The sequence below is a fragment of the Camellia sinensis genome, chromosome 6 (genome assembly GCF_055761805.1).
Source record: "Camellia sinensis isolate YWXY chromosome 6, ASM5576180v1, whole genome shotgun sequence".
Taxonomy (NCBI): Eukaryota; Viridiplantae; Streptophyta; class Magnoliopsida; order Ericales; family Theaceae; genus Camellia; species Camellia sinensis.
In genome coordinates this window covers 170,887,553-170,950,059 of record NC_138966.1, presented here as the reverse complement: position 1 = coordinate 170,950,059, position 62,507 = coordinate 170,887,553, and the positions used below count along the sequence as shown (strand labels likewise).

Genomic DNA, 62,507 nt, shown 5'->3' with positions numbered 1-62,507 from the left:
TAATAAATAAAAAATAGGGTTTGTTCAAAAAGTAAAACAATAAAAAATAGGGTTTTGAAAATAAAAAAAATTAGGGATGAAATTTACCTAGTACCAAGACTTTGCTTCAAGATTCTTCTGAGTAATGGATGATAGTGGTGGACCACCTGAGAGTGCCTTAGTAAAAACCCCGATTGATTTCTCACCTGCAGTAAAAAAGCCCTAATTTGTTTGAAGTATAAAGTGGAAGAAGACAAAGAGTATGGGAATGGGACAGAGCTTCTGAGAATGAATAAAGAAGAACAAAAAAGTGATTCAACTTTTTGTTTTCTCGCCGTGGGACTTGGACTTGGAAGACAAAAGGGCTGTACTAATGTTATATATTATATTAAGTGGATGGCTAGGATTAAAACATGTGGATGGTTTAGATGGGAGTACAATTCGGTGCGGTTCAGTTCAATTCGGTGTAAAATTCATGCAAACCAAATCGTAAACCGAAAATCGAAATTTTGTAATAAACATACCGATCGACCGAATTTTAAGAAATAAACAGACCGTATACCGGCGGTTCAGTTTGGTTCAGCCGGTCGGTTTGGTTTCTGTGATTATTCTTTCACCCCTAGTATCTGATATCCAATTTGCATCACAGTATTCTTCAAGTACTGCTGGATATCTAGTATAGTTAAGCCCAATGTTACGAGTAAATCGGAGATATCTAAGAACCCTTATAATTGCTTTCCAGTGTTCTACTCCCGGATTACTCGTATATCTACTTAATTTACTTACTGCATAAGCTATATCTGGGCGAGTGCAGTTCATCAAGTACATTAAGCTTCCAATAATTTGGGCATACTCTAATTGAGAAATACTTTCCTGTACATTCTTAGAAAGATACAAATTAACATCTACAGGAGTTCTAGCAAGATGATCATCATCTTTGCTGAATTTGTCAAGTATTTTCTCAATGTAATGAGATTGTGACAAAGCATATCCTTCTGATGTTTTGGTAATTTTCATACCAAGTATTACATCAGCAATGCCCATGTCCTTCATGTCAAAAATGTTTATTCAACATTTTCTTGGTAGTTTTAATCATGTCATTATTACTACCAATGATAAGCATATCATCTACATAAAGACATATAATGACATAACCTTTATTTGTGTTTTTAATATAAACACATTTGTCACACTCATTAATTTTAAATCCATTTGACATCATTGCCTTGTCAAATTTCTCATACCATTGCTTTGGCGCTTGTTTTAAACCATATAATGATTTAACCAATTTACACACTTTCTTTTCTTTTCTTGGAACAGAAAACTCTTCTGGTTGTTCCATGTAAATTTCTTCCTCTAACTTACCATTTAAGAAAGCGGTTTTAACATTGATTTGATGGATTTCTAGATTGTACAGAGATGCAATGGCAATTAGCATTCTAATGGATGTTATTCTAGTAACCGGTGAGTATGTGTCAAAGTAATCAAGACCTTCTTTTGTCTAAAACCTTTGACCACAAGTCTTGCCTTGTATTTGTCAATTGATCCATCCGCTTTCAATTTTCTTTTGAAAATCCACTTATACCCAAGAGGTTTACAACCTGGTGGTAAGTCCACTAATTCCCAAGTGTGATTTTGCAAGATGGATTCAATTTCACTGTTAACAGCTTCTTTCCATGAAGGAGCTTCAGGACTAGACATAGCCTCTTTAAAAGTTAAATGCTCATTTTCTAACAAATATGTTAGAAAATTTGGACCAAATGATTTTGAGGTTCTAGTACGTTTACTATGCCTAAGTTCCTCTTCCTCATTTTGATCTAACTCTTGTTCTTGATCATGTTCTTAATCCTGACTAGTAATAGCATCAAAAGATCTTTTATTAGTACTAGTCTCTTGTCCAGTCTTCTATGGAAATATATGTTTAAAGAATGATGCATTCCGAGACTCAATAATAGTATTTACATGCATTTCGGTATATTCTGATTTATGAATCATAAACCGATATGCACTACTATTCTTAGCATAACCAATGAAAATGCAATCAATGGTCTTAGGACCTATCTTAGTCTTTTTAGGACTAGGAATAGCCACTTTAGCCAAACACCCCCACACTTTTAAGTATTTGTAGAATGGTACTCTTCCATGCCACAATTCCTAAGGTGTTTGATTAACTTTCTTTCGGGGTACTTTATTAAATATATAATTAGCAGAAAGTATTACTTCCCCCCACAAGTTCTGAGGTAATCCAGAACTTATTAACATGGCATTCATCATTTCTTTTAAAGTCCTATTTTTCCTTTCAGCAATTCCATTTTGCTGAGATGAGTAAGGAGCGGTGTTTGATGAATTATTCCATGTTCTTTACAAAATTCACCAAAAAGTGATTCATGTTCACCACCTTTATCATTTTTAAGTTTCTTGATTTTCTTACCAAGTTGATTTTCAACTTCATTCTTAAATTGAATGAAAGTTTCCAAAGCTTCATCCTTAGTTCGAATTAAATAAACATAACTATATCTAGTATAGTCATCTATAAAAGTGATAAAATATTTTTTCCCACCTCTAGTTTGAATTGATTTAAAATCACAAATGTCACTATGAATTAATTCAAGTGGTTCCGTACTTCTTTCAATTGAATGAAAATGAGTTTTAGATAATTTTGCCTCAACACAAATTTCACATTTATGATTTGAATCAATGTCAAATTTAGGTAAACATTCCATATTAATTAATCTACGCAAAGATCCATAATTAACATGTCCTAGTCTACCATGTCATAAATTTAAAGACTCAAGTAAGTAAGAAGAAGATGTAGTATTATTAATAACTGAGGGTGCAACGGTCATTACATTTAACTTGAAAAGGCCATCAGACATGTAACCTTTTCCTACATACATCCCATTCTTAGTAAGTACAAATTTATCACTTTCAAAAAGTAGCCTAAACCCATTCTTACTCAACAAAGATCCGGATATAAAATTCTTGTGAATGTCCGGTACATGCAGCACATTGTTGAGAGTGAGTTCCTTTCCTGATGTCATCTTGAGAACAATCTTTCCTTGTTCTTCAACTTTGGAAGTTAAGGAGTTGCCCATAAAAAGTTGTTCACCATTGCCCACTGTAGAATAAGATGTGAACATCTTTTTGTCGGCACAGATATGGCAAGTAGCACCAGTGTCCACCCACCATTCTTTAGATTTCCAACAAGATTTGCCTCGGAAACAACTGCAGAAAGATTTATGACATCTATACCATTGGAAATTTCATCCATTTCGGTCATTTTGGCTTTAGCAACCTTCTTACTTGATCTTCCTTTGCCTTTACGTTTGTAACGGCGATCTTTGACCCGATGTCCCTCTTTGTTACAAATGTAACACATGCCATTAAACTTGTACTTCTTAGTTTCCCCTCCTTTAGATAGCATTCTCTTCTGCCATCTTCTAAAAACAATTCCTGAGAACTTCTTTGGCTTTTCACCGTGATTTACTGGTACTGTTACAACATGAGAGGGGGTTGGTGTCATTGCAGCCACCACAGTAGTACTTGTTTGGGCATTAGTTTCAGTAGCCATCAATTCTAATTTATAAAACAAAATTATAATTAGAATTTACACTACACAGAAAATTAAATCAAATTCACATAATTAAATTCTGTAAAAATAAAAGAAACAAGAATGTAACTTTTATTTTCCAATTAATTTAGAAATAAAATAAAATTGTATTCAACCAAATTAATTCCACACAGGAAATTAAATTCTGTAAAATAAAAGAAATAAGAAAATAACTTTTATTTTTCAATTAATTTAGAAATAAAATAAAATTTTATTCAACCAAATTAATTCCACACAGGAAATTAAATTTTGTAAAAAATAAAAGAAATAAGAAAATAACTTTTATTTTTCAATTAATTTAGAAATAAAATAAAATTATATTTAACCAAATTAATTCCACACAGAAATTAATTTCTGTAACACTTCAATAATTAAAAAACTAAAACAGAATTTTAAGTAATGAAAACTCAGAAAATAATTTCTAAAACCCAAAATTAATTTCTGAAAAAATTCCACAAAAATATATTCTGAATTATTAATGACACCAGTATCGTACTACTAGTTGTCAAAGAAAATAGACAGTATATTACTACTATTTGTCAAATAGCATATAATCACTATTTGTTTTTCCAACCAGAATATTATTTGTAAATCCACAGAAAATAATTTTCTTAAAAGAAGAAAGAGAAAAGGAAACAAACGAAAAATTCTGTAAACAGAATAATTCGAAGTTGTCTTAAGATTGTTGGAACAATCTTTTGTGTAAATAAAATAAATTGAAACTAAATCAAACAAAATAAATAAATAACATACCGAATTTATTTATCAAATCGAATTAAAAATAAAAGACCAAGTCAAGTGTGAGACACTCTGTCCTTAAGACAGATTCGCCCCGCTACGGTGCTTACGGTTGAGTGGCGTCTATCTCCCAGGATACAATGATCTTCACAAATTGTAGTAGCACTCCAAACAATTTGTTCAGCGAACCAAACCTGTGTTCTAACTCTGTGATTATTTAATCTAAATCTCATATATGAAGAATAAATGCGGCAGAGCAAAATCTGGATAGAAAAGACCAAGAGCAGACTTATTTTCGAATTTGGAACAATGCTGGATAGTGCTGGTATATATAGAGCCGAACAGGTGCAAAATTTTGACCTGAACAGGTGTGCTTTGAATTGAACAGATATGAGTTTAAATTCAAACAGATTTGAAACTGTTTCAACAGATACAATAGTTAAAAACCTGTTCCGAAACTGCCTGGACAGTTTGGAATTCAAATCTGTCCAAAATTAAACCTGTTTGGACTGTTATAAAAGTTGTGGAATTTATCTAAAAGATATTAACAAAAAATTTTGAATTTCAAATTCAAATTCAAATTCGGAATTTAAATTCCCGCAAATTATTTTTGAAAAAATTCAAATGAATTTTGTCCAAAAAATTAATACAAGAACCGACCCGACCCACAACCGCGCCCGGCACGGCGGTGGTAGCGCGCGCGCGTGTGTGATGGTTTGGGCTAAGGTTCACTTTGTCCATAATTTCCCCCTTCTACAAACTTGGGGTGCCCCTTGGGGCCCAACCCAAGTATTGTAGGCTAGAGCTTATAAACTCAACAAAACTCTCTTCAAGTTTCAATGTGGGACAAGCCTCACAAGGAAACCCACATTCAAAACTTAAATGTTCAATTCCACAAACCCAAAAACGACGTCATATTCCCATTCACTCATAAATGGTTTTGACGAACCGTCTTCTTCGTGTGACTTGCCACACCTCTTCAGACCCACCCCAAAAGACGTTTGGGGTCCACTCAATTTTGGGCTCAAAGTCGGCCCAAAATATGCCTTATATAAACCAATTTTCCAACACAAACAACACGGTGTTGTTCGGCCCGTTGGGGCCCATCACGGGTCTTATTTTGATAATCTGAACCGTTCAATGTGTAGAACTCGTCAAGTACTATATATTTGTAAAAAATCACGTCGATCGGATATTGCAAACTATATGATCAAATCAGTTTTGTATAAAAAAATGAATGGCGTTATAGTTAACGATTGAAAAAAAACGAATCCGATCAAATAGCTATCAATATTCGATCAACGTGATGTTTTACAAGTATATAGTACTCGATGAGTTCTACACATTGAACGGTTCCAATTAGCAAAATGGGACCGTGGTGGGCCCTTATGGACCGAACAGCACCGTCCAATGTAATACCCGAAAATGAGGCAACCATTTCTTATATCAAATCACTCTGCCGAGACGGAACGGGCCCCATAATGTTCTTGACCTAGTCAAACAATATTTCCCTCCAGGATGGCACTTTGTTCCTCTCCATCTTGATAAGACAATATCTTTTTATAAAGATATTCTCTTTCATCACCAGTCAATTATTATTAAACCAAGTCATGATCGAGTCTGTCCTAGTAAAATTATTTATCATTCTCTTTATATTCACACTTTTGTTTCTCTCGATGAATGGGGACTTCCTTTTCAACATAAAAGTGGATTTTGGCAAATCCAAATACACCCTAAAGACCGTTACAAAACTGCTTTTACTATACCTTTTGGTCATTACGAATGGAATGTCATGCTTTTTGGATTAAAAAATGCTTTTAGTGAATTTCAGAACATCATGAATGAAATATTCAATCCCTTTAGTTATTTTTCCATAGTTTACATTGATGACATCCTCATTTTTTCCAAGTCCATTGAAGAACACTGGAAACACTTTAATTCTTTCTTTCTTATCATTAAATATAATGGTCTAGTCATTTCTGCCCCTAAGATTAAATTATTCCAAACCAAAGTCATATTTTTAGGATATCATATTTATCAAAGTACTATTCTTCCCATTAGTCAATCTATTGAGTTTGCATCTAAGTTTCCTGATGAAATCTTAGATAAAACCCAGCTACAAGGGTTCTTAGGATCCTTAAATTACATTGTTAAATTTTACAAAGACCTTCAGAAAACTTTTCAACCCCTTTTTGATCGATTAAAAGATAATCCTCATCATTAGTCTTCTACTCATACTGCTATTGTCCAACAAGTCAAAAAATATGTCAAGATTTTGCCTTGTCTTGGTATTCCTACTGAAAATTCATTCAAAATCATTCAAACTAATGCCTTTAATATTGGTTACGGTGGCATCCTTCTTTAGTATGTCATTCCCAAATCCTCTGAACAAATTGTTCATTTTCATTCTGGTGTTTGGAAGAAAGCACAAAAAAAAAATTATAGTACTATTAAAAAATAAATTTTATCAATTGTTTTATGTATTAGTAAATTTCAAGATGATATTTTAAATCAAAAACATTTATTACGTGTTGATTGCAAAAGTGCCAAATATGTTTCGGAAAAAGTTGTTCAAAAATTGTTAGTAAACATATTTTTGCCCGCTGGCAATGTATTTTAAGTATTTTTGATTTTGATATTGAATATATTCGTGGTAGTCAAAATTTCATTCCTGATTTCCTTACTCTAGAATTTTTATAGGGAGGATAGGGATGGCAGCCACTCCTTTTATTTCATATCATAAATCAAAAGTCACCCATTACAAAAACCTTATTTACCAAACTGCTTATCGTATTGCTTGCCTTAAGTCAGCTCGCAAAACCACTCGTCGTGCACAATACATTCAGTTTCACCAAATTACTAGTCGCCGCAATTTACTTATTCATTATAATAATTGCCTTAATTACCATATGAACAAATTGGATATTCTCAGTGGATGCTAAATTTTGTCTATTCTCTTCCAGATGTCTAGTTAAAAACCTCAAAAACCTCCCAGTAAGGCCATTGTTCCAGCTAATCAACCTGTTGCCCTTCCTCCTATTGATTTAGTCAATTGTTACTAAGTTCTTGGTAATATCCTAAACCTAGTTATACATCTGCACTTGCCATAGACCCATTTGCAGTCACTTACTCCTTATCCACCTAATCCAATCAGAACATCCAAAACTGATTATGTTAAATTTCAATCAACCAATTTATTCTTCAAAGAACCTGTTCACAAGAACATCCATAATGTTCTTGACCTAGTCAAACAATATTTATTGAATAACAACTCAAGCTTTTGGTCACACTGTAACTTTTAAATTCTTATCTCCTCCTGAACTCCGAGAATTGAATCAGCTCAAAGAATGTTCCATTTCTCACTCTATTCATTAATTAACCAAACAACTTAAATTTCTCAAAGAAAAAGTCAAATATAAAAGAATTGAAACTCAATTAACTAATCCTATTCTTATTACTCAAATTGAAAAAAATTAAAAACAATTAGAAAACACAATTTGTTCTACTTAGTGCCTTCTGGCATAGGAAAAAACATGTTGTCACATTACCTTATATTAAAAGTTTTAATGAAAAACAAATTCCTACTAAATCTTGACCCATCCAAATGAATAATGAATTAATCGAAATGTGCAAAATTGAAATTAATGAATTACTTAAAAATAATATCATTAGTAAAAGTAAGTCACATTGGTCTTGCCCTGCCTTTTATGTAAATAAAAATGCTGAACTTGAACGTGGTGTCCCATGCTTGGTCATTAATTGTAAACCATTAAACAAAGTTTTAAAATGGATACGCTATCTGATCCCTAATAAAAAAGATTTAATTAAAAGACTTAGTCAAGTCGTTATCTTTAGTAAATTTGACCTTAAGCATGAAGTTTATTAAGGTTTGGAGTAAAAGGCTTACTTAGAGTTAATAATTGTGGGTTAACAGGAGGAACGACTTCAAAATCAGTTTGAGTGGGTGAATCCTGAGATATAGTATCTTCGTCTTGAAGATGTGTGTGAGTTAAATAAACTGGTTTTCTAATTTGGGAAGTAGAAGAATTATCAATTCCTTTTAGCTTACTATGCATCAACAACGTGGCTTTGATACCAAAGGAGGGTGGAAGCAGCACTTATAACTTAAATAAGAAACAACTTAATATAACTTAAATAAGAACTTACAATTGTTTACTGAAAACTGGATAACAGTTCTTCAAAATACATAACTTGTAAATCAATTTGCAAAAATGATAATTATAGAGATAGATATTCAAAGGAGGGAAGAAGCAGCACATATAACTTAAATAAGAAACAACTTAATATAATTTAAATATAACTTAAATAAGAACTTACAATTGTTTACTGAAAACTGGATGATAGTTCTTCAAAATACATAACTTGTAAATCAATTTGCAAAAATGATAATTACAAAGATAGCTATTTTTTGTGGTATTGGAACTCTTAATTCTAACTCTGATTTTCGAATGACTGGAGTAGCTTTTTTATAAGCAAAAGAGATGACTGTGAACCATGTGAAGGAATCTGACTAAAAGACGCACATGGAGGCACATGGGTGTTGTCTGTTGCTTTCGGTGAGTGACTAAAGTTGATTGCTGTTTTTGATTGTGGAAAATTGTCTGTTTGATGAATAGTGAATAGTAACTTTGACTTTTTTCACTATTCATTGCTTTCGGTAGAAGCATATGACTGATGGGAAACCAATATAAATACAAAACAACAGTTTTTCTCAAAAGAGAGTAGTGAGTGAAGCTGTTCTGCATATATAGAGAATCCAATGACTGGTTGTTTAAGCATATGGGTCCTGAGCATCTTGAAACTGGGGCCCATAAGGATCATTATTAGTTGAAGCCTCAAAGGAACTGGATTCTTCAGAGGTTTCATCTTCAATCTATGACTTGGCTTGGGCCATCAATAACTTGGCCATCTAGATCAATTCATCACTGGATGACTTGGGCTTAGCTTTGGGCTTTGACTGATCTGACTTAGATTTGGATGACATGGGCTTGGAAGAACTGGTTGTTAGGGATCCAAGATTGACGGAAGGAAGTGAGCTTCCTTGTATAATTGAAGCAGTTGGGTTCTGCTGAGCTTTAACTATAGCAGGAGTTGGAGCATGAATATTGATTAGGAATTCATTCTGGACTTGATCAATTATGCGTGGGGTTTTAAAATTATCCCACCATTTGAAAAAGTGCTAGCGGATGAGTATGTTATCAGAAATTCCATATTGCCATTTAAATATCCAAGGAACTTTGTACTTGGACATAAAAATGAGTAACGAGGGAAATTGTTTTTGTTGTTGACTGGATTTAAACACAGTATGCTTAAATTATGGTGGGATAATTATCTCACAACAGATCTACGTGAATCCATCCAATATGCAATTCAATTAGATGACAATGATGTCCTTGTATTTGATGAAGACATAGGATCAAGTAAACCTGATGGTATTAACACTTTAATATATATCATAATCAAACATTTTATTGGTACACCTATTAATATTCATTCTCAAATCCATGATCAACTTAGTAATCTAACGTGCCCTACTTTAAGTGATGTTAGATGATACAAAGATGTTTTTACTTCTAGAGTCATGCTTCGTGATGATTGCACTAAGTCATTTTGGAAAGAAAAATTTATTAATGGATTACCTAGTCTTTTTGCTCATAAAATTCGTGATGTCCTTAGTCAACCTAATGGTATCATCGAATATGATAATTTAACATATGGTGATATAATTAATATAATTCAAAAAGAAGGATTAGAAATGTGTGTAGATATGAAACTTAGTCAAAAAGCTACTAAAGATAAGAACAAAGCTAAATATGAATTAGGTAATTTTTGTGAACAATATGGATTACCTCCTGTTGCTCCCTCACGCCGCAAATATAATAAAAAGAAATCTTTCTCTAAACCTTATACTAAATATAAAAATAAATATTCACCTGCTAAATCACATGATAAATTCTATACTAAACCCAAAAAGAAATATCATAAGAAATTCAATAAAATTCCTAAGTCAAAATCTACCGCCAATATTACATGCTACAATTGTTGTAAGAAATGTCATTATTCTAATAAATGCAAAATCAAAGAAAAGCTTAATCAGTTACAAATTACTGATGAACACCAAACTCAAATATTTACAATCTAGTCACTCATCTAGTGATGATACTCCCTCTAGTGATACGTCTACCTATTATTCTCCTACTGATTATACCGATAATGATATTGAATTAGGATGTAATGATACTTGCTGTAAACAAGTCACTGTTCTCACTAAATCTCAACAAGAAGAAAAGTCTTTAATTGACCTAATTAGTAAATTAGAAAATCCTGAACTCAAAAGACAATACACTAATAAGTTAAAATCTTTACTCATCAATAAAGATAAAAAACCTAGTAATGAAAAACCAATTATCAGCCTAAATAGAACTTTAGAAAGGCTTAAGAAAGAAAAACATAAAGATATCACTTTACAAGATTTAGACAATGAAATTAATCAAATCAAAGTAACTATTAAAGAATTAAAAGAGAAAGGCATATCATTAGAAGAAGAAATCGCCATATTACGAATTAATAAAAGTCTCCAGAATTTTAAACAATCTAACAAATTTGGTTTGTAATCTGAATCTAGTTTTGAACCAAACCCTGATAAAGAAATTTTTGACAATACTGCTTACTCTCCCTAACTTCTCTTACACACTAATTTATACAATTTTTTAACACATTTTTTCGTAAAAGGTAAAAAAGTAAATCCAAACAATCATCTTTTTTTCCTCAACATTTTAATTTAAAAAGTTAAAAAATACACTTATTTAAGATATCCCAAACAACCCCTAAGAAGAAAATTAGTAGATTATCCCATATTTGTTTGAAATCTTTAAGTATAAGCCATGTGATGTAATGATCATTTTTAAATCCCCTCATCTGGATTCTTTCATTCCCCCTCATTTTGTATCCACTCCCACATGGGCCTCAATTAATTCTCCATATATGCAAGAGACCACCAATTCAGTGTCCGCTTTCATATTTAAACATAAGAAACAGAATTGGCCGAGCTATATGGGTTGTGTTTGTTTGAAGGGATAAACAACTTGCAATGTTCCAACCACACGGATTAATCTTTAAAAAGCGGTTACATTCTTATAGCAGAAGAAAGAATACCATAAAGGGTTTTTCTCATGGTTTTGAGTTCGGTTGAGGGGCTCAATCTTTCCCATAACTCTCTTCAATATGTTGCCAAAGGGTATATATATATAATATATTCAGTTGAATTTATGAACAAAGCTTCAAGAGATTTTATCAACTACAAAAAATTCAAATTATTTCTCAACATAACTAAATACTAATATCAGACCAAAGCATCCACGATACACAGGTTCATGAAACCAATGTTTCTCTTCATTTGCCTTTCCTACGCTTTTGCATTCCGACACATTCTGAGCAATACCACTTTCCCTTCGGTTGTTCTTTCAGACCAACACAGCCAAAATGGAACCACTCTATCTTACACTGTCAAAACAAAGCAAGTCCATTTCATCAGATCACAGGCTTAGAAATATGTGATCACACAAGAAGAAATTTTTTTTTTTTTTTGATTACATACATCAGGATTGTCACATGCAACCATCTCTCCATAGCTCACTTGGTTGCAGAAACAGTAGGTGGGTTCGTTGGGATCCACCGGTAGATCCAAATCCATAGTGGTTGGATTTGCAGTTGCTGATGCTGTTGTTGTGGCAGCCAGGCGAGTCCTGCACAAATAGGCACTTACTAAATTATTAAATTGATAAAATTGTGATTAAAAATGCCTTTCCAAACTACATGGCGCAAAGCACAGGAAGGAGTTACCAAGTGAAAGCGGCCTAGTTGATGCCAACAAAAATAGATCTTATGATTTAAAAGTTGTCAGGTTATTTATAAAAGCAGGCTAACAAAATGTTCAATCAGCTACTGTGTTTCTTAAACCCATATGGTAGTAAACTCAGCTAAATAACCATTGACCATAAAATATTTCAGATTTTGACGATGAAAGATGATTCTAAGATTTAGGATGAATCCAAGAGAAAAGTGATAATATAGATCAACAACATATTAAAGTAATTTATTTAAAACAATGACAACATGGTTCCTTATCAAGAAAGAGGGGAAAATAAAAGAAAAAGAAGAAAAGGAAAATAATTATTACATGATCATAAATAGAATTTTACCTATCAGAGCTTCTATTTAACCATAACTCAAAGTTGGATATTAATTAGAAACCCAAAATGAGATGCAACTAACAATCAGAAACTCAAAACAGTTTGACCAGAAAAATTTGATATGACTTAATTGGTATTTTCAACAAAAAACATCAAAGTAACACCAAAATTTACAAATTAGTAATTAAGCATAATATGCAGACATATACAAATAAATGGTGCCTGTTATCAAGTTTCATTACTACTTACAGGCCACCAATGAACTCTAGAATTATGTTGGGACTTTTGAGTTTTTCATTCTTCTCGTTCAAATTTTAGTTAGTATAATTTACTTTAAACATCAATCACTCAATTATGGTTCATTGACCATTCAGCAACAATTGGCCCATATACTCTGATTCCTGATATCAGCTAAGGCAAAACCGTAGGGAAGAGCTTCTTTGTCAGTGTTCTATTAGGACTACTCTTCCCCCATAGCTCCTACTATGCCAACTCCTTATCTTCTCGTTTGTTTTCCATTATCTAATTAAATCTTCATATCTAATCTCTCTCTCTCTCTCTCTCTATATATATATATATATATTTATGCATATTAAATTAGGAACTTTAAAAGTGGTAACAATAACCATAGTAATTATCAAGTTTCAAATCCAGCTCCCAAAAAGCAAAAAAGCAATCAGGATCAAAAGCTTCAATAGCCTAAATGTGAGGTCTAAATAAATCTAACAGGGACTTCGAAAATCCAGGTATAGGAAATGTAGTTACTTCTTACGCCCTCCTCTGCCACTGGTAGATTTAACATTATTTTCGAGGTTTTGAGCAGCTGACCCAGTTGTAGCAGCACTTTCTCTTTCTGGCACAAGTCGCAATGCAACATTTCAAATAAGGCCACCATTATATGGAAAACATAGAAGACGATGCAGAAGCTAAAAGAAACATACCACGCCGAAGCTCTTCATCAAATTTTTTCAGATATTGATCAAGTTGTTGAACGTGAGCATCTACCTGTTTCATAATCACAATATACACTCTAACCAAAAAACAAAAAGGGGAAATTTTCAACTCAATCCATGATATACTTACAACTGATGCAAAAACAAGATCTGTGAAATGTTTCATTGCCGCATAAAAATTCAATGAACACATATGTTCTAGCAAAAATTCATTCATCAGAATCCCACAATGACCATAATGAAATATAGATGTCCTTACACATGCAGAAAATGATATATGGGTAAAAGAATTCAGGGAAATTCTACTATACACACCCCTAAGTTATGTCATTTTTTTCTTTAGTTGTGACCAATTAACTTCTTTAGTTATGATCTTATTTTAGTTATGACTCATGAGATCTATAGTTATACCTCATGTGTTGTTTTGTTATGATTTTTTTTATTTGTTACGACTCAAAAAGTATTAATTTATGCTATTTTCTTCTTTAGTTACAAGGTGCATATAGTACATACCCTTTGAGGGGGCGCGCACCATAGTCTTTCCCAAGAATTCAATCTATTTTCAAATAGAATCAGGATGGGTGGATGTCTGGAATGGAGAGTCCATGTGAGACTCAATCCAATAAAGACCAAGAAGATATACTCAAGAACAAATTTAATTAAGAGCTTCATTGTAGAAATCATACATAATCATTAAACAAGGAGCGATGAAATCCTTAAAGGGCCCTACTTGTAGAATTGTATGGTGCAGAAAATAAATACAATCCTCAAAAACGACATGACTCAAGTTATATTCAATAAACAATGGGCAGGTTATAAACAGTTGACTATTACTTGCGGAATAGGTTACAAATAATAAAATACTTGACTACAACCTAAAACATGTCTAAAGGTCACTCTTCCTCACGTACCTCAAATTTAAACACACTTATCCCTAGGTTAATTGGGATGCCACCCAAATACCAGCTAGGCTTCAAAACCACTGTCCAGTCAAACAAATAAGAAGCTGAACTCAAGTCGTTGGGATGTGGTTTTGAATAATGCCAACTAATGACCAATCCATGTAGCCAAACCAAAGAAAATGGGGTTAAGGCTTGTTGAGTTGAGTGGAAAGGAAATTCAGGAACAAGATATCCACTAAGGTATTTTAGCCTCTAACAATCAATGAATTAAAAAAAAATGAGCTAAGAATTATGGAACCACCACATATGCTAATCATCAGTATAACAAATGTGGTCATTTAGCAGAGACGGAATGACAGAGTGCCGTGTTTTGTACCAAATCATATGCTTGAACAGCCAAAGCAACCTTCTCATCAGCAATCCTGATGGCATGCTTTTGCTCATCAAGTACCTCATCTGAGAACCTGATATTTGAAGCATCTGGTGTAATGTTACCAGACTTGATTCCCCTCTTAATTTCCTCTATTTCCTGTTCACAGTGCTGTTCATTTTGCTGCTGGATATCTGTTTATAAACAAAGTCAGTAAAAGCTTGTTTAAGAGTTTTGTGGGGGGAGACAATATGATCACATGCATTGTCCAAATAAAAATAAAACAAAACGAGCTGCATACACTGATATACATAGAACAAAGAAAAATACAGCTCTAAGGTCTTGGCTCAGCTCATCAACCGGTGGGATACAGATTGATTACGGCCCTAGGCTTAAATCTTGCCTAGCAGCATGAGAAAGAGAGAAATACCAACAATTGACAGAATTATAACTTCACATATGCAATTATTATAACCAATATTGCCTCCCCAAATTACACTCCTACAAAATTTTATTCTCTTTATTTACTTATTTATGCATTTATTTGTTCTCTGCTTTTCTTTTCTTTTCTTTTTTTTTTTTGGGGGGGGGGGGGGGGGGGGGGGTTTGGAGTTCATCCATCACAGCGTAAACCTAGAGAACCAAGAGATCAGAATGAATGAATGGAAGAAAAAGAAAACTATTGATTACAATTAAATGTACACAAAATCCAACTACATGTTTCTTATGTTATAAGCAGTAATCTTGAAACCTCTTGCATCAGTTTTATTCTCACAAATTTCCTCACCAAATCAGTTTAGAACCTCACAATAAGAAATGCATTTTGATGATTAAAAATGGCAAGAAAAAGATTGTTCAAATTTAACTGAATAGCCCGAAGCCCAAATTCTCTCTGTCAGCACTCAGGCCCAAATGGCTCTGTCCATTGATTTAGCTGAAACTCAACATATATATATATATATATTTTTAAAATGACAAGTCATAGAGTCCAATTTATTGATGGCAACCATGGTATTAATCTGGCTCCCACCCAACAAAACCATGTAGTCCAAGACAGTGGGAAACATACAGGAGCAAGCCAGCACCAGAGAAGAAAATAAATTGATTTAGCTCCAACATCAAGGAGAAGAAACAAATTTCAGAAGGGACTTATAAAATAAATAAATAAATAAGGTTTCACAGGAGTGGTGCAGAAAACTATTTTTAATATTAAGAAAGAATATAAAAGACATAACAAAAGCATGCTTTCAGCAGTCCTTATCAACTAAAGCATACCTTGTAAGCTTTTATCTAAATCACGCAACAATGCATACTTCCTTTGAAGCATATTTGGCAGTGATTCCAAATCTGAATAAAAGCAATTAACTTAGTGAATCCAACATTACTCAAGTGACCATTGATGTAAAACCTATCCACATGAAAATTCAAGATCATATAAAATCTAGAAGAGGATATCATCAAATATAGAATCCCCCCAGGTAACTCAATTTAATAAATATCTATCACCAATATAAATATAGATCACATATAACATTAACAAGAGAGAGCACATACATATCATTGATAGAAATGACCAATTTTGGAAAAGATTCAAATTCATAATTCCGTATCAGAGATTCAATTTAACAGGCACTACAAAATCTATGTATTAAAACTCAACAATATACGGACTCCAGTGTCCTTGTCAAATCCTCATTCACTGTTCTCCGTGCTTGATCAACCAAGTATAAACTCCTTTATACTTCCAGAATGCCTTTGGAATCCACCAAAGTCTTCAACAAGGATGAACCAATGACTTGAATGCTTGGATACTTGATCAATCTTCAGAGTAGGGGCATAAGCCTTCAATTCTCCAAACTTACTTTGGTCTTCCCCTAGTCATGTATTTATAATTGAGGTGTTCAGCGTTCTAGGGTTGCTTGAATACCAATCTCATCTAAATCCCGAGTTCAAACTGCCTTAGAATTTGCAAAATCGTTGCCTTTCACTCGAGCCAAGAGAAGACCACTCACTGATTTTTGGGGTTTTGAGGCAAGAAAAGAACGTGTTGTGGTTGTGTGTGGTTTCCGCAATTTTTTGGGCCACTTGGTTGGAAAGAAAAGAAAGGATCTTTGGGGACAAGTTTGATGATGTGGATTTGTTGTGGGACAAAGTATGTCACTTGCCATCGTTTTGGGCATCTGTTTGCGCTCCTCACCCCCACTCATTTAAAGGGGTTCCTTTCTTTTTTTATTTCTAAAGATTGGGAGAACAGTTTGTGATGTATAGGTGTTTTCTTTGATTTATTTAGTGAGCGTTTGCTTACCTAGTGGAGTACTACTTGTCCTTTTTTTGTATCTCTTTTTATGTCTCAATAAATTTCCTTTTTGTTGCCGATCAAGAAAATAGAAGACCACTCAAGCCATGAAAATCCTTAAGAGTTTGGGTGCGTGCTGATTGCTTGAGCGAACTTTGGACCACTCAAGTGGTCCTTGACAGGTGGTGGCCTACAATTGGCTAAAATTCCAGCTTCATGCACTTGTAGTCTGTGTTTCCATGACTGGTTGCACTTCAAGTTGCTTCCAAGAACACTTAAAGTCCAATTCTAGTAACAACTAGGTTTTGTCCAATTCTCAGCAAAGAGAAGTCCAATGCTTAAATAATTACAATTTACAACTTCAATTAACAATTACAAATCAACTAGGTTTTGTCAAAAGGGGTTGCCAACCTAATCTAAACTTCGAGAGATTAACAATGATGATGAAATGGACCACTTGGTGAAAACAGCTGTATGTTTCACAAGCTGACAAGTCACTTTTAATTTTTCATAGTCCAAATTAGTCAATTGAGTTGCCACAAGACCAAACGAAAATATCTAGCTTTAAAACTACCAAAAATGGGACAATATCAAACAAGAAGACCAAAAAAAAAAAAAGAAAGGCGAGAAATTGAGAGAAGGGGCTTCGACATCAGGAACTTTGTTTACCAAATAAATAAATATCTTGGAGCATCAACTATCCATTTGATAACTAGTCTAACCCACCAGCGACAACCGATCACTGCTTTGAAGTGCCTTCTTGTATCATGATTGATCCATCACAACCATTCTTGAGTGGGCCAAATTGAATTTTCAGTTCAATAGAGTAAACACCCATCGAACCTTAAAGAAAAATAGCTGCCGTTAAATGTGAAGGTTTTTCATCAACCCATGATCCCTTGCAATTTTCGTTGTCTTATACTAGAGTTTCGACCCAAAACCCCTCCTAGCTAATTTCATTTTAATCACAAAACTAACTAGTGTAATTCCAAATAAACCATTGAATTAACAGGTACTCTACAAATGCTACACAAAGCTCTAGTATTTCAATTTAAATTCCCTATACAAAAGCTCTGAACGAAGACCCAATCGTACGAGTGCACTATAAACCCAATTTGTTAGGAATTCATGTTAAAATATCACCAATAACCCCAAACTCTAATTTCAGCGTAAGTGTGAAGAACCATAAAAACACAATTTTGTAACGAAAATCACAATTGATTGACAGCTCAGAACCCAGAACGTTGCGTTGATTAACAAATTATGCAGTGAGTAAGTTCAGATTTGGCTAGGGTTTCATCTGAATCTGAAATGTAAGCGTCAGAAAATTCAAAACAAGTAGTAAATTAACATATACATATTTATAGATGCATTTATATATAGAGAGAGAGGGAGTTACTGGCTTGAAAATCTTCGAGAAACGACATTGTCTAACAAATTGGGGATCTTTCTGATTCGGTGCACAATCTCAGTCGTTGTTGTGTCACCGGGTATTCCCGCCACAGATAGATTACCTTATTTCGGTTTTGTCCAAAGCGAAACGATAGCCAAATCTACCCCATATTCTACCAAATCGAATCTACTGCTTTTTTGGGGGGGTAATTTGTGATTTAAATTACATCGTCAAACTCTTTAATAGTTAAAGCGAAAACGTTAAAATATTCTTCTACATAGGCTTCTCCTAGAGAGTGTTGTTGGACTTTTCTGGATCTATCACACGATTATATTAAAAATTCAAATCGTTTAATATGTTCGGCTCATTAAATATTTTATTTTTATAAAAATCACGTTGATCGAATATTAATAATTATTTTATCATATTATATTTATGTCAATTTTAAATATAATTTAAAAGTAAATTGTTAATATAAGTGTAATATGATCAAATAATTATTGATATTCGATAAATGTAATTTTTTATAAAAATAAAATATTCGATAAATTTTACACATTGTACGATTTAAATTATTGATGTGAATTCCATAATGAGCCCACAAAAATTCAATAAAACTCTCCAGTTGATTTTTCAGGTGGAGAGAAGGCCTCTCCCTATAATTATTGGGTGCAAATTACATATACAACAATGATTCATCTCCCCTTTTCCTCCCACCCTTTGACCCCCTCTCTTTCTCATTGGTTACATTTTCTTTTTCTTTTTCTTTTTTTTCCTGCTCCTCCAACCATCACCTGTCACGTGGCAAAGGAGGTGAGGGGGTGACCCCCAAAAGGGAGTCCCAAGCATTATTCTTACATATATTTTCTTCATTTTTTTTATAAGCAAAATTTAATCCTTTTACTTCATGTACGGTTTACTTTTGAACACTTAAAAATGAGCAATAATCTCTCATGAACACATCTCTCATGTCCGGATACATGTCTCCTATTAGTTAGGCCTTGTTTGTGGACATATGTTTTTAATAATTTTTTAATTAAAATATAATATAAAAAAAATATGTTTAAAAAAAAAATTAATTTTTTATAAAAAGATGTATAATAAAATAATATAAATAATTAAAAATGAAAAAATTGAATTCAACCCATGAGACTTCACCTGACTTGCTGTTAGGCGAAGTCCTGCCAAGGACAATTTTACAGCATGAAGTGACCTGTGTCTTGGGGAAAACATGGGAGTTGTTGACAAATTTATCAAGAAGGTGAATACATACATTTTTTTGTTATTTTTTTTTTGTGTATACAAATATTTTTAAAAACAACGCTGCTACAGACCTCGACAAACTGAGGCGCGAATGCCTCGAATTGAGCTGGCAGTTCAAACTCTGGGTACATTTCACGCGCCTCACTCAGTGTACATCTCACGAGCCTTGAAGACTGAAGAGAACAAATCTGCGTATCTCGGAGATAGAGAGGCAGACGACCACGACCCAAGGGCTTGACCCCAACGATGACGACGACGACCTAGGTGGCCACCGACGACAAGGAAGACCATCGTTGAGCATCAACCACGGTCTAGCAGCCTCCAAATCGTCCAGTTTCTCTGAAAATTTCAGCCTCCAATGGCCAAGAAGCAACTGATTCGAGGTATTGCTTCAAACACATTCTTTGCTTTACCTTGGTTGAAATTTTCTTGGTCCATGATTTTGTTTGTTACATGAAATTTTCTTGGTCCATGAAATTTTCTTTGCTTTAATTTGTTTGATACATGATTTTGGTGTTTTGTATTCATGCATTCTAGGTGTTTGTTGAAAGTCCACATAGAAAATTTTTGTTTGGTTATCACCAAGCCCTTTACATTGTTTGTTAGCAACATGTGAGCATGCTTCTATGATAAATTAGCAACAGATGCAATAGCTAATGAGTTAGCAACCTATGAGTTAGCAGCAGATGCCTAAACTTAGCAACAGGAAATTACAAATGCACATACCCATTGAACAAGTTCTTATGATGAATTCTTGACAAGAGAATGAACTTGTGAAAATTATTTTTAATTTCCTAAGGAAAATAAATGTTGAAACTTTTATCATGGACATACATACTACCCTGTCCAATTTTTGGTTTGATTAATTTCTTTTTTTAACATTTTTTTGTTTTGTTTTGGCCTCAATTTCCTGTTAAGTTTGGGTTAGAAATGAGTTATGATAATTATTTGTCTTAGGCTTGTGTATATGATGTGAATTTTTACGAAGCTGCTACAGACCTCGAATATAATTGGCGCGAATGGCGTGAACAAAATCTGTTACCCATTATGAATTTTGTTTTTTGTTTACATATGTATCCATTATGAATTTTGTTTTTTGATCAAAATATGTTAACAGAATATGTTTTTGAACAAAATGGATAATGAACAGAATATGTTAACAAAATGGATAATGCAGATATGTTTTTTGAACAGAATATGTTATCAATTATTTTCTTTAACAGAATATGTATCCATTATCCATTTTGAACAGAATATGTATCCATTACATATGTATCCATTATCCATTTTGTTTCTTGCTCTATTTTGTTTCATTGTGAATTTTCCATGGATTGTTATGAAAAATGTTATGAAAATAAACTTGTTCAAATAACAAAATCTGTTATCCATTTTGTAGAAAATGAAGTTGTTATGACATATGACCGTATTGCCGATATCGATACATATCCTGAATTTTATATGTGATAATTTTTTACTGTCCCATCAAAATTCTGTTTCACATGTTTTTGATTAGTTCTTGTTTCAAATGTTTTGAATTGTTAACCTAGAAGCTTCATTTTAGCAACAAAAGGATGGAAGGTTCAAACAATCCTAGTCAGGAAGTTGAAGAACCCGAGAGTGGTGAAGTTGAAGAACCAAAGCAGGGATGTGTTTTACTTCAAAGCAAGAAGTGTATGCATTTTATGCAAAATATGCGAAGCACTTTGGATTTGCTATAGCTTATGGAACACAAAATTTTGGTAATGATGGGGAACTAAAATACTTCGGAATTGAATGTACTCGAGCAAGGATGAGAAGAAAAAGATCGGAAGTGAACCCGCTAGAACCATCTTTGTCATCTAAAAATGATTGTAAAGCAAAACTAAGAGGGAGTCTACAAAAGGATGGAACATATAAGTTGACAACCGTTGTGCTGGAGCATACTCACGACTTGGTTCCTAGTGACTCACGGCATTTTGCTATGAATAAGAGAATTCTAACTCCTGTGAAAAGAAGATTAGAAATAAATGATGAGGCAGGGATAGGAGTGGCTAGGAATTTTCATTCTATGGTTGTTGAAGCGGGGGGATTTGAGGCATTAACATTTGACGAACGAGATGCCAGGAATCACATTGACAATACTAGAAGATTGAGGCTTGGAGTAGGAGATGCCGAATCAGTTGCGTTTTATTTTCATAGGATGCAACAACAAAATTCGAACTTCTACTCTGAAATGGACTTTGATGGAGAAGGACGCTTGCGGAACTTATTTTAGGCAGATGCAAGGAGTAGGGCAGCTTATAATGCATTTGGAGATGTTGTCACATTTGACACAACCTATCTGACAAACAAATATGGCATGCCGTTTGCTCCGTTTGTAGGAGTTAATCACCATGGGCAGTCAATTTTGTTTGGTTGTGGGCTATTATGTAATGAGAACACCGAGACATTTGTATGGCTATTCAGAGCTTGGTTAAGTTGCATGTCAGACACTCCTCCGAATGCTATAATAACTGACTAGTGCAAAGCTATGCAAAATGCCATACAAGTTGTCTTCCCACAGGCTCGACATCGTTGGTGTTTATGGCATATAATGAAGAAAATTCCAGAAAAATGGAGAGCCTATTCGGAATATGAATCCATAAAGTTTGCTTTGCAAAAGGCAGTTTATGAGTCTTTCACAAAAAATGAATTTGATGAAGAATGGCAAGCAATGATTGAAAAGTTTGGTCTACATGATAACGATTGGTTGGGGGGATTATATGATGAGCGACATAGGTGGATTCCTGCCTATGTGAAAGACATGTTTTGGGCTGGTATGTCAACCACACAACGAAGTGAGAGTATGAATGCATTTTTTGATGGATATGTCAACTCGAAAACTACTTTAAAGCAATTTGTTGAGCAGTATGACAATGCCTTGAGAAGTAAGGTAGAGAAAGAGGCCAAAGCAGATTTTAAATCTCGAAACAAATTGTATGATTGCCTAACGATGTATGCTTTTGAGAAGCAATTTCGTGAAGCATACACAAACGCAAAATTTAAAGAGGTTCAAGCAGAAATGAAACGATTATTGTATTGTCGTGCGACTCTTGTGGAAGAGAAAGGATCAATTTGTACTTATCATGTGAAAGAGGCTATTCCAGTTGGTGAGCAAATGAAGAAAGTGGAATTTGTTGTCTACTGTAATTGCATAGAATGTGACATCCAATGTATGTGTCGGTGGTTTGAATTTAGGGGCATTATGTGTGGCCATTCACTTAGTGTGCTCCTTGAGACGTCCACATATGAGGTTCCGGATAAATACATTGTGCCGAGATGGAGAAAAGATTTGGAAAGAGGGTACACATGCATTCCTACCACATACAGTACATATGGGGCTGTTCTGAATGCAAAGGTGCATGATAACTACCACAAGACAATGGATGAAATTATAGAAATTGCTTCCAACGATGATGCTAAGCACAAAGTCATTCAACTTGGGTTAATAGAAATCAAGGATAGAGTGAGACAGGTTGAGGCGGGTTGTGCGAGTAATGTGCCACCTTCTACTAGTGGTGTCCCACCTTCTACTAGTACTGTCCAACCTTCTAATACTTCCCCCAAAACTCAGGCCGGTCGTAGTTCTACAAATGCAAGCATGACTCGCAAGGTGCTTAGTCCTATGGTTGCTCGCCGAAGAGGCCGTCCATGTACCAAACGGAAAGTTAGCAAAGTGGATGAAATAGTAAATCGGTTGAAGGGGAAGAATAAAAGGGCATCAAAAGTACAGGTAAATTTTTTATTTTGTTTGATATGTAAATCTCATAATTTTGTTTACTTCAAACACTCACCAATGTATGTTCTTATAGGGTCGTAAGTTGAATTTTGCTTCTATGGATGGAATGCAAGCGAGCCCATGTATTGATGGCACATAGGAGAGTATGTATGTACTGGTATGTTTTAAATATATGACATGAATTTTTTTCCCTTATTTTCATTTGCAGATATGTTGGTCACAAAATTTGTTCATATTATTTACTTTGTCATTGAATAGGCACAAGGTAGCCCAATGCAAATGGTGGATAATATTGAAAGCGGATCTGTTAGTCATTCACGAATGGTGACCAACATAAGCAGTGAAAGTGGACCAATTGCTTCGCAATTTATTGAGTTGAATATAGATGTGGATCCAAATGCCCCTTTCTATTTCTAGTTTTTTAGTAGTAATTGTAAGACTTTGTTTTTGTAAACTTTCAATTAAGTCTCATATGGTTTAAAGTGATTTTGGATATAGGCTTGACAATGTTGTGTTCAATGTTGTGTTTTATGCTGCTGTAGGCTTTGTTGGTATAGGCTGCTATACACTCTGTTGTGTTGTGCTCATGTGATGTGCTGTGTTGTGCTGCTATAGACTCTGTTCTGCTGTGTTCTGTGCTGCTGTGCTGCTGTGTTCTATGTTGATGTGCTGCAGTGATGTGTTGCTGCAGTGCTGCTATAGGCTTCACAATGGTTGCTGAGTTGCTGCTAGTGTACTGCTGTGTTTTGTTATCTATTTTTATTATAGATATGGATGTTGAATAGGTGTTGAACAAGTGCCATTATTTTAGCCTTGGGAATTATTGAACAACTGTTGTTGCAGTGCTGCTATAGCCTTGGGAATTATTGAATTTTTCCTGCTATTATTGAACTTTTTGTTATCTATCATTGTCTTCAATCTTTTCTCATGTCTGATATACTCCTGAGTTACTTTTGGACTTTTCGGCTGCTGTGTTTTTTTTTTTTTTTTCTTTTTCTTCTCTCTATAGAATGACAGAAAATGTGGTCTATATAAAGTCTTTTCTTTTCGGCTGAGTTAGTTTTGGTGGTTTGTTCTTCTTCATGACAACCAATTCAATTAATGTCACTGTTTCCCCCTCTCTTCCCAACCAAAAGTTGCTTTACTGTGTTGATTTTATTTGATTGTGCATCCTTGAGCATTTTGGTGATTTTTTGGAAACATGTGTATTCCTTCCAATTTTTTAAGATTATCTACAGATGAATATTTGATCACTATCATGAAAGGAAACTAATTGAAATTTTTCAGAATAAGCTTTAAGAAATTACTCAAAAAGTTGTTAGAAAATGGGGTGAGCTAGATTCTTTTGGACTGTGATCTAAATTATTCAAATTTAAGTTACAAGAATAAAAAAAAAAATTGAATTTTACTTTAAAAAGTTACAACATAAAAAATTATAAAGATGTTCTTTATACATAGAAACTTGAATTCTTAGCAAGTTCCACTTTAAAACATAAATCAGTACTACAAAAAATGTTCTTTCTTCATAGTAGTTTGGTTTAGTTCAAAACTGTTTTCTTACTTCTTGTTTTTTTGTATTACTTTGTTCTTAGTGAAATTTTTTCATAGTTTAACTTCTTCTCTTTATATATATATAGTTGTTGCTGGTCCTAGTTGTGGAACTGTGAAACACTAGAAACTTTTTTCACAAGTTCACTCAACACAGCAACTATATGAGCCATTCATTATTTATGTTCATTAAAGAGGCTTATGAAATATTTCTGAGCTATGATGTTTACAGAAACTATTCTTTGTTTCCGTAGCTATGATAATATATTTCTGAATCTTTCTGAGCTATGATGTTTACAGAAACTATTCTTTGTTTCCGTAGCTATGATAATATATTTCTGAATCTTTCTGAGCTATGATAATATATAAATTTCTGAGCTATGATAATATATAAATTAAATATCACACCATAATAAATAAATTAAATCCTTCAGAATTTCAGTTAAAAAAGAAGACAAGGCAGTATCTAAACTAGTCTTTAAAGTTCTGCTTAAGGATTAAAATGAACAAGAGCTCCTTTGGAATATGTCTAAACTAGTCTTTAATATTTATCTTTAGGAATATGTCTTATGGTTGCTGAAATGTTAAGATAAGCTACAAGGTTTCTTAAGCTTTTTAGTTGAATTGGTGGTAAATTTACAATCTTTTAGTCAGTATCTTAGAATATTTTTTAACATGTTTCATGGGCACTATTTTGATGTGATAAACGTATGGTTTATGGTTCTTAATTTTATATATGTATGTCATATGGTATTTCAGGGGAAAGAAAAAGAGTACTCATATATTTCATTGAAAAAATCATATTACCATGAATTAGCATCCCAAAAACACACACATTCAGCAGCAACACATAGAATCCATAAAGATACCCACATTTGTCAATCATTCTACGAAACCATACGTCCATTCCAAAACCAAATGTATAAGTTTACAACATTCATTTTAACATTAAACAAATTAACACCATTAAACCAGTACACACTATGATTCATTATTTCTGTTAGAATCATTCCTCCCCTCATCTTCATTCTTCCTATGAATAAGATTAGGCCTCCATTGGATATTTGATGCATTGCCATGTTGGGTAGTAGGCGCCCACCATGCAAAGTAATTGCACTTGCCATCTGCACACTTGAAGTAAAGCCTCCTCAGATTTTTCTATGAGTCTGATATCTTAATGGCTGCTTTTTTGCCACATTTACAACTTCGATTTTCGAACAGGCGACCATTCATTGCTTGAACCAGCGGAGGTATAAGCCATCGACATGTTACTCCTAATAGTAGGAATTTAACAAATAATTAGTACATTATTGAGCATAAAAAATACAATTCTCTGTTCATAATGTCAAATGGCCCATGGAATGAAGAAGGTATATGGTTTTGCTGGTGAAGTTTACTGTTGGAAGTATGATAGCCAAAAAAATTTGGTATTGTTTTTCAAAATTACAAAGCATTTCATTGAGGCAAAATGAAAGTCTAGAAACAATAATTTGGCCATTCACAAAGCATTTCATTGAGGCATTTTAGCATACACTTGCAATGCAAAATGTAAGTGTAGAGAGAATCACACCTGCTTTCAATTATCACATATGCCTTCAATTCATCAATTCAACAAGTTGATTTTTCTTTTAAAATTAGGACAAAACTCAACAAGTACATTTTCATAACATTCTTCATCACAGGACTTTTGTTCTGTTTTCCAAAAATCCTCTCCAGCTTTTTAGCAAGTACGATTTCAGCAAGTCTATTTTATGAAGTAAGATTTCATAACATTTTTTTATGAAGTATGATTTCATAACATTTTCAGCAAGTATGATTTTTATGAAGTATGATTTCATAACATTTTCAGCAAGTCTATTCAGCAAGTATGGTTTCATAACAGTTTTTTGAAAAATCACACAGCTTTTCATCATGAGGATTAAATGGAGAGAATTTCAAAAAAAAACGAAAAAAAAAAAACAAATTAATCACTAAGCTTTATCATGGAGATTAAATGGCAATGATTTCTAATAATAATAAAAAAAAAATATGACCTTGGTTGTCAATGGAGGAGATTTGGGGATCTAGGGCTTGGGTAACTGTGCAACGTGTCAATGCAAAGAAGGGACGCCGGAAAACGTAGGAAGCCCGCCACCGCCGTCGATGGGTTGGCTGATTTTGCTCTTGTTTGCTAGACCGAAATAGTGTTTGGGTTTCAATAGAGTAGAGACAGAGAGAGGGAGTCCCAGATTTGGGTTTGAAAAGAGTAGAGAGTGAGATTGTTTTTGGGTTGAATAAGAGAGAGAGATGAAAGGAGAAAGAGAGCCACACGCGTCACAGAGTTCATTCGCACCTCACGCTCTCGAGGCCTGAATCATTTTTCTTTTACTTTTAAAAATCTTTAAAAATATTTTTAAAATCTAACATAAATACAATAAACATATAAAAATATTTTAAAAAATCTTTAAAATATTAACAAACAAAAAGTACAAAAAATAAAACTTTTTTTTTGTATTTTATTAATTTTTGTAAATATTTATGTACACATATTTTACTTTTTCCATACATGAAGGTGCATACGTACAAAATTTGCTTCAAATTTGTAATATACTACAACAAAAAAACAAGGAAAATGAAAAATTAATTTCCAATGATGGCTGCCTAGTACACTATCGTTCATGGAGCTATTGTGCATAGGTTTGTAGGTCACTGTGCATAGATTTGTAGGATAAAAATTATAGATTTTTTTTTTTTTGAATGATTTTTAAAATTTTAAACTAAAATTACCGCTTGCCAAACGAGGCCTTAATGTTTGATGGCCTTATGAACAAAATTTGAATATATATAATTGTTTGCAAACCATCGCTATTGATTAAGTCTGGTTATTTTTGTATGCCTATGAATCAAACATGAAAATTTTTAATATTATCTCATAATAAAATTCTCATATATGTTTGTGTGGGTGATTTTCCAACCACACTGCCCGCTTAGTAACCAGCTGGAGAGCACTGGCAGAATAGATGGCACCTGACTGACCTGTAACAGAAATATAAGAATCCCGCGGTGGTTTCGACCACCCGGGGGCACTCCGACGATCAAGTCAGTATATTTCTCAAAGATAAATCAAGTACTAAACTCACAAGCTTGAGTATCAAAAGCATACCTTAGACCCATGGGGGTGCCTCTCTTTTATAGCCAATACAATCCTAGTCCCAAAAGGAGCCTGGCCCTATGGACTTAGGATTACTACTAATCTGGGACTCCCAGTGGGATTAGGATAAACTCTCTAAGAGTCTTATCTTTACCCAAACTGAAGTCTTCTCCCAATCTAGGACTCTTGTCCATATCCAAGTTGAGTTCCCTCTTCATTCTAGGACTCTTGTCCCTTATCCGCTTATCTCGGATTCCAATATCTTCGGGTCAACCTCGGCATAGCCGAGATGACCTCGGCGCAACGACCAAGACACGTGGCACCTCGGCTGACACGTCGGCGTCACCTTGCCACGTGAAAGCAGGACACATCAGGTCTGTGACTACGGCACGAAGCTAACTTTCCTAATGTGATCCTAAGTACAACTTATGTTCACATTAGGGGGCAGTGAGAAGGTGTAGGGGGAAGGAATGATAATTAAGGAGCAAAGAATGTTAACACTTGTTGAAATTTTTGAGCAAATTACAAGATGAGTTAACCGAAGGTTATGAAGTCTACCATTTGTTGAAATTTGTAGCAATTTACAAGTTTGGTATAGCCGAAATAACACTGAAAGACGTTTCCAAGATATGATCATCCGAGATGACCAACTAGCTTGTTAAGAGCTGAGAAGGTTGGCAAGTACAAAAATGAAGACCTTAAAGAACTAGGGACTGAAAGCAATAACGTCGGACTGATCTGCTTCGACGGACGACGATGGTTCAGCCTCGGCAATCAGTCGGAGGAGTTTCTCGACCGTTACCTCGGCATCAATTTCAAGAAAGAAGCAAACTACTCGGCATCAGCGGCAGGTTGTGTCTCACCCCCAGAAGACAGTTGGAAAGAACTTCTCAGCAGCCTTCTCAGCCACGAGCTCAGCATCAATCTCCTGAAGAGTTTGATCAAAGCTTTTCTCGGCGATTGGCACCTCGGCGTTTTAAAAGCAAGGATTAAAAGCAAAACTCTGGGAAAAGACACAGAAAACAGAAACAAGAATGTAATTCGTAAATCAAAAATGGTGATGAAGCTATCAGGAAATCAAGACAAAAAGATTGTACAGGAGTGTCAAGCCAAGAACAGTGGCAGAAATCAACAGATATGTGAACAATGTATATTCAAGAAGATGATTTGGAAACAACGGGTAAAACAACAATGATGGTTAACAATGAAGCAGAGCTTCTTAGAAAGCAACAAGAAGTAAAACCAGGAGGAAAAGTGGCTTACCAGAAAGAGGGAAGCCGGAATGAGAATTGCCGAAGTCAGACGACAATGACAGAATGACGTAAAGCTTCACTGGAGGAGAGAAACGAAGACAGTTGCAGAAGCTTGAAAGCTTAGAACAAATGACGGATTTAAGCAAAAGAGCTAGAAAGAGAAGAAGCCAGAGGATTAAATGAAAGAGAAAAATAGTCAAGAAGACGACAAAGTTCAAGAATAAAGCCAAGTATACAGGCACTAAGTAAGTATGTGAAGAACAAGAAAGTAATGAACCAGACATGATACTAGCAACAGAAAGCGGGTATGACAAAGAACAGTTCCAGGCATTTTAGCAATAAGAAATCAAAAACTTGAAGACAGACAAGAACAGAAGGCCACAGATGGCAAATAAATAGATTCAAAGTAAATCAGAAAAGTTATGAAAGATTGAGCTTAATAAAAAAGTAAGAGTTTATGAACCTACAAAGTGAAATGAACGCCGACATGAAAATCGCCGGAGTCAAATAGGTGATTGGGAATCGGGAACTCACCAGAGAGTGTGAGTGGAGCAGTTGCAAAGCTCTTAGTTTATGAATTAATGGAACCAGAACCTCGGCTAGGAGGTGCGATTTCAAGCAACTTGGAAAGCATGAAACTTGATTCTTGACACAAGTGGACAGTAAAGTCTAGAGAACTTTGAGGTCGGCGAGTTTGATCTCGGATAGAGGGGCACAGATGAACGAACAGTGTAGATTCCATCACCTCAGAATGTCGAGGTAATAGAACCTAGGGGGCAGTTGTGGGGATATATTTTCTGAGTACCAACACGTGGCAAGGTGACGCCGACGTGTCAACCAAGGTGCCACGTGTCTTGGTCGTTGCGCCGAGGTCATCTCGGCTAGGTCGAGGTTGACTCCGAAGATATCGGAATCCGAGATAAGCGGATAAGGGACAAGAGTCCTAGAATGAAGAGGGAACTCAACTTGGATATGGACAAGAGTCCTACATTGGGAGAAGACTTCAATTTGGGTAAAGATAAGACTCTTAGAGAGTTTATCCTAATCCCACTAGGAGTCCCAGATTAGCAGTAATCCTAAGTCCATTAGGGCCAGGCTCCTTTTGGGACTAGGATTGTATTGGCTATAAAAGAGAGGCACTCCCATGGGTCTAAGGTATGCTTTTTATACTCAAGCTTGTGAGTTTAGTACTTGATTTATCTTTGAGAAATATACTGACTTGATCGTCGGAGTGCCCCCGGGTGGTCGAAACCACCGCGGGATTCTTATATTTCTGTTGCAAGTCAATCAGGTGTCATCTATTCTGCCAGTGCTCTCCAGCTGATTACTAAACAGGCAGTGTGGTCGGAAAATCACCCACACAATGTTAAATCCCTTTAATCACTATATCACCATCACAAATTCATTATTATTATTGTGGTTGTTGTTGTTATTAAGGCATTCTTTGCCGTGAACTCAGTCCATAACCCAAGAAAACGATAATTTAAAAGATAAAAAATGCTAATTCATAAATTTTATCATAAAATTTACTCAGAAAATAAATGTGTAAATAAAATTTGACGTGTTGTTGTGAGCCATTACTATATTTAATCTGGCCCATATAATTTTGGTTCTGAGTATTTTTTTAGACATTATTTCTAAGAATGTGGTATCAAGTATTAATGAATTTGAAATCTTGTGAAAGGAGGTGAGAGAGAGGGGTCCCCAAGGCTCCTAAGTATAGTTCCTTGCATTCTTGCCAACTTTCACCAATTCCATTTCCCCCCTCCATTTCAAGCTCACAAGCCCCCACAAAGTTCACTCACTCACTCTAAAACATGCACACCTAAACCCAATCATAACACACCTAACAAGCAATACACCATGATTCAAGAATGTCACTGAAACCAGTTCAGCTTTATAAAAAGAAAGTTATGTGAAAACAAAAGCAGCCAGGAGAGAGAAGGTTAAGTAACAACAAATTTTCAAAAATACAATATCAATAACTAACTATGTATGGCAATTAGTATGGCGATGCACATAATTGTATGATCATAATTCAACTTAATCAATTGATCAAATCTTTAGCCTATATTTGGATATTGATTTATGAAGAAGGAAAAAAAAAAAAAAAACTTCATTTATTTTTTTCTTACATAAATTCAAAATTGATACACAATCTAAAGAGGCAACCTAATATGCCCATTTCATATTTGATGCTTATGGTGACTTACTCAAAGGGTAAACACATTGACATTTTTAAAAAAAAATTATTGTTATTTCACTTAAATAAATTTAAAAAAAAAACTATATTAGAATTATGTGTCGATAAGTGATTGACAGCCGCATGTAGTGATCGAAATAATAGAGGTAAGAAAATGGAATAAGGAAAAAAAAAAGTTTATACTAAAATTTGTTAATTTTTGCCCAATTCTCCATTGACACATTATTTTTTCCAAATAAAATAAAAGCCTCGAGCACCGCCCCTCTATTCCAACGGTCACTAAAAATTCCCACAAACGCGTCCTTCTAGAAAGCAGCAGCAGCAGCGTCCGGAGCATTGGGTCAGCGCCTTTGTGGGCTCCAATCTACTACTTGTTTTGTCTTTCTGCGTTTGTCTCTCAGCTCTTCTTCTTCAATCTTCATCATCAATCAATCAAAACAAACCCATCTCTATTTTGTTCTGATTTCCCACACTCTTTCTCTTTTCCCCCACATTACCCCTGACTTGTGTGCTTCACAGTTGTTTTAACTTGTGTTTTCTCTTTCCCCATTATCAATTACTTGTTTGGTTCAAGAATGCTTGTTGCATTAGACAATCCTAAACCAATTACTAACAAAACATCAATGGGCAGTCAATGGTGCCACGAGAAATTGTATATTAACAGTGACCCCTCAGATCCATGGTAATTCAAGATTTATATCTTTATGAAGAATTTCTTGGATGGTTTGACAGAAAATAAAGCTGAGTTTGGCTAGGACTTTAAGCCATATGGGCAAGTTCAAGCACCATTAAGTTATGCAGTGTTTAAAAAATATCAATAATAAGTGTATGTGACAATGTTTATTTATTACCATAAAATATTACACATACCTAACTACCCCTCTTTCTCTTTAACACAAGTAAGAAGGATTTATTTTATTTTTTTAATAACAGTGAATGAATGTTCACGCTCTTACTTGCAAGTCTTGGCTAAATTAACTCTACTATAAAAAAAAATTAAAGAGTTTTTTATTATTCTTAATGTGATGCCAGTACAAAAAATGGATTGTGTAGTAGCATTACTACTATTTATTGGGTTCAAAAGAAATCATTATTGTATTAAATGTATCATAAATAAATCAAAACCATATTGGTTGGAGATCACCATGACATAATGAGTTGGTTGGAGCCTTGAGGCTTGGAGCACAGGAGTATCATGACATAATGAATGGGGAGATCAACAAATACATGTATAATCCAACAGCTATGAACTCGCTAGCAGCTAAATTAACATGTTACTTCATCAGTGTTTTTTTTTTTTTAATTTTATTTATTTTATTTTCTTGCCCAAAGAGCTTCACTCACTTTCTTTTTGCTCAGGAGTGTGAAAAAGTCTCAAGTCTCAACCCATACAACAAACCAAGAAACAAAGGTTAGTTTTCCCTTCACTCACTCACTCACTCACTGGTCTTCCATTGTCACCACTGTCGGTATCCTCAATACACTTCACTCTTATCCATACACTACAAATATTACTGTTTTGGACATTATTGCTCATGAAAGGGGTTTATTTGGAGATCTTCATTTTATTTATGAAGTGATTTTATTTTATTTTTTACTTGGAGATCAATGCAAGGATTTGTCAGATATGCTGGAAAGGTCTAATTTTTAGTCATATTCAATTATAGAAAATCAAAGGTGTTTACTTGAAAGAATTCTCTGCTGGAGAAGGTGTGAATGGAGTCAACTTCTTGCTTGTACTTGATAAAATCTTTGGTTCGTTTAGTGGATAAAATTCTATTTTAGTTGGTGGGTAGGTGCAGAAATTTCATACTTCCAATGGCGGCTCTCCATTTTGACTACTTGCTTCTTCTTCTTCTCCTTTTTTTATTTTTAAAATCACTGTGATGAACATTTTCTTCACCAGTTATGATTTGGTTGAAATTTTCTTGGGTGTTCCATTGCTTGATGCAAAGTACCTTCAAGATGTAAATTTCTTATTTGGGGAAATCTACATTGTACTTATTGATGTGGGTGCTCTGTTTGCTCTACTGAGAATTGGGTATTATGTGATTTTCTTTTTTTCATTTTTTTTTTTTTTTTACACAAATGTTTAGCTCATGAAATTGTAGAATGGGTGAGCCTGCTGAAGCAGTTGAGGTTAAGGTAGTGGAAACCAAGCAAAGGAATTCTGAGGTTGGTCCATGGGAAGGATTACCTGGGGCTTTGGAGCAGAGAAGTTTCGAACGCTCGGTACAGAAGAAGAAGTCTTTACGAGCCCGTTATTTGTATGGCATTGTCTTTCTGTTTGCAAACCTTGTTGCTTGGTGTGTTCGTGACTATGGACAAAAGGTTACCCCTCAGCTCCATTGTAAGTTAAAGGTTTCTTTCATCTAATTGTATGATACTATGTTTTGCTTTATTTAGGCTAATAATTTCCTCAAAATAGTATGAAAACACATGCAATTTTTTTCAGTTTTTGTATGCTTGTCCGTCTATTCATTCTATATATTGACAAAAACACGGACTTGGTAGGGTATTTTATTTATTTTTTAACTAGGGTAATCTCATGATGCTGCTCTAATCTTTGCATTCTCTTTATCTGAATTTGTTTTGCAGATCTCAAATCTTGTGGAATTGGGGGACTCGAGTGTTTTCATACAATGGGAGTTCTTCGTGTTAGTTTAGGATGTTTTGTATCTTATTTTATTTTTATTTTTTCTAGCAGAATAGCAATTTCTGATTTTTTTCATGAACATTTCTTAAATGCATGTTCCTTTAAACTTGCTTGGAAGTATTAACTCTGGAATTTTGGTATTTATAGTTTAAATCTCTCATGGACTGGCTGATTGTTTTACATGCCAACAACTGTTGTTCAATTTTAGGCATTTTCTTTAGGTTCTAGATCTTGGAGCTTTGCATTCTTGTTTCGCTAAAAAAGAAAATTAATGAAAGAAACACGAGATCTTGGACCTTTACTTACAGCTTTCCTGTATTATGTATTGCATCCTTGACATTGATTTCAGATATTTTTCTTTATAATGTTTCTTACAACATGTAACACAAGCAAGCTGTATGAAACTCGCAACACATGGCATTCAAGATGGTGGCCATTGAAGTTTATTATGTTGATTGTCTCACTAACCATTCCATTCTTTCTCCCTTCGAATTTAATTCAACTATATGGTAAGCCTAATATCAATCAAATTTAATGATTCTTAAATATGATAAAAAATGAATTGTTAATTTTGTTTTCTTGCAGGTGAGCTTGCGCGTGTTGGTGCTGGGTAATCTCTTAGCTCATTTACTCCAATGCTTCCAGCATAAATGGTGTCTATAAATTTTTCGATATACACATAGGTCTTTAATATATTTGATGATTATAAAACAGTTTGAAGTGCACTGAGTGGTACCTGTTCCATAATTTCAGTCCGCTAAAAAAGCATTAGGTTCACACTGCATTGCATAAACTTGAAAAAATTGGATTAAGTTTTGTAGTGTGAAGTTTCTCTCATCCAACATTTTGAGGAAATTTTTTATCACAGTTGGAAATAGATTTCTTGATTTTCAAAAATAGTAACAATATTGTAAATATGACTAAGTGAAACAGCTTCTCTGTCGTTGGTGCAGGGTTTTTCTGATCCTCCAACTGGTAAGTGTCATTGAGTTTATCACATGGTGGAATAATTACTGGATGCCTGATGAGACAGGGAAGCAAAGGTTTGTACTTCATGTTAACCATACTTCCTATTTCATCAATCTTGAGGTCTATGAGTATAAATTATAATCATAATTGCATCAACTTATAGTTCTCAATACTGTTTTTAACTTTTAACTATGAAATTGTTGACATTTCATTTTGTTTGTGATCACAGTTGCTTCCTTGGATTATTTACTTCAACACTATTTTACATTGCTTCTGTATGTGGAATTGGGATGATGTATTCACTCTATGTCCCCAAACCTTCATGCACTCTTAACATATTTTTCATCACATGGACTGCAGTTTTGCTTTTAGTGATGCTTGCCATATCCTTACATTCAAAGGTATGTCTTTCGCATTTTGTCAAGATCGGACAGTATTTTTAGTGGAATTCCTCAAATCACATATTTTTTTTTTGATAGGTCAGATACTGAAAGTGTGTTTAGATACTCTTTTTTCTGTTTTTTAATTAATTTCACACTTTAATTTCTGATTCAATAATGCAAGAGAGAAATTTTAGCACATATTTTACAAATTTACAAGTCACATAAATCAAATTGGTTAACATTACTAGTATTATAAATTCCAGAAGTTATCTGAACCTCTAATGTGTTCTTTATATTCTTAGAGCAGGTGAATAGAGGTCTTTTATCTTCAGGGATTATGGCTTCTTACATTGTTTTTCTCTGTTGGTCTGCTATCAGAAGGTTAGAAATGTCGTTTTTTCTTTCTTTCGGAATCTTGATTACAAAGTATTTCTTTGGTTGTGTGCTTCTAAGTTTCGTACTTTTCAAACACATTCTCTATCAGCAATTGAGAATTTACATCGAGACATGAAAATTTGATTCTAATTGCTTTAACACGTATTTTTTGTTTTTTTTCAGTGAGCCGGCTGCTAAGAAATGCAGTCCACAGAAACATGAGAACGAACATGGCGATTGGACCACTGTGCTTGTAAGAGTTAGCAGGCTTTCTATTATCGTTATTTTAGATTGAACTCTTCCCTTAGTCAATAATAATCATGCGGGGACTTTTCATGAAATCATCTCAATTTCCTTAACTTTTTTTTTAATATAATATTTCCTCCATGTTGCTTCCAGGGCTTCCTCATTGCTATATTTGCAATTGTCATTGCCACTTTTTCAACAGGGATTGATTCACAAACATTTCAGGTGAATCCCTTCAACCACAATAACTAAAGAAACTGAAAACACAAAGGAACAGAGCTTTCCAGCTGATGATGCAAATTAGGTTTTTTTTTTTCCCTGCTTTGAAAACCGCAAATTTTGGGCAAGTTGACTTTGTTTTACTCAGACTACTAAATTTTAAGGAATTTTGAGCTCGTCCGAAAATTACAGTTCTGCCCGGCATAAGTCAATGAAGAGGTCAAATTAAGGTCACAAGTGTGAAATTTTTGGACTTCTTTGGTTCTTGAGAAATGACGAAATTTTTCGATTTTGTTGCCCAGTTCCGCAAAGATGAAGTCCAACACGAGGATGATATCCCATACAAGTTTGGGTTCTTCCACCTGATCTTCTCCTTGGGAGCCATGTATTTTGCCATGTTATTCATTAGTTGGAACCTAGACAGCTCAACTAGGAAGTAAGATTGATTTCAGAGATTCACTTCATTCCTTCCAAATCATTTTTCTCAAAAAGTATCATATTATGAGTATCTTGCATTATTTATCTCTGCTTTCTACAACAGATGGAGCATCGATGTTGGCTGGGCTAGTACGTGGGTTAAAATTGTAAATGAGTGGTTTGCAGCCACCATATATAGTAAGTGTTTATTAATGTTCATCTTTAAATTAATTGTATAAATATTTTTTTTGTTTGTCCACCGGTAAAGCCTTCAAGTGCCTCCATCTCAGGTAATTACTAACTACTATTTTTTTTTTTTCTTCTCTAAATGCAGTTTGGAAATTGATATACCCAGTTGTAAGACAAACCAAAGTCATGGATCAAGGAGAGCCTGTGCAGCAGGCAGGCAATTCCGTGTTATAGTGATTTCATTTCTCGATGTAAACTGTAGAGTAGCTCTTATTTTTTTTTTTTATTATTGCTATTATATTTTCTCCATTTGTTACTGGAAGATCCTCCAGAGTCCTAAGCCTCTGGCAAATGTAAAAGATAAAAAAGGATTTCAATTTTTTTAATAATCTGTGAATTGAATTATAAAATTTTCACTTCTGGGTAATGCTATATGGATTCTAATGTCGTGCTGACCCAACCAATTCCATTGGCAAACGTCCAAATCTTGCTAGGAAAATATGAAAAACCCATTCCCATCTCTTATTCTGTTGAAACAATTTAAGGGTTTTTTTATATATATATTTTTTGTGGTTTTGTTACACCCGAAACACTTAACCATCTCCAACTAGTAAATATTACACAAAATGAATATATCTGGATGGTTGTGATGATACCCATCAGATATCTGGAATTCCAGGTGATCTCTCTCTAGAGTGGAGCCCATCATCCAAGCCAACCCGTCCATGACACGTGTCCTTAAAAAGAATGAACAGCTGATATAGCATTACCTAAAACACAATGACAGAAATAACACAAGCAACTCCAACTTCACCACTCTCACAACAACTCCATCCAAAGCTCTTAACAATTCCAATTCCCAATCTATATAAAGAGCAAGCCCAAACCCCATTTGCATACTAATCCAAGAAACCTTCATGTTTCAGTGCAAACAAAAACTCACCAATCTCTCTCTCGTACACAAGCATTTCAAAATGTCCAAACAATCAACACCAACCCTTTTCATTGCAATCCTAATTGCAGCTATTCATGTGGTGAACGTTGCTGCTGCAATTGAACCTGCAACAGCGGGTGGAGAACCGGTTTTCGAGCTTTATCTGCACGACATTCTAGGCGGAAGCAGCCCTACAGCGAGGCCAGTCACCGGCTTACTTGGCAACATCTACAGCGGCCAAGTGCCCTTTGCTAGGCCAGTTGGGTTTCTTCCTCCAAAAGGCGGCGTAGTCATCCCCAATGCCAATGGTGCCATCCCAACCCTCAACGCCAATGGCATTCCTTTGGGAACTGGCTTAGCCGGTACGAGTTTTGCCGGAAACCCTAACAATAATGGCAACACTTTGTCCACCCAACTGGGGCCCGATGGACTTGGACTAGGGTTTGGAACAATAACTGTCATCGACGATATCTTAACGTTGGCTCCCGAGTTGGGATCGCAGTCATTGGGGAAAGCCCAAGGGGTTTATGTTGCAAGCTCTGCTGACGGAACTACCCAAATGATGGCATTTACTGCTATGATGGAAGGTGGGGAATATGGTGATAGCCTAAATTTCTTTGGTGTGTATAAGATTGGAAGCACTATGTCGCGCCTATCGATAACTGGTGGGACCGGTAAGTTTAAGAATGCTTGCGGGTTTGCTGAGATGCGCTCGCTCATACCGGCTGGTCAGCATGTTACGGATGGTGCAGAGACATTGTTGAGGATCACTGTCCATCTGAGTTACTGAGATTGCTTTGGTGACTGAGGAAGTGAGGAGTGAAAAACAAATGTGTGCTTGTCTGTGTGAAAAATGAATGTGCTCTTGTGATGTGGTTTCTCTATGTCAATGTGGCAATGAATGAATGAATATTTTTTATGTTTCATCTAAATTTCAACTTTTGTTGGTAAAGGACTTGCAGTATACTAGCAGCCAATCTTAGCAATCAAAATATAGATAAGCCTAAATGTGAAATGCATCAGAGGTAAGATCTCGAGAAATGCCTCACAAATTCAATTGGTGCAAAACAAAATCGGACAATAAAATGTTTTAAAACACTACTGCTAATATTATTTTACCATAAAACAAACATGTGAATATCCATAATGAAGAAAAGTGAACACCTGCCCAAAACTAAAAAAGAAGAAGAAAAGGAAAAAAAAAAAAAAGAAAAGAAGCAGAGTCATGATAACACAGATCATCATCCAACAAGAAAAACCAGACGAAATTTCCTAAATTACGTTAAGTAGCTACAATGAACATGCAAGAGAAAAACAAGATGCCACATAGACAACAATTGTTTAATTGTAGAAAGTAGCGAGGTCATTATAATTTTCAAAAGAATAAGTTAGCAATCAGATATTGCCTATCATAAAAGACTTATGGGGCTTAACAAGCCAACTTGTCAATTCAGTCATCTTCTAATGAACATACAAGCATTTTACATAACTCAAACAAGTCAACTGGTTTATTTACATACCATTTACATAGCTTGTAATGTGTCATGACATGCTGATGATGTTAACTCGACGAACAACAGTAGCTTGATCTAGCCCATGAAGTGAATCAATCAAATGCATCCGTAGTGAAGCTGGACCCTTAGCCAATTCCATCCCAATCTCACCAGCAATGCCAAATATGGACAGTGCAGAGGCTGTTGCTTCAAAAGCATGTAATGGGTCAATTGCAACAAAGGCAGCAATGAGGGCAGTGACAGAGCATCCTGTGGCTGTGATCTTCTGCATCATGGCCACACCATTTCGTGCACCAACAACTCGTTGCCCATCTGTAATAAAGTCAACAGCTCCAGAAACTGCGACTATAGAGCCACTAGTTTGAGCCAAGGACCTTGCTGGTTCCACAGCATCGGTTGATTCGTCAGAGCTATCTACACCCTTGAAACCAAACAATTCTAGTTCATGGAGTTGAAATGGGTGTAAAAAGAAAAGGGAATTGGCAGATTAAAAACACAAGCATATTCAAGCACGATTGAGAGTATGCTGAGCATGCTCAAATGTGAATCTTTCACATATGAGTTCCAAATCGTTTAACTAACAAAAGATTAATAGAAGCCCATGCCAAGATAACACATGTACAAATTTTAAAATTTAATTTATATCACATTTCAGGCTCTCAGATTTTTGCATTATACACACTTTCTTTTCCTATCTTTGCGCAACTCCACCTCATCATCGGCCCCCATCCACCCCTGGCCCTCTCAAAAAAAAAAAAAAAAAAAATCATATTAAAAACAAAAACAAATAGAGTCTAACTATGAAGTCCTTGTTTTCCAGTCCTCAATAAACTTGTAAATTGTTCAAGTAGTTATCTAAATTAATCTTATAGCTACTAAATATTTTCATTCCATAATCCCATTTGTAAACTGCATTACTTGAGTTGTTTAACAACATTTTGATAAACAACTTAATTCAAGTCTCAGTATCCATTGTTTAAGTTCATTAGCATCTTGATAAACAATTTTTAATTCTAGCAGTTTGTCTCAGCAAGTTTTTCATTAGCATTTCAACTGTGTTACAGAGTACATTATTCTAGTGTTGCTAACATATTGATGGAATTCTCAGTTTCAATCCATAGTCACAAAAACCTCAAATTAATGTACAACAATTACCCAAACCTATCACTCCTATCCACCCAAATATGGTTTTAACAGCAACAAATCTCAGATTCATAATAGCACCAATTGCCACAGATGCAATAAAGATATTACCTTCGAATACAGAGCACAATGAAACATTTCAACGTTGAATCAACCAAAGTAACAATTAAACAAAAAAAAAAAAAAACCCCTAAATTGCCCAAATCCATCATCCCTGTCCTTTCAACATCACATATATTAATCATCAAATTCACAATAGCACCAATCACCATATATGAAATTCATGTGTGTATATATATATATATATATATTACCTTAGTGTGTCCCACTGAAGCCTTGGAAAGAGCAATAATCTCAGACCCATTTCCTCTAATAACAGTAGGTCTCAACCCAACAAGCTCAAGACAAGCCTTCAACCGGAACCCGGAAGCCCCGGCGGCGACCGGGTCGAGAACCCACGGTTTACCCGACTGCGCAGCCACCTGCGCCGCCGATTTCATCGCCGGGACCCAGTCGGCGGTGAGAGTACCGACGTTGACGCAGAGAGCGTCGGCGCGTGGGGTGAATTCAGGGATCTCCTGGAGCGAGTGTATCATAGCCGGAGATGCGCCGGCGGAGAGAAGAGTGTTGGCCATGAGATCCATGGAGACGAAGTTGGTGATGCATTGGATGAGCGGTGATCGTTGCCTCAGAGTTGATAGGTGGGTCCAGACTATTGGTGCCCACTCGGTGGAGTGTTGATGTTCTTGCGCTTCGTCTGTGTTGTCTACCATTGCCACACACACACACACAAGATCAAGATATCTCTCCAGAACGCGTTGTGCAAGCCCTTTGTCCCGTTGGGTAACTCTATTTTTTTTAATTCTTTTATGAGATAAAAAGAAAAGGAAGCTTTTTTGACAAATCTATTTTTTAAGAATTTTATTCCATTTAATTTATATTCTTTTTGACTATTTTATTAGATTTAATTTGAGATAAGAAGATTAAAATATTCTTTTCATCTACTTATTTTCTATTTAGTTCATATTATTTTCTTATGTTTCAATAAGTCCTATGGGTGACATAATTACTAAAATATCCTTAATGTGAATGTTCACACCGTCAATATAAATGTTTATATCGTCAATGTGTAGGGGTCCGGCTCATGTCGATCCTCGTGGGTGCCCGGAAAAATTCAAATCGGGCCGGGCCGGCCCACAAGCCAAAAAAATAGGCCCGACCCGGCCCGTTGATAATATGAATATTCACATTGACAAGTTAACATTCACATTGATAGGAGTGTAAAATTGGCCTGCGGCCCGTAGGCAGCCCGAAATCAGCCCGTCGCCCGGTGCGGGCCCGGGCCGGCCAATTCACAATATGAATATTCACATTGACATATTAATATTAACATTAACATTAACATTGACAAGAGTGTAAAATTGGCCCATGACCCGTGGGCAGCCCGAAGCCTGGGCCTGGGCCCGGGTAGGGGCGGGCCCGGCCCGGCCCGATCCGTTGACAATGTGAATATTCACATTGACATGTTAACATTCACATGTAGACGTCCCCCGAACGCCTCGGGAGGGTGAGCTCCCGTTCTGTTCATTTGTAGGGTTACTACAGCTCGGACTCGATTTGTGTCACGGTTCTTAATCTGAACCAAAGAGTCCAAATCCGGCAAATCGTTTTGAGAAACAGATTTTTGAAAAGAAGTGCCAAACATGGACTGCTTTGCCAGATACAGAGTCGCCACCTAAATATTTTTTAATGGGGAAATTTAGGAAACCCTGACTCGGTGCCGAAGGCCACATGTCCGTCATCACCGGAGTTGTCTCGGCTCGGGAGCTTGGGTACGATCGGGGAAGGTCAGCTATGAGCACCCCCTTTCGCCCGGTTCAAAGACCGGCCTCTACTAACCATGATATCCGATTTTGAAAACGTTATGTGTTCTTAATCCAATTGTTAGCCTAGAATTACTATGTTATGCGCACAGCAAACAAGTATAGACTAGATTGCCTAATTTGGAAATAAGCATTGCATATCCGTCCGGTTTTGAAAAGCGCTTTGGAATTTGCTACTCGCAAGTAGGCTAAAATACGGATTTCAACGAGTTTTTCCAACTCAAACAATCCAACCTCCACCCACGGGCATTCAAACAGTAATATCACGTAAGCATTTAGCCACATGGTAAGCATATTGTCATGGCAATATTCACACGCATGCGAGATGCTAAAGCGAAAATACTTACATTGTACTCCGTGCCAAAACAATAAACTAGTTAGCAAACATGCATGTCCTAGTTCATGTCAATTGTCTAATGCAACACATGCAGGATGCAGTTAGAATAGGCTCGGCTAACCTAAACATGGCATGTGAAATGCGATCAATTGATGCACGTATTCAATTTTGAATTGAAGTACAAATGCAGTTAGCATGATGTACCGAGCCCGGTGCATGCAGGACAAATGAATGAATGCACGCATGCATAGCATAAGGTATGCTAATTTGAACATGTCCTATTACTAACCATCAAAGCGGGTAAGTAAAAAAGAAGAAAGAAGTGGGGATTGGAAGACATACACACCACCCACACACGCTTATTACAGATTTGCCCTCACTCGGAGGGACCGAATAAATATTACAAATTAATTAACTACGCAAGCTAATTAAATATTACAAATTGCCTAATCAACTAAGCAAATTAATTAATCTAGGAAAAGTAGTAAACCGCCTCGGGAGGAGAGCTCGATGCAATGCATGCTCGGTCCTGCTCGGAAACGCACCGCCATGCATAGGCTGCCTCTATTTTCCTTCCTTTACTCCTCTAGAGGCTGCCAAAATCTCAGAACTGGTTCCTTGGACACTGAGGAGTGCCACCGGCTGAATGGAACTGTCACCGGCAGTGTGTTATGGCCATCGGCACAAAATGAAGCTGTCGGCAGAGAAGGGATTGCCGGTCGGCACTTGACATTGCTGGTCGGCAAAGTGTTCCTGCAGAATCTGCAATTGACAGCAACAGAGGGCAAGGCAAAACATGGCAGCACAATTCAAAACATATATGCACCATTCATGTCCCTTATCATGTTTGTGACTCAAAGGGGCATGTGTCTCGATTCTCAGACCACCAATCACGCATTTCCATGCATGATGGCCCAAGTGATCAAGTATGCAACTTTCATGTCAAATGAAATGCGAACCAAAACAAACAATCCAAGGCCCAATTCCTATCACCAACTCAAGGAACAAGGCATGCATGCAAGATGCAATGCAACCTAGGCATACAAGCTAAGGATGCGACATGGCATGGCAAGACACTTATGCAAGCATGCAAGCAAACATGAGGCAATGCCAACTAATGGCAAGATGGATTTAGACATGATTTGGGCAGCTCTAATAAGGCCCAAAACGGTGGCCAAAATGACCAAAATACACACACGCATGCACATGTTAAGGTCAACACTTAGGCACAAATTGGACAACTCTTAAGCACACTTGAAGACGGATATCATGGACAATTAGCATGCAACATAAGCTCTGAAAAATCATGTTAAAACAAGGTGCCAAACCAAGCAACAAGTCAAGCTAAACATGCAACAAATGGCCTAAGTACTTGGAGCAAGTCAAAGGGGCTTGAAGCATGACTAAACCAACCAAGCCTCACAAGGCTAAGGGGACCTAAAATAGGTTCAAGGCAGACCTAGATCATGCAAAGGGGACCCCCTAGATGGCATCTAAGTGGCTCAAAATCAAAAGTATACACAAAGGCCAAAACATGGGGCATGCAAGTCAAGCTTCCAAAGCTTCAAAGAGGTGTCCAAAGCAAACATACAAGCATGCTATAAGGTCTGAAATTATGCTATAAATGATGCCAAATCATTAGAATGAAGCAAAAAGTGCATGCTACAAACTCACACACTTGAGGCCAACAAGCCGGAATGCAAAGGGGCTATGCAATGCATGCCAAATCCGACCCAAACAACCATGGACAGACCTCTAGCATGGCAAAATATGCACAAGACCTTCACAAGACTAAACCTAAAACATGCTCTAACAAGGGCTAACAACCTAAGGCACATTGAGGCAATAACATGGCATTACATGGTAGGTATGCTAAGCATGCATGGTGTACCAAAACCAACAATAAACAGAGGCATATTATGATATAATAGGCACAAAAAACAGCCAAGGCATGGTCAACATGAAGCTTAGCTAAGTGCTCCCTCAAGAGGCCAAAAATGGTCCTTTTCAAGAACAACAAGGAGAGGGGGTGGCCCTCTCCTTTTGGAGACTTCAAGGCACCATCTCCACCACTGAAATCCCTCAATATTTCAGTAGTGATGAGGCCCAAACACCAAAGTCTCGAAACTTGCTCAAAATGGCACAAAATGAGGCCTTACAAGGCTTAAGAGGGGCCAAACACCCTCAAACCACAAAACACTCTTAATAAAAAATCAAGAGGGCTAAAAAACAAAACTTTTTTATGTTATACACTAAGCACAAAAACAGTTCAAAGATAGGTAAAAACAAGATGCAAAAATGGGGTAAAAAGGGGTAAGATTCTCACCCTTGAAGACCTCTTCAACAATGATGCTCCAATGGCCCTCCTTGGCTTGAATCCAACACCAAAACACCAAAATCAGTCCCTTAGAACCTCAGTAACCAAAGGAAGGTGAAACACTAGGTGTTTGTGTGCAATAGTATGGACTAAAACACCTAGAACACTAAAGAGAAGGAAAGAGAGATAGGATATGTATCAAACCCTAACCCTAAAACCAGAGCTCTCCTCTGTCTTCTCTCTCTCTAAAATGTCTAAAGTCTCTCACCCTTGCAACAAGAGAGAGCCCCTCTCTTTATAGAACTTCTTGTCTTGTAAAGCTTACAAGACAAGCTTCATAAGAGGGAGATCCCTCCATACACGTATATGGAGGGGAGCCAAAAGCAAGACAGCTGTCTTAAAATATCTGCAAAAGCAGATGCACAGTAGTCGGCCGGCCAAAAAGGACATCTTGGCAAAATAGAGTGCCGACCGGCAACAAATAGTGCCGACCTACAACAAAAAGTGTCGACCGGCAACAAATAATGCCGATGGTAGCAAAAATCAGCCGATGACCTCTAGCCACTGCCGGTGATGTGTGGGGATGCCTCACAAGGAATTCCCTGCCCCTCCAAGGCAAAACACAAGTGTTTGGTGTGAAACCAGACACTAAACGGTTGAGTTCGGAGATCTTGAGGCAAGGCGCGCGAGCCGAGACCTCCGGGAACTCCAAACGAACACATACATGGATAATCACCGAGTGTTCAAATGGTGACGTCCAAGTCTTGAGGATGGTAAAAAATGGGGTGTCTACAGTTGCCCCTCTTTGACAGAACTCGAAAGTCATAACAATGACGGGAGTGAATGTCAAAGCCCAGAGACGACCCATTTTTGACAAGGCCGAAGACTCAGACAAAATGCAAAACAGACAAGATATGTGCCCGAAGGCAGGGGCAAAATGCAAGACAATGCACAGAGCCGAGCATAACTTATGATCATGCAAAGAAAGTTGTAATGAAGCAAACATGCGACAGTTTTAAGCTGGCATATACCAAACTACACTACAATGCAGAAAGGATGTAAGAGAATTATGCAATTCTCAATACATCTCACTCGGAGGATACAATACCTGTAACAACCCTCATACTGTTTACCGATTAATGACTGATTGAGTACTGATAAACAGTGATTACCGTTAAACTGAACTAATTATGACTGATAATTGGACTGGTTAAAGTACTGAACCGACTGACTGAAAACTGGAACTGAATTGACTGAGTATGTGTGTTAATTGGTATTCTATCTGTTTAATTGTTTCTTTGATCTGTTCACGTGTTCTGTTTAAACTGCTAATTGAAGGCCTTATTGGCGGCCGAAGCCGGAACTGATTGATGTTTTATGATCATCATAATTAATGTGATTTTATGGTATATTTATCTAAAAACTGATTAGGTGCGATTAAATTAGATTAAATCTTGATCAATTACTTAAGTTGGCCTTATTTACCAAACTAGCCTTAAGTGCTCACTACCTCATACACCTTTGAACTCATTACACTTGAATCAAAAACCATCTCCTCAGCCATTTCCCTTCTCATTGCCGACTAGAGAGAGAGAGTAAGAGGAAAAGAGTGATCCAACTTGATTCATCTTTAGAATTGCTTGGAATTTGAGGAATTGAAAGCTTAAGTGCATAATTGAACCTCTAGACTTGCATTCAAGGAACCTAGGTAAGGATTTCATCTTCTCATTCTTGTGTTTGAACTAATTCTTGCATGGTCCATGTTAAATTGTAGAGCTAAGTCATGTTTTAGTTCATGCATGTTGATATAGAGCATAATTCATGCTTGCATGTTTGAATTGCTAAGTTGAGAGTTGGTTTCATGGTACAAGGGTGCATGCATGTCCATAACTTTGTATTGGTCCATGTTTTCAACTTGTTTTTGGATAAATTGGCTCACTAGAGCATGTTTTGAAGCTTTGAAATGATTTGAATTCATGCATGTTTGCATGTTCATCGTATTCTCAATATTGGTTTGAAATTGGGTTTGAATTAAACACCCTTGGGCTTTGGTTTCTCAAATCGAGCTTTGAACCATGTTATTCTATGTGTTTACAAGTGTTTTTCCAGAAATTAGCCCAAGAGGATCGGTTTTGATGCTTTTGAACTTGAGTTTGAGCTTGGAGGTACAATCTGGGATTTCCAGATTTCGCACTCCCGCTCAAGCGGAGATAGAGATGCTCAAGCGTGGAATCCGAGCATCCAGCATCTCTCTGCACTGTTTTACAGTTCGCTCGAGCGGAGGATTGGGCGCTCGAGCGGAATCACGTGTCTCAAGCTCGAGCGGGCGTCGAGCGTCTGTCGAGCGGAGATTTCACCCATCCAGCACTTTTGACTATTTTGCAGAACACTTGAGCGGGTAATTCTACGCTCGAGCGGGTGCCTTTGTCTGCATGTCCGCTCGAGCGAAGTTACCTACGCTCGAGCGGGACTCTGTTTTCTGAAAAATCTGAAACTGCTTTTAAAAGTGCATCTTTGCATCCTCATCTCATTCTAGGCATTCTTAGACCTAGTTTAAGACATCTTGTTGAGGATATAGATGTAGAACATACCGAGGCAATTAGGGATTAAATTATGATATTTCCCAACTGTGTAGCTTAGTGTGTGTTCAACCTGTGAACTGTGTAGGGTTGGCGACTGGGGAGACACGCTCTAGCATACCGTAGCCCGAACTCTGTGAGTAACAATTGTGTAAAGATATGTTCAACTGATTATCTTTGAATACTGAACTGAACTGTTTACTGAACTGGTATTACTGAATGAATGTATGTCCTTTATTTCTGAACTGTACTGTGGCATCCTTAGCACCTACTGTTTACTGTTACTGTTACAAAGATCTCTGTCGGTTCCCTCGTGGAACCACTACTGTTTACTGACTGATGGCCATCATTACTGTTCGGTCTTTTAAGACCTACTGTTACTGATATGCTAATGGATGTACCACATATAACTGTTTACTGTACTGAGCAACTGAAATACTGATTGAAATGAACTGTTTTCATTACTGTAAGGACATTCATTCTAAACCCCTTTACGCTTTATGTTATTCACTGGGCTTTAGCTCACTGCTCATATATATATGTAGGTGTACAGGCACCGGATCAAAGCTAGAGGCGTCAGGGTTTTCCAGTTTTGTCAAGCCAACCACCGTGCCTCACTGCGAGGTTCCGAGTTCGCCATGCTATGGCTTGGGGTGTCTTTTCCCCCGCTAGTCCCTGTTACTGTTTGTATTACTGTACTGCACTGCTGTACTGTACTGTTATCAAGGGATTAGATCCCTGTACTGAATGTCTGTAAATTCTTGTATAGCCTGTACTGTTGTGATTATATGAATGCATGAAAAATCTTTTTGGCATACAGACTGTCACAGCTCATTGGGCATTGTTTATTTACTGTATTGGCTTCCGCCAGGCCCTGTATTCTGTTTTACTGGATTACTGTTCTGCAGGCCTTCGGTAATCTCGGATTACTGGCCGGTTACGGTGCTAAACCCATAGGGCCGGGTTTGGGTCGTGACAATATCTGTGCGGCTCGTCTGGTTGCACCAGCCTCAAATGAACCGTACATACAATATCGTGCCTGGAAAGAAAACAAACTTAACAGGTACAATATTGTTAGCAGCATGCATGATAATGCAAGAATGGATGCAAAATGATATGCAATATATACAAAACAATGTATAAACAATGCAAATGAAGATGCAATGCAATTGAAACAATGCAAGCTATATGCAAAGCAATTGAATCACGATCCAATCACGAGTGGTTCGAAACCACACCTATGTCAAATAGATTGATGGAGGTAACTAGTCTGTCTACCATAGAACGGTCAACTGAACTATGAGCATTGTAGACAGACACAAGAACAAGTATTGGGGGGGATTGACATAAGTGGGGAAACAACCCGCTGGAGAAAGGACAATGATCCTAATGCCGGATGCAAAAATTACACTACAATGCAATATATATATATAGGGATATGTTGGGGAGGTGGCAATGGACATGGCACGCGAGCCAAACCAAATCTTGCCTAGGTAAGGCATGTACGCCTACAAGCCATGTCTAACATAGAACGGTCTACTGAACTATGCTTCGACACGAGAAGTATGGGCACATACCAGACCAAGCTCAATCATGGAAAGGCGCAAGCCACAGACGGAAGGTGATGCAATGGATGCATGCAATCTACGATGTAATGGATATGGCACGCGGGCCAAACCAAATCTTGCTTAGGAAAGGCATGTACTCGTACAAGCCATGTCTAACACAGAAAAGGTGCCGCAACCCTCAAACCAACATACCAGCGTGGAATAGGCGCGTACACATGCAGAACTGTGCTTTAACGTGAAAAGTAAGGGCACATACCAGACCAAGCTCAACATGGAAAGGCGCAAGCCATAGATGGAGAGTGATGCAATGAATGCATGCAAACTACGATGTAATGGATATGGCACGCGGGCCAAATCAAATCTTGCCTAGGAAAGGCATGTACGCACACGAGCCATGTCTAACACAGAAAAGGTGCCGCAACCCTCAAACCAACATACCAGCGTGGAATAGGCGCGTACACATGCAGAACTGTGCTTTAACGTGAAAAGTAAGGGCACATACCAGACCAAGCTCAACATGGAAAGGCGCGAGCCATAGATGGAAGGTGATGCAATGAATGCATGCAAACTACAATGCAATGGATATGTACAAAATGCAATGGCAATGCAGTATGATGCGATCGACTGGGGAAAATGCAATGGATGCATGCAAGCTACAATGGAAATGCATGACAATGCACTATGATGCAATGACTATGACTGCAACTTTCCCTATCTTACCAACAGGGCGATATACTAGGTTGGTTCAGTATCCAGAACTGAGGCGCCGACATGCTGCCTCAATCTATGGGGCTTCCATACATATTTCAAGCCGAGGGTACACCTCTGGGTATTTAAACCAGACTTTAGTCTCGGAACTCCCGAACCTTTGCGTTCTAGGCATAAGCCGTTCGAACTCTAGTTTCCACCGTCCCAGTTGGTCTTCTAGGAACTCACCGCAAACATAGGCAGGTGGCTTTACCAGACCACCGAAAGTCGTTCGGGCACGACAAACACCAAAGGAATTGCACCTTCAGAGGATTTAGGGTCTCCTAGACTGGGATGCAAAATGTATGCATGACAATGCACCGAAGGTTTCGCACCTCCAAGGATTTAAGGTCTCCTAGACCGTGCATGTTTAAGGTCTCGCCAGACCAACGTAGCAACATGCATGACAATGCAAGAATGAGGCACGCATGCCACATGGAATGTAAACTGATACAATTGGACTTATATGCCATGAAAAACTGTGCACATCAATGCACCGGAGGTTTCGCACCTCCCAAGGATTTAAGGTCTCCTAGACCGTGCGTGTTTAAGGTCTCCCCAGACCGTGTAATATGCATGACAATGCAAGAATGAGGCACGCATGCCACATGGAATGTAAACTGATACAATTGGACTTATATGCCACGAAAAACTGTGCACATCAATGCACCGGAGGTTTCGCACCTCCCAAGGATTTAAGGTCTCCTAGACTGTGCGTATTTAAGGTCTCGCCAGACCGCGCGTGTTTAAGGTCTCGCCAGACCGTGTAATATGCATAACAATGCAAGAATGAGGCACGCATGCTAATGCTAATGACAACACACATACCAACGAAAATGTGACACGCATGCCGATGCAAATGAAGCGTGATGCAAGATGATACAAATGAGACATGCGTGCCTCATAAGATGCAAAAATGATACAAGTGTGACACGCATGCCACACGGAATGAAAAAAGAAACAAATGAGACACGCATGCCTTATAAGATGCAAAATGATGCAAGTGTGACACGCATGCCACACGGAATGAAAAAAGAAACAAATGAGACACGCATGCCTCATAAGATGCAAAATGATACGAGTGTGACATGCATGCCACACGGAATGCAAAATTTTGAAAATTGGACTTATACGCTACGCGAAGCCGGTTTATATTCAAAACAATGCAATATACTAACAAGTAGAAGTGAGGTGCGCAAGATAGCGCGAGAGGATGCATACAAGATGCAAGTAAGGTGCACAAAACAGTGCGATGCGGTGCGCAAAATAGCGCGAGTGATTTTGAAATGCACAAAACAGTGCGATGCGCTAAACAGCGCGATTGAATGCAATGCACAAAACAGTGCGATGCGCTAAATAGCGCGATTGAAATACAATGCACAAAACAGTGCGATGCGCTAAACGGCGCGATTGATTTGGAAATGCACAAAACAGTGCGATGCGCTAAACCGCGCGAGTGGTTTTGAAATGCACAAAACAGTGCGATGCGCTAAACAGCGCGAGTGATTTGAAATGCACAAAACAGTGCGATGCGCTAATCAGCGCGATTGAAATACAATGCATAAAACAGTGCGATGCGCTAAACAGCGCGATTGAATGCAATGCACAAAACAGTGCGATGCGCTAAACAGCGCGATTGAAATGCAATGCACAAAACAGTGCGATGCGCTAAACAGCGCGATTGAAATGCAATGCACAAAACAGTGCGATGGAGGTGCGATGCACATAGGGCAACTTTTGAATTTCGTAAAAGCTAAAAGGATACAAAAAGGATACACCTTGCACGAATTCGAGTGCCACGCACAGAAGACACGACCCGAGGTCAAAACGGAGGCCGGTTGAGCGTCGGAGATGCACTTTCTTGCACTTTCTTGAGCTATGAAGACCAAAAACTACTCACATGGCCTAAACAAGGCTGTGGGAACACCACCGGCCGGGAGGGGAATCCACCGGCTGTCCATCAGCTGCAGAATAACTCCATCGGCACAATATACTGCCGGCCGGTACAAAACATTGCCGACCGGCAAAAAGTTGCTGAGTCGGGACAGATTCGACATTTCACTTCGGGTGTTTTAAAATAGGGTTTCAAAACCTATTTTCTCACTTTCCCTTGCACCGAAAACTCTTACTCTCTCTCTCTAGAGCGTTTTCCCTTCCTCTTTCGCCCGTTTCTTCGCGTTCTACGCCCGTTTCATCGTCGGATTCGCGATTTCCTTCGCGTTTCGGACATTTTCATCCAAACAAAACTTTGTTTCGGTGCCTCGTTTGGCGTTCCCACCTTTTCGGGGTTTGTTCCCCTCGCTTTCCTCTTGATTTCCGTGCCTTTTCACATTCCGGCGTTCCCGGCCATTTTCGACCTTCTCGGGAGTTGACCTTTCGGTTGACTCTTCGTATTCTAGCCCGATTTTCCTTCCTCCGGCTATTTTCCCATCATTCCTGACATGGCGGACGACATTTCACGCGGCGGGACTCCCCCGGATCACGAGATGGATCCCGGGGTCGAGCTTCTACCTTTGAGCGAGCGCCCGTTCAACCCGGCGACCTACCGGCCGGCGATCCATGTTCTGCCCCCCGACGGACTCCGCCAGTTTCGGAGCTTCGAGAGGCACGTGCCACCCGAGCTATTGCTGCGCGAGCCTACCTCCCACCTGTCCTTCGGACGACATTTCCTCTACTTTACTTTCTGCAATGTAGGGCACAAAAACTGTCGTAGCTTATTTATGCTCTTTAACTGCTTTAGCTGATATGCCGTATACCGTAGTTGACTGTAAACATACACACAACTGATATCTGCTTGAAACTGACACATGCACACACACTGCACTGGCCCTGAATCACCCAAACACACTGTATTTCACTGCATACATACTGGTATCCAGCATTTGCTTGAATCTGTCAAACTATGCACACATGCTATACTGTACTGAACCACCCGAACATGCTGACGCATCACACGCTGTAGTTCACTGTAAGCACACCGACACCCGGTATTTGTCAAAATCTGTTAAACTTGCACGCATGCTATACTTGTATACTTCTTAGAACTGCATTTTGAATATTGTCTTGCCATTGTTATTTTCTGTTTACAGGAGGATTCCCATACCATCCGCGGGTATGGGAACACTGGCGCTCGGGAGTGGTACGACGAGCTCCCTGACGCGGTCCGTCGCATAGTGGAACAGGCGGGCTTCGGTAGCCCGATTCATTTCATTTCTCCATAGCAGGGGACATGACGATGACCCCTTACGATTTCTCGATGCTCACAGGCATCGGGGTAGGGGGTGATCCGATCCCCTTTGATATCGACATGGATGAGTGGACTGCCGCTCAGGTCCATCTGCTGGGTGAGGCGCCACCTCTTGCTCGTCTAGGCTTTGTCCGGTATTCCTGGTTTGAGGTGCAGTTTAGGGTCCAGCCCACTCTCGTTGATGCAGATCCGATGACCCCGGAGGCCGTGGAGAGGTACACTCGCGGCTTCCTCATGTTCTTGTTCGGGACGACCATCTTCGCCGACCGGGCGAACACCGTGCCTCTCTGCCTTCTCAGCGCACTGGTGGACGTCCGAGACATCCTGCATTATGATTGGGGTGGCGCCGCTCTGGCCACCCTCTATGGATACATGAGCTCAGCTTCCCGCGGCAGCGTCCAGTTGCTCGGAGGCTATTGGCGGGCTTGGGAGGTACATTTCTTCTCCGCTTTTCATTTCTGCCCTATATTTTCTGTACTCTGTACATTGCACACACTGTAGTCTGCTTCATACTTGCTGTATACTGTACACATGGCACACACATACATTCTGCTTTACACTGACTGTACACTGCTCACACTGTACACTCTGCACAATACACTGCACAACACATGGCTCTGCCATTTCTGCTTTATTCTGTATTTTGCTTTATCTGATAAATGCACTGGTATTTACCTTGCAGTTGTGGGTTTACGCCTACTTTCCTAGGCTCGCTCCCGTACCAGTCACAAAGACTCCTCTGGTCGTCCCCTTTTCACGTCGTTTTGACGGGAGATGCACCCGGAGGCCACGAGAGACATACGGCTTTTTCCGCCGATACTTCGACACCATTACCCCCGCCGAGGTATGTTTTACTTACATTTCATTTAAGCTTTGCCTTTCCACTGCATATTTCAAAAACAGTAGATAACAAACTGTGTTGCATTTTCAGATCACCTGGCAGCCTTGGGCTCCGTTGCTAGCTGTGACGCAGGATCGATTTGCCGGTGCCGATGAGACCTCACGTTTTCGGATCTTGTTGGAGGGCCCGGTCTGTCGGGCTTGGTACCTGGGTGAGCGTTTCCTACACCAGACCCTAGGGTTACCTGAGCAGATAGTCCCGTTTCACCCTCCTGCGGACATGGGGGAGACCGAGAGGCTCACCACCGAGCAGATTGACGATTACACTATCGGCTGGGAGGAGGCCTGCTTCAGAGGTATCGGTGACTACCGAGAGTACGTGCAGACGTACCTGATGCGACCTCTGAGCGGCGGCCGTCGAGCGGAGGGGGCCAGGCCTGTGGCGCCAGCGGCTGGGGCAGGAGCGGGAGCTTCGAGGAGGGCCCGAGTCCGTGGCAGGGACGGAGCTCAGGGAGGACGGGGGCCTGGTTGGCCCGCCCTGCCTGCTGTACTGACTTTCCGGGGGCAGGGTGGGGCGACCTATCAGATCCCCTTCGCCGGCTGATCACGAGTTCGTCGGTGTCCCCGACTTGCCTCCGGTATGTATTACTGCATTTTTGTACAGTCATTTCATTTCAGTTTATTTGATATTCCACAGAATATTGATGCATCTGATTCTTTTGCAGGCTTCTTCTGCGTACACCCGGCAGTCATTGGAGATGAATGCCTCCATGTTGGGGATGCTTCAGCGGACTTTTGACCTCCTGGCCCTCTACAGCATTCCGGTATGTTCTTCTGACACTGGCCTCAAACTATTCATATACTGCTTCACATAATCTGATGCATGACATCACACCTGACACACTGATCTCACAGCATCTGACCCACTGCACTCATTGCATTCTGCACTGTACTCCGTACTGGTAAACTGCTCACGGCATTCATACACTATACTCTGCATTCTACACTGATAAACTGCTCACGGCATTCTCACACTGTACTCATACACTGCATTCTACACTGGTAAACTACTCACAGTATACACACACTGTACTCATACACTGCATTCTGCACCGTTAAACTGCCCACGGCAATCTCACACTATACTCATACACTGCATTCTGCACTGTTAAACTGTTCACGGCATACTGATGCATTTGCCTTTTGTGTACTTTTTCAGCCTCCTTTTCAGATTCCTATGGCAGGAGGTGCTCTAGCTGGACCTTCCGTCCCTGTCCGAGGGAGAGATGAGGAGGGCAGAGTATTCCCCCGCTCCAAGGCGGGGCGCACTCATGTCGGGAGTAGCTCACGAGCTCTAGTCCTGGATGATGATGATGACGAGGAGTCAGAGGCGGAGGCAGAGGCGGAGTCCGAGCCGTCGTCGGAGGAGACCGGAGGCGGTTCTAGCTCGGGCTCTGACGACGATGCTGATGATGCTCCTGGACCCTCGTCCAGGAAGAGGACCAGGACAGACTGATGGACCCTGGAGTCGCTTGACATTGGTTTTTGTTGTTTTTCTTTCTTTCTTGTACTTTTCCTTTTTGATAGTCAGGATACTTTGTACTGCCGCAGGTAGATTTTGTTTTCCTCAAAACTTTGTACTTGAAAAATATTATGAAATGAACAGATTTTTGCTTAAAAAGTGTTACATTTACATATCTCATGTATTGCATCGCATTCCATCATGTTACACCTCAATGTGAATGAAATTGATTGGTTGTCTGAAATTTGAACACTTGCACTGTAATAATCAGATAATTAAACAGCCAACAGCAAAATAACCCAAGCAACCCACTGCCTGATTCTGGACACACAGCCCTTACTCTGTTGGGGATTAATCTGTATACAGCCTATAACACAGCATTCGGTTCATTCTGCACACAACAAACTTTAAACAAAATAGCCCAATCTGACAAGACGGAGCTCAAAGACGGAACCGATTGGAGTTGAAGCATGCTCCAATGTAGAGAATGGCACAGCATTCTGGGTATAAACAATTCTGAAATTAAATGAGGGTTTTTCAAACCGGGGTATCGAGCCTACAACTGAACACAGCGGGGAGGACTCAAACAAAAAGGTACACGACCTAAACACAACGAGACACGCTCGGGAAAGACTAAAAACAAAAGACGAGACCGTCAAATCAAAAAGACACGACACACAGACGCGTCAATGAAGACGGGGGATCTCTGATCACGAGGAGCCAGTTTCTCTGGGTATTGTTTCCCACCCTGTCTGATTTGTGATTCTCACATCACTCTGGCACTCAAACTCGATTTTTTTTTTTTTTTTTTTTAAAACCCTTTTCTTCACTTTTCTCTCAACTTACACCTCTCTATTCTGCATTCTCTCATTTTTCATCCCTCCCCAAGGTGATCAATGAATGAATAGGGAGTCGCGGGTTCATGCCCAATGCCATTAGCTCGCGGCTATTTCTTCTGGCGGGTAGAGCGCTCTTCTGGCAAGTACGTCAATGACGGGGGAAAGACAGAACGCCTGACTCAACTGTGCCCCTAGTTCATCATTTTAACCATTCTTTGTTTTTGCTTTCTACTAAAACAATTTTGATTAAAATGAGAGTCGGATTAACGTACTTGTTCAATTTTTGATTTGAAAAGCATGCAAGTCAGGCAGCAAGCACTGAAAATTTTCCTTTTTGGGGTCCAAGACAATGGTCCAGTTTTGGAAAATGGAATAGTTTTCGAGAAAATAGTCAACCTCAGTAAAAATTTTCAAAAACTATTTTTGCAAACAGTCAATGCTCAACGAGCATGGAATTACTCTTTGAGATGCGCAACCTCGGATCGGAGGCAATGGAAAATTGCCCCTGGTTTGAAGGGGTGGATGGCAACGGAAAGTTGCCCCTGGTTTGAATGGCGGCTCACGACGACTCGTGGCAACGGAAAGTTGCCCCTTGTTTGGATGATGCCGCAGCAGTCCGCAAACAGTCTTCATTGGCGGTGGCTGAGCTCTTGGACACAGAGATGACGAAGACGGTCACAACAAATATATGGACACAGTCACCTTGGAGGGTGTTGGCGACTGGACTTTGGGATGAAATCGAAACCATCACATGGACCGAGACGCTATGAAAGCGTTGGGGGCTGGACTTCATGATGAAGTTGCCTACGTATCCCAAACATGGGAATCAAGCCTCATGTAGTTCCGGTTAAGGTACACTCGGGTATTTTAACCTTCACTTTTTCAGGCTCTGACTTTTGCCAAGGTGCCCGATGCGGGTTTTCGACCTCGCGAGCTTCTTTTTATTCATTTTCTTTTGTTCTTTTCTTTTTCTTTTCTTTTCCGCATTTTTCTTTTCTTTTCTTTTTTGTTTTTGTTTTTTTTTGCTTTCTTTTTGTATTTTTCTCTTGCTCTAACTTTTGCCTGGGTCGTCCTTCCGGGTTTTCGGCCCAGCGAGCCTCTCAATGGGTAAAAGTGTAACAAGTCCATGCCAAATGGTTTTTTTGAAGTTGAAGTTTCTCTGTGTCTAGGAGAACGGCTGTTGCACTGATTTGTAGGAGAATCTATCATGGCTGCTCCACGAGCTCCTTCTGGTGAGATCTACTCCTTTGATGCAGATTCGGCTTTGGTGCCTCTTGCTCGTGGGCTGCCCCTGATCTGGCCATACAGACCTTGCATGACGTTTGACCGTTTGAACTCTCTGAACAGGTTCAAGGTTCGAAGATGAACGGTGTTGAATCTTGAGGCTGGGAGCGATCCTAGGCTGCGCAATCTCAAGAGCGGTCCCACACAGGTCTTCACAGGACCGTGTAAAACATTTATTTTTGAAAGTTTTTAAGAAAGCGACAAAACGCTCGTGCCGAAGATAGTGTGGAACCAATCCGGATCAAGCCAGGGTCCTTCCCAGTACTCACGCCGACAAGCATGATTTCATTCATTAAAAGGCTTAGCACACCTCTCTTCTCTCTCAAAATGATCAAAATTTTGCAAATCCTGAGGAATTTCTTTCTCTTCGTTTTCATCACCGCAGTGTCAAAAGGGTTTTTCTTTTTGAAAAACTTAGGTTAATGCAATGAGTTTGGCGCGCAGGAGAGCAGGCGAGATGTACTGTCAGCCCATTCAAATTCTCTGGCACTTATACTGAAAGCAAGCACGGAAGTGAGATAGTAACAACTGTTCCATTCAGATTTGTTGGTGTAATTGGCCCCTCGGCAGAAATAGACTCAAAAACAAAAACGAGTAATTACAAGACAAAACGGTGTTCGAGGCAGCAACCCCGGAATCACCTAGTATTCTATACAAAGGAGACCGACTCGCTACAACAAGACAGACCTTTAAGCAAAAAGATTGACTCAAGACAAAGAGACAGACTCAAAACAAAAGACTGACTCGATACCTAAGCCAGGGTTTACAAAGCTAGCGTTCACAGCCACTCAAAAATGCGTTCCAGACGCCATATTCAAAATACATCCAGATGCCGCCTGCAGGTGGTTCATCTTCTGATTACATACTTGCAGTATCTGTGTCCTCAAAATCCAATAACTGGGTGGTAACGGACTTGGCTGAGGTGGGCGGGAGGGTAACCTCGTTGTCAATCAAATCTTGCACCTCATGACGGAGGCAGAAGCAATTGTCGGTAGCATGGCCTGTCTGCTGGTGGTACGCACAGTACTGAGCAGCATCATGCGTGGCAGAGAGATTCTTCGGGAGAGGCCGAGGCTCCAAGGGTTTAAGGTGCCCCCTTTCGGCAAAGATCTGAAGTGCCTTGGATAGAGGCATGTAGAGAGCATGAAAGGTCCTGCGTCCCCGGGGCAGGTACTTTGGAGTCTGAGCGCTCTTACTAGCCGCACAAGCGAAAGGGTTGGCAGGCGCCACTTTAGCTTTCTGATCTTTCCCGGGTGCAGGGGCGGGAATAGGAGGAACTGTCTTGGCATGACGGGGCCTATCCCGATTTTCTGACTGGCTTGAACTACCCTCAGGTGGAGTGGGGAAAGCATCCTCCACAGTTTTTGCCACAACCGCGGATATCTGTTGCTTATTCATCCCCCCGGCTTTCAAAGCCTCAACTGCCCACAGCAGTTGTTCAATGGGATCGGCATCTACCTTCATTTTGTCTTTTCCCCTAGCCTCAGACTGATCGGGGGTTTGAGTCGATGTTGATATGTCATTGCCATAGTTGGAGGCCATCTCCGGTTGGCTAAGTTCAATCACAATTCGCCCCAACAGCGGGGGTTCCTGGGGTACAAAACTCCCGACATACGGTGCGGCTGGAGGTGAAGCTGACATTCCATAGGCGAGATCTGCCAAAGACCTCTGGAGATCACCTATCATCCCCATCAGTTCAAATGTAGTAGGCTCGCGAGCCTGGTATAGCTGGGGGGCCCAAACCGGGTGCACAACAGGCGACCTGGGTAGATGTGACACATCAGTGTTGGCCTCACTTTGCAGAGTGGTCCCCTGCTCCAATGCAGCCGTCATAACTACGATCTCTTCTGAATTCTGCGTCATCATAAGCCCTGCCTCGGCAAGGGAGAGCACTAGCTATTCTGTATCAATTCTCTGGACACTCTGAACTGAAAGGAGAAACAAACAGTATTTCAGCCCAAACAGATCAAACACGGAGGTAGCTGAACAACTGTACTCTACTGCTGATCACTGTTCCCAGAAATCACTGTCCCAAAACTGAACCTGATACCCGCAGATAACTGATTCTCATAAACTGATACTGATGCCCTCAGGCCTAATACTTAATCTTGCAAAATGATATGCACGTTCCTGTAGAGATACATTCTAAAAGCACATAGCAGGTAAAGAGAGCCAAAACACCCCTATGTTGGGGTAGGGTTTCCCTGTCCTATTTCGTCAGGAGCTAGGGTTTCACTATGCACGCAGCAGTTTTCAAACAACCTAATATCGGGTAAGCAGCCTGTCCTAACTTGGAATGGTTACTATGGATCCGAATATGCACTAGGTCGAATGGTCGAAAAGGGTGCCCCGGTAAAAACTAGGGTTTGTGTTCCCATGCTGTCAGAGCCCATAGCCGGTCAGCCTTGTGGTCATGCCTTGACAAGACAAGCCTCCGGCAAACCGTTCAGGAATGGCAGATGGCAAACACTGTGTTCCTAGGCGCACCAATGCACATGCAATGCGAAGAAACACATAAATGAAATCAAAACAGGATATCACGAGTTCGAGTCAAGCTCTCTAAACTCCCCAGCAGAGTCGCCAGAAACTGTAGACGTCCCCCGAACGCCCTGGGAGGGTGAGCTCCCGTTCTGTTCATTTGTGGGGTTACTACAGCTCGGACTCGATTTGTGTCACGGTTCTTAATCTGAACCAAAGAGTCCAAATCCGGCAAATCGTTTTGAGAAACAGATTTTTGAAAAGAAGTGCCAAACATGGACTGCTTTGCCAGATACAAAGTCGCCACCTAAATATTTATTAATGGGGAAATTTAGGAAACCCTGACTCGGTGCCAAAGGCCACATGTCCGTCATCACCGGAGTTGTCTCGGCTCGGGAGCTTGGGTACGATCGGGGAAGGTCAGCTATGAGCACCCCCTTTCGCCCGGTTCAAAGACTGGCCTCTACTAACCATGATATCCGATTTTGAAAACGTTATGTGTTCTTAATCCAATTGTTAGCCTAGAATTACTATGTTATGCGCACAGCAAACAAGTATAGACTAGATTGCCTAATTTGGAAATAAGCATTGCATATCCGTCCGGTTTTGAAAAGCGCTTTGGAATTTGCTACTCGCAAGTAGGCTAAAATACGGATTTCAACGAGTTTTTCCAACTCAAACAATCCAACCTCCACCCACGGGCATTCAAACAGTAATATCACGTAAGCATCTAGCCACATGGTAAGCATACTGTCATGGCAACATTCACACGCATGCGAGATGCTAAAGCGAAAATACTTACATTGTACTCCATGCCAAAACAATAAACTAGTTAGCAAACATGCATGTCCTAATTCATGTCAATTGTCTAATGCAACACATGCAGGATGCAGTTAGAATAGGCTCGGCTAACCTAAACATGGCATGTGAAATGCGATCAATTGATGCACGTATTCAATTTTGAATTGAAGTACAAATGCAGTTAGCATGATGTACCGAGCCCAGTGCATGCAGGACAAATGAATGAATGCACGCATGCATAGCATAAGGTATGCTAATTTGAACATGTCCTATTACTAACCATCAAAGCGGGTAAGTAAAAAGGAAGAAAGAAGTGGGGATTGGAAGACATACACACCACCCACAAACGCTTATTACAGATTTGCCCTCACTCGGAGGGACCGAATAAATATTACAAATTAATTAACTACGCAAGCTAATTAAATATTACAAATTGCCTAATCAACTAAGCAAATTAATTAATCTAGGAAAAGCAGTAAACCGCCTCGGGAGGAGAGCTCGATGCAATGCATGCTCGATCCTGCTCGGAAACGCACCGCCATGCATAGGCTGTCTCTGTTTTCCTTCCTTTACTCCTCTAGAGGCTGCCAAAATCTCAGAACTGGTTCCTTGGACACTGAGGAGTGCCACCGGCTGAATGGAACTGTCACCGGCAGTGTGTTATGGCCATCGGCACAAAATGAAGCTGTCGGCAGAGAAGGGATTGCCGGTCGGCACTTGACACTGCCGGTCGGCAAAGTGTTCCTGCAGAATCTGCAATTGACAGCAACAGAGGGCAAGGCAAAGCATGGCAGCACAATTCAAAACATATATGCACCATTCATGTCCCTTATCATGTTTGTGACTCAAAGGGGCATGTGTCTCGATTCTCAGACCACCAATCACGCATTTCCATGCATGATGGCCCAAGTGATCAAGTATGCAACTTTCATGTCAAATGAAATGCGAACCAAAACAAACAATCCAAGGCCCAATTCCTATCACTAACTCAAGGAACAAGGCATGCATGCAAGATGCAATGCAACCTAGGCATACAAGCTAAGGATGCGACATGGCATGGCAAGACACTTATGCAAGCATGCAAGCAAACATGAGGCAATGCCAACTAATGGCAAGATGGATTTAGACATGATTTGGGCAGCTCTAATAAGGCCCAAAACGGTGGCCAAAATGACCAAAATAAAGGACCAAAATACACATACACGCATGCACATGTTAAGGTCAACACTTAGGCACAAATTGGACAACTCTCAAGCACACTTGAAGACGGATATCATGGACAATTAGCATGCAACATAAGCTCTAAAAAATCATGTTAAAACAAGGTGCTAAACCAAGCAACAAGTCGAGCTAAACATGCAACAAATGGCCTAAGTACTTGGAGCAAGTCAAAGGGGCTTGAAGCATGACTA

At 38.5% G+C, this 62,507-nt stretch overlaps 6 protein-coding genes across 12 annotated transcripts; 4 read left to right on the top strand and 2 right to left on the bottom strand.

Moving 5' to 3' along the window:
- Nucleotides 1-11,573: 11,573 nt before the first annotated feature.
- Nucleotides 11,574-18,757, bottom strand: ING1 (RING/FYVE/PHD zinc finger superfamily protein). 2 transcript variants are annotated; one of them, XM_028257239.2, is made up of 7 exons: nt 18,461-18,757; nt 16,041-16,112; nt 14,772-14,959; nt 13,482-13,545; nt 13,306-13,393; nt 11,946-12,093; nt 11,574-11,851 (listed from the first exon to the last, which is right to left on the bottom strand). In XM_028257239.2, the coding sequence occupies exons 1-7, from the start codon at nt 18,486-18,488 to the stop codon at nt 11,741-11,743; spliced, it is 699 nt and encodes a 232-aa protein (XP_028113040.2). In that variant the 5' UTR covers nt 18,489-18,757; the 3' UTR covers nt 11,574-11,740. The 2 variants fall into 2 exon arrangements, with proteins under 2 accessions (XP_028113040.2, XP_028113042.2); XM_028257241.2 differs by lacking the exon at nt 16,041-16,112 and having other exon boundaries at nt 18,461-18,631.
- Nucleotides 18,758-21,362: 2,605 nt separating this feature from the next.
- Nucleotides 21,363-21,971, top strand: LOC145793808 (protein FAR-RED IMPAIRED RESPONSE 1-like). Its single transcript, XM_082876678.1, has one exon. It carries the CDS (start codon nt 21,363-21,365, stop codon nt 21,969-21,971), a length of 609 nt encoding a protein of 202 aa, XP_082732804.1.
- Nucleotides 21,972-22,064: 93 nt separating this feature from the next.
- On the top strand, nt 22,065-23,613 carry LOC145793807 (protein FAR1-RELATED SEQUENCE 6-like). Its single transcript, XM_082876677.1, has 2 exons — nt 22,065-23,468; nt 23,548-23,613. Exons 1-2 carry the CDS (start codon nt 22,227-22,229, stop codon nt 23,611-23,613), a joined length of 1,308 nt encoding a protein of 435 aa, XP_082732803.1. The 5' UTR covers nt 22,065-22,226.
- Nucleotides 23,614-32,030: 8,417 nt separating this feature from the next.
- Nucleotides 32,031-37,494, top strand: LOC114311162 (Serinc-domain containing serine and sphingolipid biosynthesis protein). Of its 6 annotated transcripts, none has more exons than XM_082875324.1 (14): nt 32,031-32,290; nt 32,968-33,019; nt 33,720-33,958; nt 34,207-34,283; nt 34,614-34,773; nt 34,850-34,874; nt 35,218-35,307; nt 35,463-35,634; nt 35,924-35,997; nt 36,175-36,244; nt 36,391-36,462; nt 36,759-36,892; nt 36,998-37,071; nt 37,208-37,494. In XM_082875324.1, the coding sequence occupies exons 3-14, from the start codon at nt 33,721-33,723 to the stop codon at nt 37,294-37,296; spliced, it is 1,275 nt and encodes a 424-aa protein (XP_082731450.1). In that variant the 5' UTR covers nt 32,031-32,290; nt 32,968-33,019; nt 33,720; the 3' UTR covers nt 37,297-37,494. The 6 variants fall into 6 exon arrangements, with proteins under 6 accessions (XP_082731450.1, XP_082731448.1, XP_082731447.1 ...); XM_082875322.1 differs by having other exon boundaries at nt 33,705-33,958; XM_082875321.1 differs by having other exon boundaries at nt 32,033-32,290; nt 33,697-33,958.
- Nucleotides 37,495-37,964: 470 nt separating this feature from the next.
- Nucleotides 37,965-38,928, top strand: LOC114311164 (dirigent protein 18). The gene has a single exon (XM_028257238.2). It carries the CDS (start codon nt 37,980-37,982, stop codon nt 38,784-38,786), a length of 807 nt encoding a protein of 268 aa, XP_028113039.2. The 5' UTR covers nt 37,965-37,979; the 3' UTR covers nt 38,787-38,928.
- Nucleotides 38,929-39,336: 408 nt separating this feature from the next.
- LOC114311163 (hydroxyethylthiazole kinase family protein) lies at nt 39,337-41,538 on the bottom strand. Its single transcript, XM_028257237.2, has 2 exons — nt 40,968-41,538; nt 39,337-39,931 (listed from the first exon to the last, which is right to left on the bottom strand). Exons 1-2 carry the CDS (start codon nt 41,424-41,426, stop codon nt 39,539-39,541), a joined length of 852 nt encoding a protein of 283 aa, XP_028113038.2. The 5' UTR covers nt 41,427-41,538; the 3' UTR covers nt 39,337-39,538.
- Nucleotides 41,539-62,507: the final 20,969 nt, after the last annotated feature.

Coding starts and splice junctions, on each gene's coding strand:
- LOC114311162 (XM_082875324.1), top strand. CDS start 33,721: ATGGGTGAGCCTGCTGAAGCAGTTGAGGTTAAGGTAGTGGAAACCAAG. Junction 34,774..34,849: donor GAATTTAATTCAACTATATG/GTAAGCCTAATA, acceptor GTTTTCTTGCAG/GTGAGCTTGCGCGTGTTGGT. Junction 37,072..37,207: donor GTTTGCAGCCACCATATATA/GTAAGTGTTTAT, acceptor CTCTAAATGCAG/TTTGGAAATTGATATACCCA.
- LOC114311164 (XM_028257238.2), top strand. CDS start 37,980: ATGTTTCAGTGCAAACAAAAACTCACCAATCTCTCTCTCGTACACAAG.
- LOC145793807 (XM_082876677.1), top strand. CDS start 22,227: ATGCAAAATGCCATACAAGTTGTCTTCCCACAGGCTCGACATCGTTGG. Junction 23,469..23,547: donor AAAGGGCATCAAAAGTACAG/GTAAATTTTTTA, acceptor ATGTTCTTATAG/GGTCGTAAGTTGAATTTTGC.
- LOC114311163 (XM_028257237.2), bottom strand. CDS start 41,426: ATGGTAGACAACACAGACGAAGCGCAAGAACATCAACACTCCACCGAG. Junction 39,932..40,967: donor CTTCAGTGGGACACACTAAG/GTAATATATATA, acceptor TTTGGTTTCAAG/GGTGTAGATAGCTCTGACGA.
- ING1 (XM_028257239.2), bottom strand. CDS start 18,488: ATGTCGTTTCTCGAAGATTTTCAAGCCA. Junction 16,113..18,460: donor TCTCGAAGATTTTCAAGCCA/GTAACTCCCTCT, acceptor GCTTTTATTCAG/ATTTGGAATCACTGCCAAAT. Junction 11,852..11,945: donor TTGCATGTGACAATCCTGAT/GTATGTAATCAA, acceptor TTGTTTTGACAG/TGTAAGATAGAGTGGTTCCA.
- LOC145793808 (XM_082876678.1), top strand. CDS start 21,363: ATGTGTTTTACTTCAAAGCAAGAAGTGTATGCATTTTATGCAAAATAT.